This window comes from Pyrus communis, chromosome 5 (genome assembly GCF_041283825.1).
Source record: "Pyrus communis isolate YQ-2024b chromosome 5, ASM4128382v1, whole genome shotgun sequence".
Taxonomy (NCBI): Eukaryota; Viridiplantae; Streptophyta; class Magnoliopsida; order Rosales; family Rosaceae; genus Pyrus; species Pyrus communis.
In genome coordinates, this window is record NC_142569.1 from 34172976 (window position 1) to 34226568 (window position 53593).

Consider the following 53593-nt stretch of genomic DNA (forward strand, 5'->3'; position numbering starts at 1 on the left):
CCTTCCAAACGTCTCTCGCTCTCCCTAAAAACTCTTATAAGAGCAACTCCACCGTTGCAAAGCCTCCCCTGGGCTATTTACTATTTAATCCATCGAGTGAATAGTAATTGCTCTTAATGAACAATAATTATCTTTTGTATCTCCACCCCTACACTAAATAACCCTGGCCTCTGTCACTGCCATTTCAGCACCTGCTTGGAGGCCTCCGTCGCTGCCAATGAGCTCTTAACTGGACAGGGTCGAAAAGGCTATAAAGACATAGGCCTTCGTGGCTGCCAATGAGCTCTTGACTGGACAGGGTCGAAAAGGCTATAAAGACGTCAGCCTTCGTCACGTGGCCTTCGGGCTCTCGGGCTGGCAACTCCTGCCGGACCTCTCCCTCGGGCTCTATCGCCAGCACACACTGGGCTTCATCACTCGGGCTTTTTGGCCCTGAACCTGCGCCTGTCCCTCGGGTTGGAGCACATGGTGAAAGTGCTTTAAGCATGACTTCAACTCCTACAAAGCACAGTAAGAAACCCAACTCTGCTTTCTATGCACCTTCCTTAACGTCTCTTTCTTTCTATTCGGTTCTTGAGAGGCTGCATTTATGCATTTATTCTTACCCGGCGAGCCATTCACGATACTCTATGATTTCCATTTGAGGTTGACTATTGGAACGATCTGGATGAATTTTGGTTTCGGGATTGTAGGGTTGATTTGGATGAATGCAGGTTTTTGATTCAATTTCAGGGTCTAGGGACAAATGAAAAAGCTTTGTTCTGGAAACAAACGGAAAAGCCACGATGACCAACACGGGTACATCAAGGGCAAATTAGTCAAATCACTGTTAATGAACAATGTTGGGAAACTGAGTTTTAGTATATAAAATATAATTTCTTTGTGGGTCACCTTTTTTTCTCCTTTTCTAAAAAGAAACTTGCTTTGAGTGAGTGAGGCTGTTTTAATGTATGTGTATGCAGGTGTCATCATACACATTATAATATATTAACCTTCACGCACCTGCTCACGCGTGTGTAGAAGACATTTTTTGACTCACAGCATGCCATTCGCGACTTACACGTTATAAATGTATTTATATATGTAAATTGACAAAAAGAAAATTAAATATTTGAAGTAAATGAATAATTTTCGATCATGCTAGAACAAACCCCTTATAAACCAATTACAGTCGCTGAATTATCATAATAAAATCGGTTTGTATAAAATTTACATTAAGAATAGAGAAAATGATATTTAATAAACAATTGATTGAATTACATTATTGTTAGCCCATTGTGATACTAAGCGCACTCCCTCTCCCTTAGTATAGATAATATTATTTGTTAAAAAAAAATATATATTTGACAATTAATTTAATCACATTACTATCCGCTTGCGAAAGACTTTTTTATAAATAAAAAAAATGATCATTTGACAACTAATTGAATCATATTATTATACGCGTGCGGGAAACTTTTTTATAACTGGCACAATGCACCTCTTAATTAAAAATTGAGAAATAATATTTAATAAACAATCGCGTGCAAAATACATTTTTTGAATCACAGTGCGTTATCGGTGATTTATACATTTTAAATGTTTTTGTCATTTGTTTATTCTTTTCTTTATTCCTTTTCATTTTTTTTTCTTTTCTCTCTTTCCAAATTTACCAAATTACCCTTAGATTATTTTATGCATTCATATTTCATGTTTGAAATTTTTTTGGCCGAGGGGTATTTTCGTTCAATTACTTTTTGTCCAAGCCTGTGACACCAAAGTTTTGGCCCGCATGTGCACTGTTTTGCACTGTGCACTTTTCCATTGGCATTCTCTGCATAATATATATATATATATATATATATATATTGTTATAAAAGGGTTAAAGTTTGAGAGATAACCTTTTTAAGTGGTAGGTGCAAGGTAGATGTAAAATGCCACACTAAAATTATAGCACAGGCAGATAACAAATAAAAGGCAGATGAATAGATGATGTTACTGATATTTTTCTCTAGTTTTCTTTCTTCTTATCTTTTCTGTTACATGAAAACATATGGAGTGCTCTATTTATAGAGCAACTTCATACAGATGCATTAACTGCATTTTGAAACTTGTAACGCGTCTTCTGACAACATAATGCATTTTCCACTTTCATTTTCTACAAATGGAACTGTGGGCATTCATTGCCCATGAGACTTTTCAACACTCCCCCTTGGATGCCCACATATCAACATGAGTTGCCTCGTTAAAACCTTGCTTGGAAAAACCCAGTGGGAAAAAGCCATAGCGAAGGAAAAAAGAGTACAACTTTTCCTGGATCGTTGATATAGTGTCAAGTATGCTTATGTTGCCTCGTTAAAACCTTGATAGGAAAAACCCAGTGGGAAAAATCCTAATCGAAGGAAAAAGAGTACAACAAGCATGTATCGGGGATGCTCCCCCTGATATGTATCTCCCCCTGATTCCACATTCTCCAAATTTAGCTGTTTGGTAAGTCGACGTAATCCGATGCCTTGCACTAACTTCTGAAATGTGCACTTTGGTAGAGATTTGGTGAACAAGTCTGCCAGATTTTCATTTGAACGGATTTGTCTGACTTCAATAACTTTAGCCTTCTGAAGCTCATGTGCACTGAAAAAATTTGGAGATATGTGTTTAGTCTTATCGCCCTTGATGAATCCTTCCTTCATTTGGGCAACACAGGCTGCATTATCTTCATGGATGACAGTTGGATTGTCTGTCTTCGAAGTTAGACCACATGAATTCTGAATATGATGGATCATTGATCTTAACCAAGAACATTCACGACTTGCTTCATGTAAAGCAAGTATTTCTGAATGATTTGAAGATGTAGCTGAAGGAAAAATTTTGTCCTAGCTAAGAACATGTAAGAACATTTGAATACATATGCAAACTAATAACACTTTAAAGTAGGCATGCATTCAAAAACAATTCATAAAACCCATGACTTTCAAAGCCTAGTATATGGTGAACCATAAGACTCTTTAACAATATTAAAGAGAATAAGAATTTTAGAGATTCTTTACCCTTGAAGCTCATCCGTGATTGCACAAGGGATTCACCCAAGTGGAGGGCCTTCAAGTCACCTCCTTGCTCCTTGGATCTTCCTTGTGATTTTCTCCCTTTTAGTGCTCCTTTTTCTTCTTTGAGGATTTGAGGATTTGTTCTCCAAAACACCAAAAGTTTGGTGTCTCTAAGTCTCCACACCAAAGATGTTGTGTGAAGATGAAAATGGATGACTTAGGGAAGAAAGATTGCTAGATGTTCCTCACCTAAGGTGGCCGGCCTCTATGTAGAAAATGAGAGAATATGTTTCACCCAAATTCAATTAGAAAACCCCTAGGATGAAATGGCTATAAATATGTCTTTATACCACCTCACAATGGAGTGGCAAACTTGCAATTAAGCCAAGTTCACTACCCTCCACCCTTATGGCCGGCCATATGTTGTTATTGGGCTTAATTGCCCATTTTGTTTTAGTTGTCATACAATTTAAACATAATGGGCCTTGTGGACCAAAACGTTTTTGCGCCCCGAAGCCCAAAACTAACTTAAACGCCTAATACGAACGTTTCGTATAATTAATTAACTATTTAATCAATCTTGACCATTCTTCAATTAAACCATTTAATGGCTTATCCATTTCATATAATTTCTTCACTTATATCCTTACTCGGTGTACGATCCATTAGGTTCCAATTAGCGAGGTAGTGGGCGATGTTACTCTTAACGATCGATTGTGAATTGAAACCACATTTCAATTCTCCCTTAAAATTAGTGTTTGCTAATCTTTAGGGCTTCCACAAACCATGGGTGACGCCTAGCAGCATGTCATGGTTACCCAAGCTAAGTAGAAGTGGTTGGAGAACCTATCCAGTTACAACTACAATGCAATACGGTCCTTCTCTAATACAATACTCTTAATCACATTGTTTAAGTGATAGTTTGTTTCATGTCTACTATCCAATGTGATACTTCTCTATATGATTCAATTGAATAAGATTTGGAACATCTTCCTTAGTCATATTCATATGCTTTGGCCAAAGACTCTCGAATCATATCTTAGAGTATTCTCCTTCCATCATGGAAGGTTAGAGATCCCTTGTTGTACATTCATATGCCTACATGACTAGATAGCTTGACCCCAACAATGCCGTGGACACTCCAATGGAATGCCGTTGACATAATCAAAGATCAAGGACCTAACCATTAGACATCAATGATGCCTCAGGTCAAAGGACTACTTTGCATATTGCAACTATTGAGTTCTCACATGACATGTATGTTCGAACTCTCGTTTGATCGTTGTTCAGTGTACTCGATTACTCTTTCGAGCACCTATGTGTGTTGCCTTAGTGTCCAACACCAAATGACTTGAGACTAGTTCATACTCACGCTTGAGTCGACATAACACATACTAACCTTAGCGGATTGTCAATGCCCAATTAGCAATCTTATGGCTAGGAACCTTTTAGGAATGAACATAAGAGAAAGGTCTCGTTAATTTAACTAACTTAAATCACTTGTCTCTTAGATCAAATACATTCCTTGGATTCCCTTATTGCTTAAACACAAGATACAATAAATAGTGATCAACAATAAGCTTTGCCCTTCATTAAACATATAAAAGTTTAATACATTAAGTATTCCAAAAAGCTATTACATCAAATGAGTGGCTTTGTGGGCATACTTCCAACAGTAGCAACTAATGTTTGCTTAGTTGAGCGCCATGAGATTGCTGTATCTCCATTCTTAAACACATATCCAGTTTGTGAGCGGGCTTTATGCGGATCAGAGAGGAAACCAGCATCTACATATCCAACAAGGATCTGGTCATCTGTGGAGTTCTTTGAGTAGAAGAGACCCATGTCTGTTGTCCCACGAAGGTATCGCAATACATCTTTGATACCCTTCCAATGGCGAATTGTTGGAGCAGAGCTATACCTTGCTAACAAATTAACTGAAAAAGCTATATCTGGTCTAGTACATTGTGCTAAATACAACAAAGCACCTATTGCACTCAGATATGGTACTTCTGGACCAAGGACTAGCTCATCCTCTTCTTTTGGACGAAATGGATCTTTCTTAATGTCCAAAGAACGAATGACCATTGGCGTGATTAGTGGATAAGCCTTGTCCATACCAAATCGCTTCAGAATTTTTTCAATGTAAGCTGATTGGTGGACCAAAATTCCACTAGCACAATGCTCGATCTGCAGGCCGAGACAATATTTTGTTTTTCCAAGGTCTTTCATTTCAAATTCGCTTTTCAGATATTCAGCAGTTTTATTGAGCTCTTCAGGAGTCCCAACTAGATTCATATCATCAACATATACTGCCACTATAGCGAATCCAGAATTGGATTTCTTAATGAACACACAAGGACAAATAACATTGTTGATATACCCTTCTTTGATCAAATACTCACTGAGACGATTATACCACATTGGTCCAGATTGTTTCAGACCATACAATGATCGCCTTAATTTGATCGAGAGCATACCTCGTGGTTTATTACTTGTTTCAGGCAACTTAAGTCCTTCTAGGACTTTCATATAGATGTCAGTATCTAATTCTCCATATAGATACGCAGTGATGACATTCATAAGTCGCATGTCAAGTCTTTCTGAAACGACTAAACTTATTAAGTAACGAAACGTAATTGCGTCCATTACAGGAGAGTATGTCTCCTCATAATCAATTCCAGGTCTTTGAGAAAAACCTTGTGCAACGAGTCGTGCTTTGTATCTTGCGATCTCGTTTTTCTCATTGCGTTTCCTTGTGAATACCCATTTGTAACCCACGGGGTTTACACTAGGCGGGGTTTGGACTACTGGTCCAAAAACATTCCGCTTTTCCAAGGAATTTAATTCTGCTTGGATTGCATCTTTCTACTTAGGCCAATCCTGTCTCTGTTTGCATTCATCAACAGAGCGGGGCTCAATATCATCACTTAAGATGATTTCAGTGGCTACTGCAAATGCAAACATATCATCGATGATTATTTCATTTCGATCCCACAATTCATTTGTACATGCATAATTTATGGAGATTTCTTTACTTTCATGTACTTCTGTCTCTTCAGGGACAGATGTCTCATCAAGGACATTTTCTTTTTCTGGAAGTCCAGAATGATGAATTGTGGATGTATCATTCATTTTCTCTTCCTGAATGATTTCATTTGGATTCAGTTGTGCCCTCGACTTTCTCTTTCGAGGAGCTGAATCTTTTGAACCTTGGGGTCTACCACGCTTCAGGCGTGCACCAGATGAATCATTTGCTGCCACTTTATTTTGTCCAACAGTGACATCAATTCTTGCAGGTGCATTTGCAGCTGGTATATGTGATTTTGTCACTTTCATAGCATCATTAAATGCATCTGGCATTTGATTGGCAATGCTTTGAAGATGAACGATCCTTCTCACTTCATTTTCACATTGAATGCTGCGAGGATCAAAATGAGACAAGGTGGGAACAACCCATGTCAGCTTTTTCCGTTCTTCTGGAACGGTCTTTTCTCCCCCTAACAACGGGAAAATTGTCTTATCAAAGTGACAATCAGCAAAACGAGCTGTAAACATATCACCTGTCAAGGGTTCCAAATATCTAATGATTGATGGTGAATCAAAACCCAAGTAAATTCCCAGTCTACGCTGAGGTCCCATTTTAGTGCGTTGTAGCGGTGCAATAGGCACATAAACAGCACAACCAAAAACTCGTAAATGGGAAATGTTTGGCTGATGTCCAAACACGAGTTGTACTGAAGAGTATTGATGGTTGGCTATAGGTCTCAATCGAACCAATGATGCAGCATGTAAGATGGCATGTCCCCACGCAGAGACTGGTAATTTGGTTTTCATAAGCAGAGTGCGAGCTATTAACTGAAGCCGCTTGATCAATGCTTCTGCTAAACCATTTTGAGTATGGACATGAGGAACAGGGTGTTCAACATCAATGCCCAATGTCATGCAATAATCATCAAAGGTTTGAGATGTAAATTCACCAGCATTATCAAGTCGGATAGACTTAATGGGATAATCTGGGAACTGTGCTCGTAACTTAATTATTTGAGCAAGAAGTCTCGCAAAGGCTACATTCCGAGTAGACAAGAGGCAAACATGTGACCATCGGGTAGATGCATCAACCAAAACCATAAAATATCGAAATGGTCCACATGATGGTTGAATAGGCCCACAAATATCCCCTTGAATTCTTTGCAGAAATGATGGGGATTCAGCATCAACCTTTAGTTGAGATGATCTAATTACCAACTTCCCTTGAGAACAAGCTTTGCAAGGGTTATCATTTAAGGCAGCAATGTGTCTATTCACTAATGGATGTCCATTAGAGTTGGTAATGATTCTACGCATCATGGTAGATCCTGGATGACCCAGACAGTCATGCCAAAGCATGTAAACCTTTGAATCAATGAACTTCTGGTTCATGACAGTATGTGATTCAATTGTCCTTATGTATGTATAATATAATCCACTCGACATACCATGCAACTTCTCCAATATACGCTTCTGGGTATCATTGAAGGTAATGCATAGATACTCCACATTTTCTGCACTTTTTGTTTCAATGTGGTATCCATTTAGACGTATGTCTTTGAAACTCAACAAATTTCGAGTAGATCGAGTAGCATACAATGCATTCTGTATGGACAATATTGTTCCATTTGGTAACATAATCTGGGCTTTCCCTGAACCTTGAATTACATCTGAAGGTCCTGATATTGTTGTTACCCCTACTCTTGTAGGTATTAAGCTTGAGAAATACTTTCGATCACGAAGTATTGTATGTGTGGTTGCACTGTCTGCAAGACAAATATCTCCGCCATTTCTCATGTTTTGAGAACAACCACAATTTTTATCCATGCTCTCTGAGTAAGAGAATCAGAATTAAAAGCAAGTTATAACAAGAAAATTTACATGCCACTTTTATTGAATCTGAAAATACTACAAGTTCAGCATAATAAAAGTACATTAATGATTCAATCGGACCGATATACTTCATTTTCCCTTTCCACAATATAGTCTGAAACATCTAGATGAGTTGTGTTCAACTGTCCTGATAAGTCAAACACTGGATCAGGTATATCCATTGGTCTAGCCTGGTCGAGAAAGTTGGTCTCGACACCCTTCTCCTTGAGGGAGGCTTGATACAGATCCACTAGATGTTTTGGGGTACGACAAGTACGCGCCCAATGCCTATTGCCACCACACCTATGGCAGGCTCCTTCAGGGTTTCTAGGAGCATTATTCATATGAGCTTTGCCTTTGTGGCGACTCGCATTTTTGAAGCTCGGGCCTGAATTATGTCTCGGAACTTGGTTGTGAAACTGAACTCCATGGTTCTTGCCTTTCCTATTCCATCGACCTCGTTTGTGGCCACGTCCTCGTTTATGATTATCACCACCAGAGGATGTGGCGTTCACTTCGAGGGAAGCAACATTCACTTCTGGGAATGGTGCAGATCCAGTAGGTCGGGAATGATGGTTTTTCATCAGGAGCTCATCATTCTGTTCAGCTACTAAGAGCACAGATATCAGCTGGTTGTACTCAGTGTAGCCTCGCGCTCTATACTGCTGCTGCAGGAGCACATTGAAGGCATGAAATGTGCTGAAAGTCTTTTCCAGCATATGCTCCTCAGTAATAATATCCCCATAGAGCTTCATCTGAAAGGTAATTCTGAACAATGCAGAATTATATTCTGCCACTGACTTGAAGTCTTGGATCCTCAGATGAGTCCACTCATAGCGGGCCCTTGGAAGAATCACCGTTGTCTGGTGATTGTATCTGTTTCTCAAGGCATTCCAGAAAGCTAACGGATCTTCAACCGTTAAGTACTCGCTCTTTAGCGCCTCATCAAGATGGCGGCGAATGAAAATCATGGCCTTTGCCCGATCTTGAGAGGATGAGTTGCTCTCTTCCCTGATGGTATCTCCAAGATTCCCTGCTTCCAGATGGATCTTGGTATCCAGTACCCAGGTCAGGTAATTCTTCCCGATAATATCCAGGACAGCAAATTCAAGCTTCGCCAAGTTCGCCATTTTCTTTTCTGAAAGAAAATGAGATGTGTAAGAACTTGGAATAATATGTATTCCTGGAGGAATATGATGTTAGAACTTCTGGTTCTTACAAATTTTTCATTTTGATCTTCAGGCCAAAATGATAAGCACTCGAAACTTCTGGCTCGAGATTTTCAGGATGAATGAGAAAGGCGATCATACCGCACCATTCTCATTGAAATAATGTAATATAGAATGGGCGATTATTCCGCACCACTCAAGTAACAGAAAAATTAAATATGCAGAGCAGCGTGGGCGATTATACCGCACCACATAAAATTACAATGAAATTAAACAGTAGGTAAATTCAAATATGTAGGGTAGGGTGTGCGATTATACCGCTCCACCTAAAAATTGCAGTAAAATTAAATCTGCAGTCCAAGATAGGCGATGATACCGCACCGTCTTGGATCGCAGTAAGAATAAATTTGCAGTTCAAGATGGGCGATTGTACCGCACCATCTTGGATTGCAGTAGAATTAACATAAATAAATACCGGGTTAGTAATCAATCTCTACACCAAACAAGTAATCAAAGATGTATGTAACCGTTAGTTGGAGGACTAAGAGCAGGCACGGAGCAAACAATTCGTCGCGAGGGTACACGGCGCAGTTGAGGCAGAGGAAGAAGATGAACAGTAAAAACCTTAAAGGAAACATTTTTTCTTTCTTTCTTTCGTTCGTTCGGCGAAGAGAGATGAGAGAATAATTATATATAGAGACTCGTGCTGATAACGTATTATAAAAGGGTTAAAGTTTGAGAGATAACCTTTTTAAGTGGTAGGTGCAAGGTAGATGTAAAATGCCACACTAAAATTATAGCACAGGCAGATAACAAATAAAAGGTAGATGAATAGATGATGTTACTGATATTTTTTTCTAGTTTTCTTTCTTCTTATCTTTTCTGTTACATGAAAACATATGGAGTGCTCTATTTATAGAGCAACTTCATACAGATGCATTAACTGCATTTTGAAACTTGTAACGCGTCTTCTGACAACATAATGCATTTTCCACTTTCATTTTCTACAAATGGAACTGTCGGCATTCATTGCCCATGAGACTTTTCAACATATATATATATATAAGAAAGGATAAGATATATATATATATATAGACACACACACACACACATGCCATTACATGGTGTAAGAGTGAATTGCCCAGGAATTGAAAAAGGGGTCGAATTTCTTAGATATTTTGGGACTTCTGGAGATGGGTAGGTGTTGTTTTAGTGGGATTTTGACTGTGTTGTTGGGGTGTGTGTGGTTGGTGCTGCTGGGTGCAGTGGAGGGATACCCAGCAGAGGATCTGGTAGTGAGTCTGCCTGGTCAGCCAAGTGTTGGGTTCAAACAGTATGCTGGGTATGTTGATGTGGATGTGAAAGCTGGGAGGAGTTTGTTTTACTACTTTGTTGAAGCAGATAAGCAGCCTGACAGGAAGCCCCTCACTCTTTGGCTCAATGGAGGTAAACTCTCACCCTTTTCTGGGTTTCTTGAAAGCAAATTACAAATATTGGTTCAACTCTGTTGTGTAATTCATAGGTGTATTTAACTGACATTTTTCATGTTATTTATGATGAATTCTTCAAATTATGTGTGTGTGTATATATATATATATTTATGTAGGGTGTGCATAAAAGCTTTCGATAATCCTTTATATTCAGCTGGATTTTTTTTTTTTTTTTTGAAATCTGCTGCAGTTTTTTATTTTTAGGATATTTTGCATTTGTTGTAACCAACTTGAATTTGGTTGCTTGTTAAAAGAACTTGTTATATATACCATATTACTATACCCTTTTCTGCAATGTTATCTCAATGTTTGTGGTTTTTACAATTGTTCTTGAAAGTGAGGATCTTAAACTCCGAATAGTTGATAACATCGGGTGATTAACTTTGTGTCAGGCCCGGGGTGTTCTTCCATCGGCGGAGGTGCCTTTACGGAGTTGGGTCCATTTTATCCAACAGGTGATGGTAGAGGCCTCCGGAGAAATAAAATGTCGTGGAACAGAGGTATTTCCGTATAGAACATGTGAATTTTCCTTTTTTCCGGAGTGTCTCTGTTCAGCTGTTAATCGGAATCATAACTAAATAGTGTACCATTTGTTCATTTCTTGTAGCATCAAATCTCCTTTTTGTTGAGTCTCCTGCTGGAGTAGGATGGTCATACTCAAATACTAGTTCAGATTATAACTCTGGGGATGCCTCAACTGGTATAGTGAACAGCTAATTCCGCTTTCCTTTCTTTACACTGATTCAAGGGTGTGCTTATTCTACATGTTTTCTTTTGGTTGATGAAACCTGTCAACCAAGCTTAACAACTTTTTTCTCCGTCATTTGATTTTGGCAGCAAGAGATATGCACACATTCTTGCTGAAATGGTATGAGAAGTTTCCAACTTTCAGATCCCGAGAGTTGTTTCTTACCGGAGAAAGCTATGCAGGTCTGCAAAGTCTGATATACTTTCAATTCTATAATCTGTTACTAGTAAACGGAACTCTTACAATTAATTCAAACCTTTTCTAAATATAATCATTGCAGTTACGATTTTAGTTTTTACTCTTTCTTTCCCACATCTCCTGCCTACGAATTATCATTTGGAAACAGTTCTTACCATCTGAACTGTTTATGTACAGGGCACTACATACCGCAATTGGCCATTGCCATATTAGACCATAATAAACAATCAACTGGTTTCAAGTTCAATCTTAAAGGGGTTGCTGTAAGAAGACTTCACATATTTTTGAATTCCTCGCTTTCATCTATCTCTATAGTTGTCAGTTCACTTTTTTGAACTTTTCTTATCCGTTACCTTGCAGATTGGGAATCCACTGCTGAGACCTGATCATGATGCTCGGGCAACATATGAATACTTTTGGTCTCATGGAATGATTTCTGATGAAATTGGCCTTACTATCATGAACGAATGCGATTTTGACGATTATGTCTCTGCAAATACTCACAATGTAAGTCTTGAATGCAACAAAGCAGTATCTCAAGCAAAACAAATAGTTGGTGATTACATAAACGATTACGATGTGATTCTTGATGTTTGCTATCCATCTATAGTGGAGCAAGAGTTACGACTGCGGAAAATGGTATTTTCTATTCTACTTTATTTTGTTCAATATCTGTTTTCTTTTTCATCTTTCATTCTCATTTCATGGAACTTTGTCGTTTCATTGTTTCAACGAGTTTTTCCTTTACTCCTGTTTTCTGCAGGCTACTAAGATAAGTGTTGGAGTTGATGTATGTATGACGTATGAAAGACGGTTTTATTTGAACCTTCCCGAAGTTCAGGAAGCCCTTCATGCAAATCGTACAAACTTGCCTTATACTTGGAGTATGTGCAGTGGGTAAGTGAATATAACCTTTCTTATGCATTGGTAGAATTTAATGACTTATCTTCAGTCTACGCTCGCGTATGTCATATGATTGGTCTTCTCTTCTTTGTGTTATACAGCGTTCTTAATTACAGCGATACTGATTGGAACATCAACATCCTTCCCTTGCTCACAAGGATAGTTCAAAATCATATTCCCATTTGGGTTTTCAGGTAATTCGTTATGCTAATGTGTACAGGAGCTAAGTTGAACAGTACCTACTCTAATTTTTAGTGTTGCTACATAACATGATTTTCAACCGAATGCAGTGGGGATCAAGATTCTGTGGTACCATTATTGGGCTCCCGGACACTGATACGTGAACTAGCACATGACCTAAAGTTCCCGATAACAGTCCCATACGGAGCTTGGTTTCACAAGGGCCAGGTGCTTATGCTCTCTTCCTTTGGTAATTCTATTCAAATTTGACAGTCTGTCTCTCTTCAACATTGCTTATGAATATCCGTACGTGTTTTAATGAATAGGTGGGCGGTTGGGCTACAGAGTACGGAAATCTGTTGACATTTGCCACAGTAAGGGGCGCTGCTCATATGGTCCCCTATGCTCAACCTTCAAGAGCATTGCGCCTCTTCAGTTCATTTGTTCATGGTCGAAGATTGCCCAACACAACGCTTCCTTCCATTTACGACTAAACAAGTTATGGGAATTGGTACAATGTAGCGGTAGAAGCTACTAGGTTCAGAAATTCATTTCTTTACCGCAAGGGCAATAAAGAAAGTTGATTTGTTTTTGGCAAGAGTACGGAAAAAAAAAGAGGGATGGGCGATAAGTGTAGAAAAGAAGATTTCAACGGCATCTGCAAAAGCATTCATTTGAGGCCAATCAAGAACTCTGCAAAAACATTTCATCGATAGCTCGTGTTTTTCATACATTTTTTAATGGAAAGATCTGGAGTGAGTTGACAATCACTTAACTTTTGTGTTTGAATCATACAAAATGAAACTGGGAATCCCATTCAAGTAGCAGTCTTACGGTAGAAATTGATCGGCCGGATGAGTTTGTAACAATGGTCAGATGTATCAACCTAAGAAATGGACAAACATGAGGTTTCTAAAAGAAATAAATGTTCATGATTATAATCAAATGATCCCAGACAATTTTGAATACAATGACGCTTTGCAAGGATTATTCTTAGATGGAGATCTAAAAACTAGACGGTTTCGATCATTCAAATTCAACGCCAAGTGTGTAATAACTAGGTTGCAAGTTGTTGGAGCAATTTGACTCCAGGGGTCGTGAAACTCCATCAGAAACCACCAAGAAGGCTCAGTTTTTAGAGAAACTTGATACAAACATACAAGCAATCTACCAACACAATTAATCATGTTTTAACTTTAAACAATCATTCAAAGCAGCGACACAACTTTTCTGTTGTTTAAATATGCAGATACCAGTTTCATGCTTGGAAAGTAATTGATCAAAAAAGGGAGAAAGCGAGCTCTTTAGCTGTTAGGCGGAACACCGCACGTAAGTCCCACATCGACCGCGTCCAAAATAGTATAGCTGTTCATATACCCGAACAAAGGATAGAAGTTCACGACCTTACTTGAACAGGATCTGTTCTATAGGATCGTTCTTCTGTCTCCTTAGGAATCCCAACCTGGTCGATGAATAATGACCGTGCGACCAGAGCGTGTATACCAGTTTCTGGTTCCATCAAGCAGTAGATGATCGTTCTCAGCTAGTTTTCTCTGTCTGGGGTGGTCGCACGGTAGTCTGACAGGTTCCCATATATATGTTTTTTTTCTCCTCAAGACGTTCGTTTTTGGTTTACTTCACACCACCTCACCCACGGAAATAATTCTTTCGTTTTTAATATTGATTTTTCATTTCTGCTGACTAAATATAGATGGAAAGAAAATCGCAGGATTGATAGATAAAAAAATGTAGGACTGTGTTTAGGATCGGATTTGTAGAAAAAGGTATGTAGGCTAAAAAATATATTTGTTATTGATACGTGAATGTGGAAAAATGGAAGAGAATGCTTATTTTTTCATTATCTTTCTCTACAAGATTACAAGGATATATATACATGATACAAATGTGTAGGTAGGACAAGGTAGGACGGCTGTAGAGGACAAGGTAGCCGTCCTAGTGTGTAGGTAGGACAAGGTAGGATGGTTGTAGGACGGCTTGACGGCTGTAGGACGGCTTGACGGCTGTAGGACGGCTTATTCTTCCAATAATAATATTATATACAATTACACAAGGACTCCAACCATATTCCTTATTTGTCTAACAATCCCCCTCAAGTTGGAGAGTGGATGTCAAGAACTCCCAACTTGCGTAACATACCCGAAAACTTTTTTTTCCCAAGAGGTTTGGTAAACAAGTCTGCCAGCTGTTGTGCCGTACCCACATGCTTGGTCTCTATTGTGCCATCTACAATCTTATCTCGTATAAAGTGACAATCCATCTCAATGTGACGAGTTCGTTCATGAAAAACAGGATTGGCAGCTATATGTAACGCTGCTTGATTATCACAAAATAAAATGGAAGGACCATCCAAAGGAATGTTCAAATCCTTCAACAAAAAACGAAGCCAAACTATCTCGCAACAAGCACCTGCCATGGCCCTTTATTCCGCCTCTGCTGAAGAGAGCGAAACGGTTTTCTGTCGTTTCGTCCGCCAAGAAATCAAAGAACCGCCCAAGAATACACAATACACAGTAGTCGAACGACGAGTGATAGGGCAACCTGCCCAATCAGAATCACAAAACGCAGTTAACTTGGTCTGGTTGTCAGAACGAAATAATAAACCTTGACCTGGAGTAGCCTTCAAATAACGAACAATACGAAGCGCAGCATCCATATGAGATATCCTTGGCTCGTGCATAAAACGGCTTAGAACATGCACAGAATAGGTGATATCCGGCCGAGTGATAGTGAGATATATTAACCGACCTACTAATCATCGATACTTTTCAGGATCCTTGAGAAGTTCTCCTTTATCAGATAATTTTGTGTCATCCATAGGAAAAACAATGGGTCGTGCTCCCAAAAAACCATAGTCCTTGAGAATCTTTAAGTTGAGAAATATAAATTCCTTGTTTGGAACGAGAAACCTCAATACCCAAAAAATATTTTAAATCACCAAGGTCTTTTATCCGAAAATGATCACGGAGAAAAAACTTCAGAGAATTAATGGCACTAGCATCATTGCCTGTAATCACAATATCATCCACATAAATGAGCAAAGCTGTGAAAGAAATACCAGACTTTTTAGTGAACAATGAATAGTCAGCTTTGGATTGTTGAAAACCGGCAGAAATGATGGCACTAGTGAATTTGGCAAACCATTGGCGAGAAGCCTGCTTAAGACCATAAAGTGACTTGTGAAGGCGACACACAAGATTCTCCCCCTGTCGCCGAAGACCAGGAGGAGGAGACATATAGATTTCTTCATGTAAGTCACCATGTAAGAAAGCATTATTAACATCAAGCTGATGAAGAGACCAAGACTGACTAGCAGCAAGAGCAAGAAGACAACGCACCGTAATCATCTTAGCAGGAGGAGAAAAAGTGTCATGATAATCAATACCTTCAACCTGAGTGAAGCCTTTAGCAACCAAACGAGCTTCGTAGCGGTCAATAGAGCCGTCGGAATTGTGCTTGAGTTTGTACACCCACTTACAACCAATGGGAATTTTGCCAGGGGGCAAGGAAGTTAAAGTCCAAGTACCATTAGCATGTAAAGCTTGAAGCTCCTCAGTCATAGCACGTTGCCAATTGGGGTCAGTGGCAGCCTCGACAAAGGAGGAAGGCTCCACAGTCCGACTGACAGAGTTAATGTAAGAAAAATGTCTGGGAGAGTAACGGTGATAAGAGAGAAAATTACAAAGTGGATATCGCGTACCTTGTGTAGAACCGGGTTGCGAAGTCGAAGATGGGTGGGATGGCAGAATCACCTGCGAGCAAACGTAATCTTTTAAATAGGATGGAGGTTTATGGGAACGGGAAGAGGTGCGGGGAAGGGGAGGATTGGTAGGTAGTGGGGGGGGGGGGTAGGGATGTCCGTGGGTAAAAGGGTGAAAGGTAAGGAAGTAGCGGGGGGGAAGGAGGGGATGCCGAGAGGGCAGGGGCATGGGGAGGAACGGGTAATGGGGCAGCAAGGGAATCTGTGGGAGGCGTGGAAGGGGAGGAAGGTGGAGGAGGGTGAGGCGTCGGGGCAGGAAGGGGTGGGTTATATGTAAAGTCCAGAGGGGGTGGGATGGGTAGGGTAGGCGAAGAGGATGGGATATGAGGGTGAGAAACGGCATAAGGGAAAGTACTTTCGTGAAAGATGACGTCTCGACTAGTGAAAATGCGGTGATTGTCGAGATCGTAAAGGGTATAGGCCTTTTGTCCATGAGGATAATCGAGAAAAATGCAACGATGAGCCCGAGGGGAAAATTTGGTGGTGGGAGTGACAGAGGTGGCATATGCCAGACAACCAAAGACGCGGAAGTGGTCATAAGATGGGGTTTTCGAAAAGAGAACCTCAAATGGGGATTTATGATGGAGAAGACAGGTAGGGAGACGATTGATGAGATAAGTAGCGGTAAGAACACATTCCCCCCAAAACTTGATAGGAAGATGGGATTAAAAACGAAGGGCGCGAGCGGTTTCAAGAAGATGACGATGTTCAACAACGCCATTTTGTTGGGGGGTATAAACACAAGAAGTTTGTAAAAGCACCCCATGATCAGAGAAAAAACTACGAAGAGATAAAAATTCACCACCATTGTCAGTACGAATGCATTGGATGGTAGTGCGGAATTGGGTAGTGACATAAGCAAAAAAATCCTTAATTAATTGTTGAGTGTCAGATTTATGTTTCATGAGGAAGACCCACGTAAAGCGAGAAAAATCATCCACAATGGTTAAGAAATAATGAGCACCAGAAAGAGAAGATTGACGATTCGGGCCCCAAATATCACAATGAATTAAAGCAAAAGGGAAAGTTGATGAAATTGAACTCAAAAGAAAAGGTTGACGAGTTTGTTTTGCCAACGGACAAACATCACAAATATGACTAGAATCAAAAGTACAATTAAGAGAGCTAGATGCTAAAGCTTGCAAACGAGTGGAGGAGGGGATGGTAATGATGTTGCAGAGAGGTTGACGGGTGGGGAGAGAAGAGGTAAGGGCCACAAGGTAATACAGATCGCCACGTCGCTTACCCACACCAATCATCGCCTTCGAAACCAAGTCCTGCAAAACACACCAAGAAGGAAAGAAGGTTATGGAACACGATAATCCATCTGTAAGTTTACCAACCGATAAAAGGTCCACTCGGAAATTAGGGACACATAAAACATCCTTCAAAGTAACTGAGGAATTTAAAGGAAGAGTGCCGGTAAAAGTAATGGGAGCGGAAGCATCACTAGGCAAAGAAACAGGCGGCAAATGTGAAGGATAACGATTAACCAAACATGAAGCGGAAGAAGTAATATGATCCGTAACACCACTGTCAAGAATCCATTGACCATGACGAGAGGTGACAGGTAACAAACCTTGGGCAAAATCAGTAGTGAGCACGGCATTGGCCTGAGGAGGGGTGGTGGTGTCACGTAGAGCAGCTAGAACACGGGAGTGCTGCTCGGCAGAGAGGTCAGGCATGGCAAGCTGCAAGTCATGCAAAGTGGGCTGGGTCCCGTGCACTTGGTGGGTCGCTGGAGTAGAAGAGGAGGCGGGGGCCTGGGTGCCTTGCACGTGATGGGCCTGATTGAAATTATGGGGCCGGGAAGCAGAAAACCGTGGCTGCCGGGGAGGACTGGAAGGTGCATGGCTGCGGGAAGAACTGGAAGCAGTGGCACGGCGCGGTGGTCGCCACGGTTGGCCATGGAGAGGATGGCCAACGGGATAGCCATGAAGTTTATGGCAGGTGTCTCGGGTATGATAACCAAAATTGCAGTAGGTGCAGTGGAGGGGAGGACGAGCAGAGGAGGGACGGGACGGCCACGAACAGCCATGGGAACGGCAGAGAAAGCTGCCGAAAAAAAAATTAGGGCTAAGGTTATAAACCTGCTCTGTATACCATGTAGAAAAAGGTATGTAGGCTAAAAAATATATTTGTTATTGATACGTGAATGTGGAAAAATGGAAGAGAATGCAAATGGAAGAGAATGCTTATGGAAGAGAATGCTTATTTTTTCATTATCTTTCTCTACAAGATTACAAGGATATATATACATGATACAAATGTGTAGGTAGGACAAGGTAGCCGTCCTAGTGTGTAGGTAGGACAAGGTAGGACGGCTGTAGAGGACAAGGTAGCCGTCCTAGTGTGTAGGTAGGACAAGGTAGGACGGCTGTAGGACGGCTTGATGGCTGTAGGACGGCTTATTCTTCCAATAATAATATTATATACAATTACACAAGGACTCCAACCATATTCCTTATTAGTCTAACAGGATTCACATAGGAACCGGTGGGCTTGGGACCCTTCGAATGCTGGGAGAAGCACCTATTGATTGACCACACAGAGGGCTTTAAGTGCCTGACCATTTCGTGTTTTTTTTTTTTTTTTTTTACTACATCGATATTTTTACACTAAGGGTAGGAAGAGTTCGGCAAAACCGCACAATGAGGAGACTATTTCGTTTTTAATTTCATGTTTTCATATTATTTTTTTCTTACTAGATCATGTTCCTTGAACACTGTAAATTTTAATTGTACTCATAATTTAACCTGGTTCCTCCTCCTTTTTTGTTATTTCATTTGAAGCTGCTGCATTGTAGTTGTTTTCTGGTACTTTTGCTCCCTTTCCTTTTCCTAGAAAATGAAAGACTCTGCCTGACTGCCTCATTCATTTTCATCTTTGAAGCAACAAAAAGGGGTTTGAAATAATGATTGGTTGCATTCGGAAAGAAAAAGGTACGCCTGAAATTTGGACTGCCGGAAACCTTAGGAATTGGTGTGCTTCGATTTGACCTCTATATGCGCTCCAACACTTCCACCACTACTTGGCTTTATTCCTGAGGTTGAGGGGAGTCTATTGGTGGTGGTGATCGACAGTAATCATTGTCGTAGTCATCGGAAAATGAGAAAACTCGTCGGAAACCCTCGGCACTTTGTGGCTTCGACTTGGAAAAATGAGTGAGAAAATGGAAAATCTAACAACACCAAGATGTTGGTCTCGTCATGAGCTTTCCACGGACACTAAGATCACCTAAAATGGAAGTCGGATGAGGGAGATATGGCTAGGTCAAAAATGGTGGTTTGCGGATCCACAAACGGATCAAAATGACCCAACTCGGTCTCTCCTTTCCCCTTCTTTCTCTCCCTTCCCATTGGCTCTCCCCCTCCTTCCATTTATCTCCCGCATCTCTCATTTTTCCCCTCTCGCTTGCTGCCACCTGGCAGCTTCTAATCATTTTATTTTTTTATTATTTTATTTCCTTTCAAACAACTAAAACGTCTCTAATTTCTTCGTTGCAACTCCGATTCGCGAACGGTTTTCGCCTACACGCTCATATGATCGAACTCTATCCAATTGTACTTAGTGTGACCTTGCAAAGTCCACAAATTTTTAATGATTACTGACCAAAATTCAAAATTCAAACTTCGTAATTAGTCTAATTAAAATCTAAAGTTAATATAAATTCTCAAAAATAATATAAAATCTCCTTAATACAAATACGTAGTTTGCAATAGTGAAATCCAGGAATGAGATTTCACATAGGTACCTGCCCATACCCGTCTAAGTTGCAACTCACTTTGACAAAAAATAGATAACTTTTATTTTGCATTTATTTTTTACAATAAATTATAAGAGACTTGTTACATACTTAAATGGATACATACACTTATATACACAACATATAATAGATTTACTTAAATCATCCTAGTCCACCTAGGCATCCTCCTAGACATTAAGCTCCAGCTCGGCGCTCGACTAGTTCCTAACGTCTTTTAAAACCTTATTTGAAATACACTACTAATGACTTAGTTTTTCAATTTTTCAACAAAATAATCACATGAAGGGCACGAGTTTTGTGTTTTAATATCATTTCCAAAAATCCAATTTATCCTTACATATGCCACTTGTGAGCTAATTATGTCGAAAAACTAGATAATAATAAGTTCTTATTCTTGAATTGCAACAAAAGTTTAATTGTAACATCTCACATCAACCAACAGAGAGGGGGTGATGTGCTTTATATGTACATGCTCCCCTCCATATAGCACGAGGCATTTTGGGAGCTCACTGGCTTCGGAGTTCATCGGAACCCTAAAGTTAAGCAAGTTCGCACGAGAGCAATCCTAGGATGGGTGATCCATTGGAAAATTCTCGTGTGAGTTCCTAGAAACAAAACCGTGAGGGCGTGGTTGGGACCCAAAGCAGATAATATCGTGCTACGACGGAGTCGAACTCGGAATGTGGTGAAGCCCTAATCGGGATGTGAAATTAACCGCAAATGCTAAAAACTTCACTAAGAATTTCACTAAAAATATATTGAGGGGGAAAGAAATCAAGCACAAAATCTCAAAGGAGCGAAAAATTGAGGTGAGATAGTACTGGCACTAAAAAAATGTCATCTTGTGTGTCAAAATTCAAAAAGTATAATAACATAAAATGAATATGTACTTGAAGGAGTGCAAAATGATCAGCTTAGAGCTTTCATCCTACTTTTGAGGTTTTGATTCGAGCCCTCATTCTCTCGACAACGTCTGTACAGTGGGAAATAAAAAAGAATAGAAAGATGAAGAAGGTCTCAAAGAATTGCTCCAATTAGGGAACTTTTTTTTTCACGTACATGCACATAACTGCATGTTACTACTAAACAATATACTAGAGTAGTCAAACTTCACTTTAAAATGCGTTATCTTAATATTGACTAATATGATTGGTTTTGTTTGTTTTTGTTTTGTTTTTCAAACCCCAATAAAAGGTGTTAATTTAGAATTGAAAATGACAACTTTGGCTCTTTCAATTGAGCCCCACGAGTATGGACTATATAAAACGATAATAATTCTAATGGTTTTTTAGGAAGAGGATGTTCTTCAGATCCACTTTGTGAGGATCTTAGGAATTCCTATATCTTAACTATTTATTGCACATCGTGCGGTTATTTTTCGTTAGATACTATTTGTATTTAATTTTAAATAAGACAAAAATCAAATAATTTCTGATCACATGATACATGATAAATGGTTAAGATGTAAGGATATAGGGTAGAACCGGATGGGATCAAGTCTGTTTTTCAATGAATAAAGATATTCGTGTGGCCTGCAGAGTGACCTTGAGGGAGAGTAAACGGTTTGACAATCGAGGGCGGCTATGTTGTCTTCTTCCCATGCTTATTTAAACAAAAAAAAAAAACACTCAACATGTTGTCTTCTTCCATCAAAATCATCGAATTAAATGATCTGAACCTTTGAAATTTTATCTAACGGTCAAATATTAATATAGTTTTTAAGAGATGAAAACAGGTCGACCGTTGGATAAAATTTCAAAAGTCCGAATCACTTAATCTGGTGATCTTGGTGGAAGAGATCCAAAGATGATCTCATTCCAGTTCCCTTTTTGTCCATTGAAATCTTGTTTTCCACTTCCTCCTCATGATTAAGAAGATTACTAAGAGCATCTCCACCCGTTACTGGAAAGTAATTGTTGCTTTTGTTTTTACTTTCTTTTACCAACAGGTGGAGATTATCTAAAGATGCTCTGTCTAAAAGAAAACTTTCATGGGCTGCCACCTTATTTTTTTGTCGCATTGTTTTATAATGTTACCTCTATGATATGATAGGATGGGAAGTTAATACCTACTTTAACTATCTGGGGTCAACATATACCTTCATTCGAGAAAACCATAAATGGGGTTCATGACAGATTGGATACAATGTAATATTACAAATTTCATATAACCAGATACAACCAATCATTCGAAATCCATGGTATTTTTTCACATATAATTAAATTTTTGTACATTCATTGCACTTCCAATTTCATCCTTCTTAAGAAATTTGGAAATTTACTAGTTGAGTTATAATTGGTGAATTGTCCTAATGGTTAGGGATTTCTTCTCTAACCTTATGCATTTTGGGTCTAGATCCTCATCCCTCTTCGTTATATTAGTGTAAAGTATCGATTGTACCCAAAAAAATGATGCAAAAGTTTTGTCATAACTACATATGAAAAATACTTGACTCTTATACATAATATGAATCATTCTTCTCTAAGATAAATTATAATTGCAAGAAGTGGATGCTCTCGTGTTTTGAGTATTTTTCTTCACTCCATTGTGTCTCAAGTTCAAACTCTCTCTCCTATTCCTTAGTGATTATTAGCTTAAGTCCACTATTACATTTTCTCCACTTTTATTTTTTTATACTCATTTTACATTTTTTTTAATTCAGAGATAAATTAAAATCATGTAATTTCATGCATCTTCTGTGACATCCCACATCGCCCAGGGAAGTGATCCTTAAATGTATATTCCCATCCCTACCTAGCACGAGGCCTTTTGGGAGCTCACTGGCTTCGGGTTCCGTAGGAACTCCGAAGTTAAGCGAGAAGGGCGCTAGAGCAATCCCATGATGGGTGACCCACTGGGAAGTTGCTCGTGAGTTCCCAAAAACAAAACCGTGAGGGAATGGTAAGCCCAAAGCGGACAATATCGTGCTACGGTGGTGGAGCGGGCCCGGAAAGTGGTCCCGCCCAGGCCGGGATGTGACATCTTCTAATTCCAATAAATCTACCTAATTTCTTTTAACAAAAATTAATATACCAAGATAAATTCATTTGCAAAACATACGACGTGAACTAAAAGATAGTAAAACATAATATACCTACAAATAAAACATATTAATTTGTGATACAAGTTGATTATAAAATTAATCTATCATATATAGTTGATTATAAAATTTAAAATAAAATCTATAAATGGTGTTTAGAACAAGAAGAAAAACACTAAATAACAAAAGAAAAAAAAAAAAAGAAAAGAAATGCCAATGCGACTATTACTATGTATGCCAATAATTTCCACTTCCCTCCCCATCGTCTCTCCCTCTCTGTAAAAAACTCTTGTAAGTATGACTGCAACTCCAGCAAAGCACAGTAAAAAACCCAACTCTGCTTTCTCTGCACCTTCCTTAACGTCTCCTTCTTTCCATTCGATTCTTGAGAGGCTGCATTTATGCATTTATTCTTACCTGTCATACCAAATCCTAGATCTGGCATTTACCATTAATTATATTTATCCACACAAACGCCTTTCACGTATTACATTTCTATTTGGGTCCCCTTTTTTGTCTCCTTTTCAGAAAAAAGAAAAAAAAAAAAAACATGCTTTGAGTGAGTGAGGCTGTATAAATGCATATGTGTATACAAGTGTCATCATACAGATTATAACGCACACACACACACATTCTGTAAGAGTGAATTGCCTAGGAATTGAAAAAGGGGTGGAATTTCTGAGGTATTTTGGGATTTCGGGAGATGGGTAGGTGTTGGTTTAGTGGGGTTTTGACTGTGTTGTTGGGGTGTGAGTGGTTGTTGCTGCTGGGTGCAGTGGAGGGATACCCAGCAGAGGATCTGGTAGTGAGTCTGCCTGGTCAGCCAAGTGTTGGGTTCAAACAGTATGCTGGGTATGTTGATGTGGATGTGAAAGCTGGGAGGAGTTTGTTTTACTACTTTGCTGAAGCAGATAAGCAGCCTGACAAGAAGCCCCTCACTCTTTGGCTCAATGGAGGTAAACTCTCACCCTTTTCTGGGTTTCTTGAAAGCAAATTGCAAACATTGGTTAAACTCTGCTGTGTAATTCATAGGTACATATAACTGATATTTTCGTGTTATTTATGATGAATTCTTCAAATTATGTATATGTATACATATTTGTATAGGGTGTACATAAAAGCTTTCGGTAATCCTTTATATTCAGTTGGATTTTTTATCAAATCTGCCGCAGTTTCTTATTTTTAGGATATTTTTGCATTTGTTGTAACCAACTTGAAATTGGTTGCTTGTTAAAAGAACTTGTTATGTATGCCATATTACTATACCATACCCTTGTCTGCAGAATGAAATGTTATCTCAATGTTTGTGGTCTTTACAATTGTTCTTGAAAGTGAGGATCTTAAACACCGAATAGTTTATAACATCGGATGATTAACTTTGTGTTCAGGTCCGGGGTGTTCTTCCATCGGCGGAGGTGCCTTTACGGAGTTGGGTCCATTTTATCCAACAGGTGACGGTAGAGGCCTCAGGACAAATAAAATGTCATGGAACAGAGGTGTGTCCGTATAGAACATGTGAATTTTCCTTTTTTCCGGAGTGTCTCTGTTCAGCTGTTAATTGGAATCATAACTAAATAGTGTACCATTTGTTTTTTTCTTGTAGCATCAAATCTCCTTTTTGTTGAGTCTCCTGCTGGAGTAGGATGGTCATACTCGAATACAAGTTCAGATTATAACTCTGGGGATGCCTCAACTGGTATAGTGAATAGCTAATTCCGCTTTCCTTTCTTTACATTGATTCAAGGATGTGCTTATTCTACATGTTTGCTTTTGGTTGATGAAACCTGTCAACCAAGCTTAACAACTTTTTTTCACTGTCATTTGATTTTGGCAGCAAGAGATATGCACACATTCTTGCTGAAATGGTATGAGAAGTTTCCAACTTTCAGATCCCAAGAGTTGTTTCTTACCGGAGAAAGCTATGCAGGTCTGCAAAGTCTGATTCATTTCTATAAACTAGTAATAGTAAACGGAACTCTTAGAATATGTTCAAACCTTTTCATAAATATAATCGTTGCAGTTACAATTTTAGTTTTTACTATTTCTTTCCCACATTTCTTGTGTACGAATTATCATTTGGAAACAGTTCTTACCGTCTGAACTGTTTATGTACAGGGCACTACATACCGCAATTGGCCGTTGCTATATTAGACCATAATAAACAATCAACAGGTTTCAAGTTCAATCTTAAAGGGGTTGCTGTAAGAAGACTTCACATATTTTTGAATTCCTCGCTTTCATCTATCTCTATAGTTGTCACTTCCCTTTTTTTTTTTCTTTTTTTTCTTAACTTTTCTTATTTGTTATCTTGCAGATTGGGAATCCACTGCTGAGACTTGATCGTGATGCTCTGGCAACATATGAATACTTTTGGTCTCATGGAATGATTTCTGATGAAATTGGCCTTACTATCACGAAGGAATGCGATTTTGACGATTATGTCTCTGCAAATACTCACAATTTAAGCCTTGAATGCAACAAAGCAATATCTCAAGCAAATCAAATAGTTGGTGATTACATAAACAATTACGATGTGATTCTTGATGTTTGTTATCCATCTATAGTGGAGCAAGAGTTGAGACTGCGGAAAATGGTATTCTCTACACTTCTTTTTTTATCTTTCATTCGCATTTCATGCAACTTGTCGTTTCATTGTTTCAACGAGTTTTTCCTCCACTCCTGTTTTCTGCAGGCTACTAAGATAAGTGTTGGAGTTGATGTATGTATGACATATGAAAGACGTTTTTATTTGAACCTTCCTGAAGTTCAGAAAGCCCTTCATGCAAATCGTACAAACTTGCCTTATACTTGGAGTATGTGCAGTGGGTAAGTGAATAAAACCTTTCTTATGCATCGGTAGAATTTGATGACTTATCTTTAGTCTATTCTCGCATATGTCATATGACTGATCTTCTCGTCTTTGTATTGTACAGCGTTCTTAATTACAGCGATACTGATGAAAACATCAACATCCTTCCCTTGCTCACAAGGATAGTTCAAAATCATATTCCTGTTTGGGTTTTCAGGTAATTCGTTATGCTAATGTGTACAGGAGCTAAGTTGAATAGTACATACTCTAATTTTTAGTGATGCTACATAACATGATTATCAACCAAATGCAGTGGGGATCAAGATTCTGTTGTACCATTCCTTGGCTCCCGGACACTGATACGTGAACTAGCACATGACCTAAAGTTCCCGATAACAGTCCCATACGGAGCTTGGTTTCACAAAGGCCAGGTGCTTATGCACTTCCTTTTGTAATTCTATTCAAATTTGAATGTCCGTCTCTGTTCAACATTGCTTATGAAAATCTGTACATGTTTTATGAATAGGTGGGCGGTTGGGCTACAGAGTACGGAAATCTGTTGACCTTCGCCACAGTAAGGGGTGCTGCTCATATGGTCCCCTATGCTCAACCTTCAAGAGCATTGCACCTCTTCAGTTCATTTGTTCATGGTCGAAGACTGCCCAACACAACGCTTCCTTCCATTTATGAGTAAACAAGTTATGGGAATTGGTACAATGTAGTGGTAGAAGCTACCAGTTTCAGAAGTTCATTTCTTTACCGCAAGGGCAATAAAGAAAGTTGATTTGTTTTTGGAAAGAGCACGGAAAAAAAGAAGGGAGGGGCAATAAAGAATATTTCTACGGCATCTGCAAAAGCATTCATTTGAGGCCAATCAAGAACTCTGCAAAAACATTTCATCGATAGCTCGTGTTTTTCATACATTTTTTTAATGGAAAGATCTGGAGTGAGTTGACAATCACTTAACTTTTGTGTTTGAATCATACAAAATGAAACTGGGAATCCCATTCAAGTGGCAGTCTTACGGTAGAAATTGATCGGCCGGATGAGTTTGTAACACCGGTCAGATGTATCAACCCAAGAAATGGACAAACACGAGGTTTCTAAAAGAAATAAATGTTCATGATTATAATCAAATGATCCCAAACAATTTTGAATACATTGACGCTTTGCAAGGATTATTCTTAGATGGAGATCTAAAAACTAGACGGTTTTGATCATTCAAATTCAACGCGAAGTGTGTAATAACTAGGTTGCAAGTTGTTGGAGCAATTTGACTCCAGGAATTGTGAAACCCCATCAGAAACCACCAAGAAGGCTCAGTTTTCAGAGAAACTTGATACAAACATACAAGCAATCTACCAACACAATTCATCATGTTTTAACTTTAAACAATCATCCAAAGCAATGACACAACTTTTCTGTTGTTTAAATATCCAGATAGCAGTTTATTCAAGCTTGAAAAGTAATTGAACAAAAAAGAGAGAAAGCGAGCTCTTTAGCTGTTAGGCGGAATACCGCACTTAAGTCCCACATCGTCCGCGTCCAAAATAGTATAGCTGTTCATATACCCAAACAAAGGATAACAGTTCACGACCTTACTTGAACAGGATCTGTTCTATAGGATCGTACCTCTGTATCTTGATCTCTAAGGAGACAGGAACCCCAACCTGGTCGATGAATAACGACCGTGCGGTCAGAGCGTGAATAACGGTTTCTGGTTCCTCGGTTCCATCAAACAGTAGATGATCGTTCTCAGCCAGTTTCTCTGTCTGGGTGGTCGCACGGTAGTCTGACAGGTTCCCATCTTTTTTTTTCTCTCTCTTAACGTTCGCTTTTGGTTTACTTCACCAGCTCACCCACAGAAATCAATTAACTTCTCCTTTTTGGTTATTTCATTTGAAGCTGCTGTGTTTTCTGGTGCTTTTGCTTCCCTTTCCTTTTCCTATAAAGTGAAATGAGAAATTTTTTATTGTGACTGGAATACGATGATACACCACGTGTTTCTATATAAATGGTTTAAAATTTTATTTTTTAAGTTATTAACATTTTAACACACATATCTCACTATTTATATAATTACACGTAATGTACCATCCCATATACCAATCATACAGAAAAATCTCTCCAATGAAAGACTCTGCGTGACCGCCTCATTCATTTTCATCTTTTGAAGCAACCAAAAGGGGTTTGATATAATGATTGGTTGCATTCAGAAAGAAAAAGGTCCACTCTTTCTTTTATCTACATCCTGATGGTGATCGGGAGCGACAACTTGTTAGTCAAAACGACATGAACCATTTTGTAACTAATTGATGAAAAAGAAATCTATTTCTGATTGCAATTTTGGAAATATTATGCAGTATGTCCAACAATCTAATTGTCAAACCGATTATCACAATGATTTAGTGGCATTATTTTGGAGTTTAAGAGTAAAAAAATCTTATATTCAAATCTCGTAATTTGTTATTATTAATTCATTGTGAGACTTACACCAAATTCCTCATAGTTTAGTATTAATATATTTATGTGCTTCCAATTGGTTCTTAAATAAGGGAAAAGGATTCTTTTCCGAGGGATCCTAGGAATCCCGCAATCTTATCCGTTCATCGTACATCGTCTAGTCAGTTTTCATTAGTTACTATTTATATTTAAATTTTAAATAATTTCTGATTGCGCGATGTACGATGAACGGACATAAAGCATCCAGTGTTAGCAGCAATCATGATAGTACGAGCAGGCCACAGGTTGATAAATAAATAAATCGATAAAAAAAAAAACTCATTGCACTCCATTTCGATTATGTGATTAATTAGCTAGTGGTCTAATATTATTTCTCTTCATAACCATAACTTAAATGTCTTTTAGATTTTGAATACGCTACTAATTACAAGTGCAACTCGGACGGATTAGAAGGTCAACCAAATTCTAACTCAACATTCACAATTCGGGTTTGGGTTTGGGTTGAGTTTCATCGGGTTCGTTCGGATCTGGATTTAATTAGGTTCAGGTTACTTGGATTAGATTCGGGTTGCCCAACTTTTTTGAGTTTAATTATGTAACAACTTATTTTGCAATAATTTAAAAAAAAAAAAAAAAAAAGTCAAATAGCATCAAAGCTAGTTAACTTAAATATCACAAATCAATCAAACTTCAATTCAGCTCCAAAAATTGATATTCACTTAAAAGTTAAACCAAATACGCAAGTTTTAATCATGCAAAGTTTGAATTAAAAATACAAGAAAATACCATAGCTTGTAATAAGACTAAAAGATAAAAAAAGAGCAACAGTTCATATCCAAATATAAACAAACACCAAACTCAAGTCTTGTTGTCCAAATTCAATTTGCAATATTCCTTTTAAATAAGAAAAATAGTTAGTTGTATATCATATATTCACAACTGTCATTATTATCCTTTAAAACAAAGTACATGAGGACCTATAATTTACCAAATGGAATCAAGTTTAGTGCTACATGAAACCCCAATGTCAAAAGCTTCAACACTATCAACTATACCTATAAATGAAATTGTACCAAATATTATAAAGGTTGTTGGCTGTTAGACTTGGGTGTAATATGTGCATTATTTCATTTGGAATTCGGGTTGGGCATGGGTGAGTTCGGGTTAGCCCAACCCAAATTGCACATCTACTACTAATGATTTTTTATTTTATTTTGAACAAACGATATTATCTACACTAAGAGCAACTCCACCGCTATCCACTTTGAGCCAGCACCCAGCGCATTTATCCACTTAATTGAACAGTAATAGACCCAATGAACAGTAATAGGCCAAAGCATCTCCACCCAAAAAAAAATGTGCTAGCACCCAGTCTAAAAAATGCGCTGGCACAAACGATCTCCACCTCTACAAAATGCGCTGGCACCCAGTCCATTTAAAATATTAAATAATTTTTTTATAAAAAAAAAAAAAATAGTTTTAATTTCGGATAGGATTTTTAACCAATCTCGTCACGCCACGTGTCATTATCCGAACGTACTATTTTTTGAATAGATTTCCGCTAAGATTTTCAACCAATCCCGACAACCCACGTGTCACTTCCTGTTTACAATAATTTAGGCAAGATGTCGATAAGATTTTTAACCAATCTCGTCACGCCACGTGTCATTATCTGAACGTACTATTTTTTGAATAGATTTCCGCTAAGATTTTCAACCAATCACGTAGTGCCACGTGGCATTGTCCAGAACCTCATCTTCTTTTTTTTTTGTCCATATAAACCCTACATCCCTACATCTATCCTCACACTAAACTCAATCCTTTTTTTTAGCTCAGAATTCTTCTTTATCGTTTTCAAATCTTGAGTTCTTTTACAATGTCTTCTTCAAGGAGAGCGTATAAACAATTGCAAGAGCAGCAGAAAAGGTTGTTGGCACAACAGGAAGAATTGGTCAATCTTGACCAAGGTGGAGGTGGAGATGAGGCCTTCGCAATGGAGGAGGATGAGGATGATCACCATAGAAGGCGGAGGGCCTCACATTCCCGCCGTATCATGGAAGCTATGGGTCAGATAGCCAAACCCTGACGTGCGGCAAACATCGATAGAAGAAGGGAAAGACGAGGTAAAGATCTCTTGGAAGATTATTTTATTCCCAACAGCGTTTACCCTAATCATGTTTTTAGACGTCGTTTTACAATGCAACGAAGTTTGTTTGCTAAAATCATGAGTGATGTTTGCAACCATGATTCATATTTTGTGCAAAAAGAGGATGCTTTTCATGTTTTAGGTCTTCTTCCTGAGCAAAAAATTACGGCTGCCTTGAGAATGCTTGCATATGGAGCATCTGCAGATCAAGTGGATGAGATCGCAAGGATGGGAAAAACAACAGTTCTGGAGTCCCTGATGCGGTTTTGCTCTGCAATTGAAGCCCTCTACACTAATGAGTACCTTCGGCAACCCACGACAAGGGACATGCGAAGGCTTCTGAGGAAGGGTGAGATGCGAGGCTTCCCTGGCATGATTGGAAGCATCGACTGCATGCACTGGACATGGAAAAACTGTCCAAGTGCATGGCAAGGAGCTTATGGCGACAGAAAATGAGCCAAAAGCATCATTCTGGAAGCGGTGGCTTCTTTTGATACATGGATTTGGCATGCTTTTTTTGGTGTTCCAGGAGCTCAGAATGACCTAAATGTCCTTGCCCAATCTCCAGTGTTTGACGAACTGCTACAAGGGCGTGGGCCGAGATGCACATATTGGGTTAATGGTAATAAATACGAGGGACCATACTACCTTGCAGATGGTATTTACCCAAGGTGGTCAACATTTGTCAAAACAGTCCCACACCCTCAGAGTGAAAAAGAGAAACACTTCGCAAAGTGTCAAGAAGGGTGTAAGAAGGATGTCGAGCGTTGTTTTGGTATCCTGCAAGCTCGTTGGGCCATTGTCAGGGATGCAGCTAGAATGTTTGATGTCGAGGCTCTTCGATCCATCATGATGACGTGTATTATTCTCCACAACATGATTGTTGAAGACGAGTATGATTATGATGCCGTTGATGAATACGAGTCGGATCCGATGAACAACTCAAGAACACAAATCTACTATGCTCATGACCGGACCGAAGATCCCGTGCAACACGAGCCGTTGGAACGGGATGGACGTTACAATGAATTGATCGTTCAACGATACACTTCATTGCAAGAGCCATACTGGCACATAGCCCGCCAGAATGACTTGATTGACCATCAGTGGAGATTGCACGAAGGCGAAGATAATTAAAATAAGGCTTGTGGTTGAAGAATAAAGTGTATTGTTTTTTAAGTAATCTTATTTAGTGTGTTTGCTTTTTTTTTTTTTAAGTTTAAATGGTGAGGTTATGTAATTTTATTTCGTGTTTTAAGTTTAAATGGTGAGGTTATGTAATTTTAAGTTTAAATGGTGTTTTAAGTTTAAATGGTGTTTTATGTAATTTTATTTGGTGTTTTAAGTTTACATAAGAAATTAAATAAAGTTCTAAAAGTAAATAAGAAATTACATAAGAAATTAAATAAAGTTCTAAAAATAAATAAGAAATTACATAAAAAATAAGAAATTACATAAGAAATTAAATAAAGTTCTAAAAGTAAATAAGAAATTACATAAGAAATTAAATAAAGTTCTAAAAATAAATAAGAAATTACATAAGAAATAAGAAATTACATAAGAAATTAAATAAAGTCTGTGGAGTTAGGATATGTGGTGCTAGGATCTTGGTTGCTAGGATTTCTGTAGCTGGAACCCCCTTGACTTGTTTCGGCATCTCTTGCACGCCTCCTTCGCACGACATCTCTTTTTTCTGATGTCCAAAAATATTTTGAATTCGGAGACAGTCCTACTAGAGACTTGTTCATAGTGTCACGATCTGTTTGAGCCATCCTTTCTTCTCTAAGCATCTCATTCTCTCGATGAAGTGCTTCTCTAATCATCTCGTTCTCTCGATTAACTATTTCTCTTTGTCTCTCAGCCGTCGCATCACGAGCCTCAGTAGCTGCAATAATTGCTGCCATAGCAGCAGCTTTTTCCTCATCTCTAGTCTTTTCCCATGCCATGTTCAGTTCACCTTGACGAGTAAGTTCCTCCATATATTTAGTGTAGTCATTTTTGGAAGAACTACCTTTTTTCTTTGATGCCTTTTTACCTTGAGGCCTGAGGGACTGACGAGTCGGTTGGGTCTCTGGCACTTGTTCAGGCATCCCTTCCGTGTCTTCAAATGTGTTGGCTTCTTGTTCGGCTATGTCTGCTTCTGGCGAACTGTGTAGACCCATACCGTGCATGACAACTTCTGGACCGGTTGCCACAATTTGGTATTTAGGGCAATCTTTGACAATTTGCCAACATTCCCATTTGTTGAATGATTTGTTATGGTTCTTTGCATTGTAGAATGCTTGTGCTTGTAGTGTCTATAAAAATTACATAAAAATTACATAAGAATTGTGGAATGCATAAAAATTATATAAAAATTACATAAGTATTGTGGAATGCATATTACATAAAAATTACATAAGAAATTAAATAAATTAAAATATTGATGTGGGTGGAATGCATATAAATAAATAAAAATATTGTTACCTCATCCGCTAAACTTGTCCCACTACGCAAATTACCAGAAGCATGAGAGAAGGCGTTTTTCCAACAAGTAAAGGATGCGTTGAGTTTTTTCCAACGACCTTGAAGACCTTGACTAGATCTTGCATCTTTTCCATGTACATCGTTGAACGATTTCGTAATTTTACTCCACATTTCTCGCTTATCCATCTCATTACCCGTAATCGGGTCATGAGTAGTGCGAACCCAACATTCACACAATGTAACATCTTCACTGAGCTTCCACGAAGTCATTTTTTTTCTCTCAAAGTGTACAAAATATTCAAATGTACAAAGTGTAGAAAATATTGAAATGTGGTGTAAGGTGGAAGATGAGGGTTAGGTATTTATAGAAAAAAAAAATTAATTTTTTAAAATTTTTCTGTATTTTTTAAAATTTTTTTGACATTTTTTAATTAATTTTTAATAAATTTTAATGTTGTAATTAATCTGGACCGTTGGATTTGAAAAATAATCAAATCCAACAGCCAACACGATGCCACGTGGCCAACGGTCAAATTTCTGACCGTTGGGCCTTTTTTTTTTTTTTTTTTTTTTTAATTTTTGGTGAAATAAACGTGGACCGTTGATCTGTGATCGGACGGTCCAATTTAAAATTTAAATTTAAATTTTTTTTACCGTTGGAAATCCAACGGCCTACAAAAACTAGCCGTTGGAAATCCAACGGCTCGGAGGAGGGCCACGTAGCCCCTACCCGGATGACTGCAAGTGGACCTGCACGCGGGCCCCAGCGCCTGCATAGCCTGTCGGCTACTCGCCGTTGCACCCACGTGTTGTGCACGCGCCAAGCAGAAAGCCCGGCTCCTGGGTCTGTCCATTTTGGGCTGGGCTGTTGACTGGCACGGGCTGGGTGCCAGTCAATTGTGCGGGCTGGAGCTCATTTTAGGCAAACCGGGCCATTTTCTTCACTTTGTTCCAGTCAACTCCAACCGGGCTGGAGTTGCTCTAAGGAAGAGGGGGTGGACTTAGCCTCACAACGGGCTAACAATAATATGATTTAAATTCACTTTTGGCGAGAATCGAACCTAAGACCTCTCACTTACAAGTGAAGAGAAATTTTTTAAACAAAATAATCACATGAAAGGCACGAGTAGTGTTTTATTTTGTTTTTTTTAAAGAGAAACAATAGCGATTTTATTCATAAAATTAAGTATGCATACAATTGTCAGGAGAGCATCTAGGATAAAATCTGACGGCTTCTCGAACCAACAACTTGATGAATTAGACACTATGGCCTATTTAGCCATTCTATGTGCCGCAACATTAGCCGAACGGTGAAAATGACAGATTTTGGAGTCATCGAATTAAGGCTCGCAGGCGGGTCTTGATATCTTCAATAAATAAATCAGAGGCAGAAAAACCATTAGATAGGTTGCCAATAGCTGAACAACCCTGAGCGCGTCTGATTCCAAGATTACAAGCTGCCAATTTTTTTGTACAACCAGTTCAAGTCCTTCCCGAACAGCAAGAATCTCCACCATATTGGGGCAAGTCAAGTGAGATATTTTATTGACAAAACTTCCAGCATAGCTATCGACTTCTTCGCGAAATACCACACCAAACACCCCCAAAATTTTTAGACGAACAAAAGGAGCCACCCACATCAATCTGATCCAATGCGCTGGGGGAGGGAGCCAACGTGAAGAGGCTGAACGGTGCGAGAGAGTGGCAGGCTGAGCACTAGGATAATCAGAGAGGTTCCCTACAAGGTGGCTGACCACAGCAGGATCCGCAACCTTACCGTCCCAGAGAAATGCATTTCATGCACACCATATGGAGTTGATAATAACCAATAAGAAATCAAACTATGTCCAGAGGGTAGGGTGATAGCACGATGGGAGAGCCAATCCATGAAGGAGGAAGAGGCGGAGCTACTAGGCCCTGGGTCGATGTTGGGTGCAAAAAGGGTGGCTCGAGCAAACGGACAACGATTAAACACATGTAGCAGCGACTTCGGAGAGGAACTATCTCCTAAAAGTCCAATTTATCCTCGCATATGCCACTTATGGGCTAATATGTTAAAAACCTAGATAATAATAATAAGTTATTATTCCTGAATTGCAACGAAAGTTTAATTGCGAATGCTGAAAACTTCACTCAAAATATATTGAGGGGGAAATAAATCAAGCACAAAATCTGAAGGAGCGAAGAATTGAGGGGAGATGATACTGGTAATAAATATACCATTTTGTGTTTTGAAATTCTAAACGGTAGGATTATAAAAAGAACAGTACTTAGATTAGTGCTGACGCAGCACAAGCAAAGAGGAATACCCACGTAAAAACCTTGAAGAACAATTTTTTTAGAATCCACCAAAGTCTAAGAAAAACCCCAAAAGTTATTTTGAGTTACTTTGAATTGATGAATTACATTGGGAGCCAAACGGCTTAAAAAGATATAAACACACCCCTGGGGAAGCTAAGGGGCTTAGGAAATTAAACGACATGAATTCGGAAAGAAATTGAAAAGTCTGAAATTTGTTACATACTTTATTTTGTGGTTTTGGAAGCCTAAACAACCTTAGATTGCTAAATTCCATCACAACAAAGCTGTGAGTTTGAACAAGATGCCATGCTTTTTTGGCCTAAAATGGAGCTTGGACGTCAAATCTATAAATTCTCACTACATCATTTTGTCTTCCTTCGGTCTATTTCTTCTTCTATTCACCCGGTCATCTATTCTACATCAAGTGTAAAATCATCATTTTAGGGCATCTTAATAACTCTCAAAGTTGAAAAAAAATTAACATTATTCAAGAACTTTCGTCTTACTTTCAAGGTTTTGCATTTGATCCCTCCTCTCGATAACGTTTGTATAGTGAGAAATCAAAATGCACATAAACATGAAAAAGGTCCAATGAGTTCCTCCAATTCTGAAATTTTTCGCGTACATGCACATAACTACATCTTTACTATAATGTTGTACTACTAAACAATACACCACTAGACAAAATTCACTTTAAACTGCATTATTTTAAGGGGTTTTTGAACATTAGTCCTTACAAAAGATTAGAATTTAAACCAAAAAAAAAAAAAAAAAAAAAAAACCTGGTACTAAAATATTACATATTCAATTTAATCTCTTAAAGTGTACTTTTATTAAACTTTATATTCTATTTTTGTTATTTAATGTGTATTTTTATTTAATGTCTCCATATTAAAATTTTAATTTTATTAATACGCACATATTAGTTTTTTTCAATTATAATTGAACATAAATGGGAAAATATTAAAAGAAATTAGTGACACATAAATATGTAAATACATAAATATACTGTACCAAAATGTTTATACCGACATATATTATAAAGAATCTAAATGTATGTTCCAAAACATATTATATTGAATTAATATACCTAAATGTCAATACCAAAATGTATGTACCGAAATGTATTATATTGAATTAATGTACCTATATATTCAATGGATATAGTGAAATATATCAAATGAATTATTGTACCTAAATGAAGATTATACAAATTATATTCCTATATTATATAAAAAGTTTAGTTTACCAAAATGTTGACATCAAAGTATAATATGATGAATGAAATGAAAATGAAAATGAAAATAAAATGTAACTAATACATTAAAAATAGGAAAAAAGAAAGCAATAAAACATCAAAATATAATTAACAAATGAGATGATTAAATGTATCAGGGACTAAAATTAGATTTTAATTTTACACAAGGTTATAGTCTAAAACTCATCTTTTTAAAAGATTAAAATGAAGTCTATATTTATTTTAATACGACTAATATGATTAGTTTTGTTTGTTTTTGTTTTCTTTTCAAACCCAATAAAAGTGTTAATTTAGAATTGAGAATATGATAATATTTCTCATGTTTTTTTAAGGAATAAAAGCACATGTCATATAGATATATAAAACAATTAACTTGTGTTATAGATTGATTATAAAAATGTAAAATAAAATCTATGATGATATTTAGAGCAGGAAGAAGAATAATAAATAACCAAAAAAAAAAAAAAAGAAATAATTAACATTCGAAATGCCAGTGCGATTATTACTATGTACTTGCTTAGTTATTATCTTATCAACATTCGAAATGCCAGTGCGATTATTACTATGTATGCCAATATTCCAGTTATCAACATCTCTCTCCCTAAAAAAACTCTTATAAGCATGACTGCAAGTCCTGCAAAGCACACTAAACCCAACTCTGCTTTCTCTGCACCTTCCTTAACGTCTCTTTCTTTCCATTCGTTCTTGAGAGGCTGCATTTATATATTTATCCTTCCCCATTATACCAAATCGTACAAATTCAGGTATAGCATTTACCATTAATTATATTTACAGACACACACACGCCTTTCTGTTAAAGCAATCCAGATTTCACGTTTCCAGCCCTACTTCGAATTTGTTTCTTTAAAGATAAGATATTGCATACACCCTTTATATTATCTTTCTTTTTGGGTCACCTTTTTTTTCTCCCTTCCTAAACAAGAAACATGCTTTGAATAAGTGAGGCTGTATAAAATGTATATGTGTATGCAAGTGTCATCATACAGATTATAATACATATATATGCACACACACACATTGTGTAAGAGTGAGTTGCCTAGGAACTGAAATAAGGGTAGAATTTCTGAGGTATTTTGGGATCTCAGGAGATGGGTAGGTGTTGGTTTAGTGGGGTTTTGATTGTGTTGGGGTGTGTGTGGTTGGTGCTGCTGGGTGCCGTGGAGGGATACCCAGCAGAGGATCTGGTAGTGAGTCTGCCTGGTCAGCCAAGTGTTGGGTTCAAACAATATGCTGGGTATGTTGATGTGGATGTGAAAGCTGGGAGGAGTTTGTTTTACTACTTTGTTGAAGCAGATAAGCAGCCTGACAAGAAGTCCCTCACTCTTTGGCTCAATGGAGGTAAACTCTCACCCTTTTCTAGGTTTCTTGAAACCAAATTGTAAATACTAGATTGTAAATATTAGTTAGATTCTGTTGTGTAATTCATGGGTGTATTCAACTGATATTTTTCATGTTATTTGTAATGATGCATTCTTCAAATTATATATATATATGTGTGTGTGTGTGCACGCGCTCGCGCAATCGACAATCCCTCATATTTAGCTGGACTTTTATTCAATCTGCTGCCGTTTTTTATTTTTAGGATAGTTTGCATATGTTGTAACCAACTTGAATTTGGTTGCTTGTTAAGTATACCATATTACCATGTCGTTTTTGGCAGAATGAAATGTTATCTCAATGTGTGATTGTTCTTGAAAGTAAGGATCTTAAACACCAAATAGTTAATAACATTGGATGGTTCACTTTGTGTTCAGGTCCGGGGTGTTCTTCCATTGGCGGAGGTGCCTTTACGGAGTTGGGTCCATTTTATCCAACAGGTGATGGTAGAGGTGTCCGGAGAAATAAAATGTCATGGAACAGAGGTATATCTGTATAGAACATGTACTGAACATGTCAATTTTCCTTCTTTTCGGAGTGTCACTGTTCAGCTTTAAATCGGAACCTAACTAAATAGTGTACCTTTTCTTTATTTCGTGTAGCATCAAATCTCCTTTTTGTTGAGTCTCCTGCCGGAGTAGGATGGTCATACTCGAATACAAGTTCGGATTATAACTCTGGGGATGCCTCAACTGGTACAGTGAATAGCTGATTCCACTTTCTTTTCTTTACACTGATTCAAGGGTGTTCCTATTCTAGATGTTTGCTTTTGGTTCATAAAACTCGTCAACCAACTTTTGTCACTGTCATTTGTTTTTGGCAGCAAGGGATATGCACACATTCTTGCTCAAATGGTATGAGAAGTTTCCAACTTTCAGATCCCGAGAGCTGTTTCTTACCGGAGAAAGCTATGCAGGTCTGCAAAGTCTGATATAATTTCAATTCTTTAATGGAGTACTAGCAAATGGAACTCTTACAATATATTCAAACCTTCTCTAAATATAATCATTGCAGTTACGCATTTAGTTTTTACTCTTTCTTCCCCACATCTCCCGTCTACATGACTTGTCATCTGGAATCTGTACTGACCACCAGTACTTTTTATGTACAGGGCACTACATACCGCAATTGGCTATTGCCATATTAGACCATAATAAACAATCAACTGGTTTCAAGTTCAATCTCAAAGGGGTTGCTGTAAGAAGACTTCACATATTTTTGAATTCCTCGCTTTCATCTATCTCCATAGTTGTCACTTCCCTTTTTTAACTTTCTTATTTGTTATCTTGCAGATTGGGAATCCACTGCTGAGACTTGATCGTGATGCTGCAGCAACATATGAATACTTCTGGTCTCATGGAATGATTTCTGATGAAATTGGCCTTACTATCATGAACGAATGCGATTTTGACGATTATGTCTTTGCAAATCCGCACAATGTAAGCCTTGAATGCAACAAAGCAATATCTAAAGCAAATCAGATAGTTGGTGATTACATAAACAATTATGATGTGATCCTTGATGTTTGTTATCCATCTATAGTGGAGCAAGAGTTGAGACTGCGGAAAATGGTATTCTCTATACTTCTGTTTGTTTAATATCTGTTTTCTTTTAAATCTTTCATTCACATTTCATGCAACTTGTCGTTTCATTGTTTCAACGAGTTTTTCCTCCACTCCCGTTTTCTGCAGGCTACTAAGATAAGCGTTGGAGTTGATGTATGTATGACATATGAAAGAAGTTTTTATTTGAACCTCCCTGAAGTTCAGAAAGCCCTTCATGCAAATCGTACAAACTTGCCTTATACTTGGAGTATGTGCAGTGGGTAAGTGAATAAAACCTTTCTTATGAATCGGTAGAATTTGATGACTTATCTTTAGTCTATCCTCGCGTATGTCATATGACTGATCTTCTTGTCTTTGTATTGTACAGCGTTCTTAATTACAGCGATACTGATGAAAACATCAACATCCTTCCCTTGCTCACAAGGATAGTTCAAAATCATATTCCCGTTTGGGTTTTCAGGTAATTTGTTATGCTAATGTGTACGGGAGCTAAGTTGAATAGTACATACTCTAATTTTAAGTGCTGTAACATAACATGATTATCAACCGAATGCAGTGGGGATCAAGATTCTGTTGTACCATTCCTTGGCTCCCGGACACTGATACGTGAACTAGCACATGACCTAAAGTTCCCGATAACTGTCCCATACGGAGCTTGGTTTCACAAAGGCCAGGTGCTTATGCACTTCCTTAGTAATTCTATTCAAATTTGAATGTCCGTCTCTCTTCAACATTGCTTATGAATATCTGTACGTGTTTTATGAATAGGTGGGCGGTTGGGCTACAGAGTACGGAAATCTGTTGACGTTTGCCACAGTAAGGGGCGCTGCTCATATGGTCCCCTATGCTCAACCTTCAAGAGCATTGCACCTCTTCAGTTCATTTGTTCTTGGTCAAAGACTGCCCAACACAACGCATCCTCCCATTGACGAGTAAACAAGTTATATGAATTGGTACAATGTAGTTTTAGAACTACCAATTTCAGAAGTTCATTTCTTTACCGCAAAAGCAATAAAGAAAGTTGATTTGTTTTTGGCTAGAGCACGAAGAAAAAGAGGGAGGGGCTATAAGTGTAGAAAAGATTATTTCAGCAGCATCTGCAAAAACTGTCATTTGAGGCCAATGAAGAACTCTGCATTCTTTGTTTCTTGTTCAATTAACATTTCATCGATAGCTCGTATGTTTTATATGTTTTCATTTGTACACGTTTTATACATTTTTGCGTTTGATTCATATAAAATAAAACTGGGAATCCCATTCAAGTGGCAGTCTTACGGAGAAATTGATCAGCTGGATGAGTTTGTAACACCGGTCAGATGTATCAACACAAGAAATGGACGAACACGATGTTTCTTAAAAAATAAATGTTCATCATTATAATTAAATGAAGCCAAACAATTCTGAATAAGATGATGCTTAGATGGAGATCTCAAAACTAGACGGTTTCGGTCATTGAAATTCAATGCGAAGTGTGTAATAGCTAGGTTGCAAGTGGTTGGAGTGGTTCGAATCCAAGGATCGTGAAACCCCATTAGCGACCACCAAGAAGGCTCAGTTTTCAGAGAAACTTGAAACAAACGTACAAGCAATCTACCAACACAATTAATCATGTTTTCACCTGTTAAAATCTTCCAAAACAATGACACGGCTTTTCTGTATTGTTTAAATATACAGATGGCATTTTCAGGCTTGGAAAGTAATCGAACAAAAAAAGAGAAAGCGAGCTCTTTAGCTGTTAGGCGGAACACCGCACTTTAAATCCCACATCGACCGCGTCCAAAATAGTTTAGCTCTTCAAAACAAAGTATAGCAGTTCGCGGGTTTACTTGAACACCATCTGTTTTATAGGATCTTACTTTTGTATCCTTGATTTCTAAGGAAACAGGAATCCCATATTGGTAGTCATCTATTTCATTTTTAGTATTTTAGCCAAAATGATTTCTGAAAGACATAATTTTTTGTTTTGATTCCCCAAATTTAAAATTGATATAAGTAGTTTTTTAATTTGTCAACAATAAATTATTTTAGTCATTCTTTGAATAATCTCCTTTAAATAAGACCAAAATAATTTTAGGGACTAAAGTGATAAGTTATGATAATCTCAGGGACTTTTTTGGCTAAAAACCCTTTCTTTTTTAATTTTGAGTTTTCATTTTTCCGAACTAGATATAGATAGAAAGAAGATCGGATTGTAAATTGTGAGTTTATCATTTTCCTTGAACACACTGTGAATTTTAATTGGACTTATAATTTAACTTTTTTTTCTATTTTTTGGTCAAGGGAAAGATTTTATTAAAACACCAAACACATTTACAAACAAACAAAGACTCAACTTACACATACAAACAAACAAAAAAAGGCCTAAAAATAAAGAAAAAATAGAAAGTGAGCCCAACAACAGTATAGCCCAAAAACAACAGAACTTCTGAGAAGCATCCACTACTTTCTCCACCGCCGATCCGAGAAGCATCTACTACTTTCTCCATTGCAGATCCAAGAAGCATCCAACCATCCGATTCTTCGTCCACAGTCGATCATCACCTCCTCATACACCACATGCGCATAGCCATAAGCAAGAGATAGTTGACAACCAAGAGAGAGAAGCCAACTACCAGGGAAATCCTCGAGCGACACTATCGAAAACGGCAGACAACAAGGAGAACGTGGTGGTGTTGGAACACCTGAGCTGGTGAATGCGCCAGAACTCTACACACAAACTCAATAGAAAACATGGTTGAAGATCAAAGCAAGGAAGAGCCAGGAAGAGGTATACCCGCAAAGGTTGAGGAATTGGATAGTCCAGATTGAAAATTTGGGAGAACCACCAATAGATGCAAGGAGAAAAGAAGGAAAAAAAAGAAAAAGAAAAGAGGACACAACAACCGACTCCAACCGAAGCTATGACTAGTGCCACTAAAGATGCTTAGATCTGTAAGTCTCACAAAAACAGTGAGAATGACTCTCACTTCGAAGAAAAGAGCTCTCACATCGGAGAGAAAGATCCTCCTTTTTGTTTTCTTATAATTTAACTTTGGTTCCTCCTTTTTGGTTATTTCACTTGAAGCTGTTGCGTTGAAGTTGTTCTTTTTTGTGTGCTTTTGCTTCCTTCTCCTTGTCCTGGAAAATGAAAGACAGAATTAATTTTTGCCTCATTACTATTAATTTGCTTTTCCTTTTCCTTTTTCTTTTCGAAGCAACAAAAACGGGTTTGATGACAATAACAGGTTGTATACCAAAAGGTTCCTTCTTCTGTCCACATCTGAATCTGATGGTGATGGGAAGTGACAACATACCAGATGACCAATTTTTTAACAAATTCACGAAAATGAAATATATTATGTTTGCAAATTTGGAACTATTCTGTACAACAATCTAATGGTAACAAAAATTTACTGGCATTACTTTTGGACTCAAAATAAAAAGTATTATATTCGAATTTCGTAATTTATTATTATTGACTCATTGTATGACTTAGACCAAATTCCCTATGTTTTCGTGTAAATATATTATTGGCTAAATAATAAAAGACAAACTAATGGTAGGAATTTATTTCATACCTTTAAAAAAAATTAATTTATTTTAATATATATTTTCTCCGGTTTTGGAAGAGGTAGATAATCGTGACTTACCACCAGTTGTCTTCTTTTTTTTAAAAAAAAAATTCTCATCTTTTGATTGGTTTGTACCTTTTTTTTAAAAAAAAAAATTAACAAAAACATTCCATTATTTAAAAAAGAAAAAATATCAAAATGCAAAATATAATTTCACGATTGCAAACCTAATAGAAAGACAATATAAAATTTTAATCAAAAGAAAAGATACATTAACGAGGACAAAACATTACATCACTTTTTCATAGACTTGCATATGACGAAGTTCATTCCACAAAGAAACGCTGTTATATGTACGTACAAGAAGATTAGACAATTTAAGAGCAATTCCAATTACTTTGTTTTAAGAAATATTCGAACTTGAAAGTAAATGATGTTGTATTTTTGTATTCTTCTACTTGTTAAACGTGAAAACTGCGAATATATGTAGGGCTGGAAAAAAATCCCAAAAATCCCAAACCAAACCGAAAAAATCCCGATCCCAAACCAAAAAAATCCCAAACCAAAATTCTCGAAAATTTCGGTATGTCATCCCGAACCAAACCGAAATTTTCGGTATGGGATTCGGGATTACATCTCCATTTTTTCGGTATTCCCATACCGAATAGAAATAAATATTATATATATTATTTTTTAATTAATGGTATTGGTAGCCACTAGTGTGATTAATCTTTGTCTCAACTAAATAACTAATGTTTGTTTGTTCAATTTGTTTGTTTCTATATTCCAGTTGTCTCAACTAATGTGATTAATCTTTGGATATTAGTTTCCTGCATACCTAGCCACTAGTGTGATTAATCTTTGGATATTAGTTTCCTGCATACCTAGACAAATCAAGGAAACAAAGGAGCAAAGACCATTATGCATGCATGAACATATCAGTATACATATATTGTATATATATACACGGACAAGGTGGGTACATGGCATGCAATTAGTTGAGCTCAAATTTTTTTCTTTTGTTTTCGAGTACACAATATAGTTGTTCTTTCAGACATGGGCGTCGCCAAAATTTCCATTTAATTACAACTATGTGGAGGAGGAATCAAAGTTGGAATGTGGGGTGAGATGGCATTAGCCCAAAAACTTTGTGCACAAATGGGTAGTGGGTAGATTGAAACTTAATTTTAGCCCAAAAACATAATAAGTCAAATTTTAGCCCAAAAACATAATATGTCAAATTTTAGTCCAAAAGCCCAAAAACATTTCGGGATTCCCGATTTGTCCCGAAATCCCGAAATTATTTCGGGATTCCCGAAAATTGGGATTCCCGAAAATTTGGTTTGGGATTGGTATTGAATTTGGGATTCCCAAAAATTTCGGTTTGGGAATCGGGACAAGGGTTTCGGTATGGGATCCCATACCGAACCACCCCTAAATATATGTGCACTATATGTTTGAGTTTGATAAAAATGTGTATTATACGTTTGAGTTTGATAAAAACGTAAAATTTAATGAATCATTAAGGCATAAAAAAACGAATACACAAATTTACTACATAAAAAAATAAAAAATAAAAAGACAATCTATCCGTCAACTACAGTCCAAAAGAACAGCTTGGGGATGACGAAGCAACAGCCAACAACCAATCCACCCTTTGTTCCGAGTCGAACTTGTCTCCAATTCCAAGCAATAGAGTTATTCTACGCGTTGAAGCCTTGAACGCCAACGAACGTTGTCCTTGGTCTTTGCTTAAAAACCCACCGACAAGAGTCACTTTGCAAATCCCAGTCCCTACATTTCAGTTGGGAGGTCTTTGTATTGTCAAGTCACCCAGAAGGACCAGGTTCTAAGTTAACCAAAAATGTCATCACACTTCATCTTCTGACTTTCATATCCCATTTTCCTCCACTTCACCAGCCAACTTCTCTTCATAGCTGCTTCTAGCAGAAGCTGCCAACACCACCACCAGAAAGTGCTTTTCTGCAAGACCCCAGCTGGTGAATCTGTAAGATTGCTGTTTACTTTGCTCATTTGCTTGATGGGTCTTCTCCAAGAGCCCAAATTTTGCTAATTCTTGGCTCAAGTTTCATACTTTGTTGATGGTTTTTTAATTTCATAAATTGGATTTTCTTCTGGTTTGCTGCCGCATATTATATGATTGCAATTGGGGAACTTTTCATCTGGGTTCTTTTACCAAATGATGAAGCTGGTGAGGAATGTTAATTGGGATTGGTTTGTTCAATTCAGGCCTTTCTACAAAAGGGTTTTGAATTTCGGTAATGAGATGATGAAGGGTCATTGTAAAATCTTGGTTTTTCAGACTTTCAATGGATTAGTTGCAATTGGCTCATTGGTGTTCTTTGTTGTTGCAATGTCTTGTGCCTTTTTGTATTTGTTTCCCAGTGTTCCCCCAGTGGTTAATAGTTACCCGGTTTCGAATTCCAGTAGTAGTTCTATTGATGAATGTGATGTTTTCGAAGGAAGGTGGATTCAAGATGAAAGTTACCCTTTGTACAATGCCTCAGAATGCCCATTTGCAGAAATTGGATTTAATTGCTTTGCTAATGGGCGGAAAGACAGGGGTTATGCCAAGTGGAGGTGGAAGCCAAAGAATTGTGATATTCCTAGGTTTGATGTGCAGGTGGTTCTTGAAAAACTTCGTGGAAAGAGGATTGTTTTTGTTGGCGATTCGTTGAGTAGAACACAGTGGGAGTCTTTGATATGTTTACTCATGACAGGGGTGGAGGATAAGAAGAGTGTTTACGAATTGAATGGGAAAAAAATCACTAAGCAGATTAGATTCTTATCGGTACACTTTAGTTCATTTGACCTCAGAATTGATTTCTATCGGTCAGTTTTCCTAGCACAGCTTGCTTCAGTTCCAATCCGATCACCAAAGAGGGTTAAATCAACTCTCAGAGTTGACAAGTTGGATGACATTAGCCGAGAATGGATCGATTCTGATATTTTGATTTTCAATTCAGGTCACTGGTGGACACCAAGTAAACTTTTTGACATGTGAGTTTTCTTAATCTCTGAGCGTTGTCTAATTTCAGTTATTGTTGTAGAATGCTTTCTGACATCGAAAACATTTAAAAACTTGCTTCATGATTCTCTATTTACCGGATGCATTTGTCTATGTCTTTTCCCCTCCATTCAGTTACTTTACATTTATCTTCAATCCACGCACCCTCCAAGATTCAGTTCCAGAGTCTTCACCGTTAACAGCTTGTGCATCGTGCATTCATACTCCATGCTTGATCGTATAAATGTTGACTAATGCAAAGTGGATTAGAATGTATTCATCTTTATTGCATGCATGGTACTTATTATTTATAGAATGGTTTAAATGCCCCATGCATGTTAGTGCCCCTTCAGAAGTCTAATTTACTAGAGAGGTAGAAGATCCCTACTACGGGCGTGGCCAAGGTCTTGGTTGAAGTTTGCTGATACAAACTCCATGGAAGCCATGATTATTGTATAATTTGTAGACATTTATGCTTATGTTTTAGCTTAAAAAACTTTCACCAGTTGGGGAAAGGGGTATGGAATTGTAATAAAAAATACATGTTAGATCATAAATGATGGGTACAAAGCATAAATGACGGTTATGTTGACATTCGACTTCAAGTCCAATTTGCTTGATCAACTTCTTAGGTAGAATACTTACTAGTTACTACCACCAAAATACTGCTGCTTCAGTATACATTTCAGACCCCAAAAAGAAAAAGGATACAATTCCCAAAACATTGTGCAGCCTGTAGTAGTGTTATGCAGATGGATCCCTCGTTCTCTCACTCCACTTTGCCTTTTCACATGATTATGATTGTTTGTCCAAGTGGATATGTGATTGCATGTTGGGCATTCTGATGTAAGATAGAAGTGTAAAGTTTTCCTTCCTTGTCAACCAGTATATCTTGTCTTGATGTATGCACCTGAATTCTTGAATGATTATGCTTGCTCAACATACAATCGACTTCTTAATCAGCTTTCCATGCTTTCTCAAAAAAAAAAAAAAAAAAAAAAAAAAAAAAAAAAGCAAGTTTAACATTTTTTGTACAGGGGCTGCTATTTTCAAGTGGGTAAATCTCTGAAGCTTGGAATGCCAATCACCACGGGGTTCAGGATAGCTTTAAACACTTGGTCGTCTTGGGTTGAGACCATGGTCAACACAAATAGGACAAGTGTATTCTTCAGGACTTTTGAGTCATCACATTGGAGGTGCTTCATTTATTTTATTTGTTATGATACTTGCTGGCAATGATTTTAGTGTCTGTTGGGGTTTGATTGCATCTAGCTCTACCAAATCTATTCTTGTCGGCGATACAGTTGGCTATTAGTTAGCATCTCCTACTTGTGTTTCATGAAAAAATTTAATTTTATTCTTCTGGCTTCCCTTTAAAAATAGGGAGTATCTTGTTTTGTTCCATGTATCGATACTATATTATTAAAGCATTCTATAATTCCCCATGTTGCTTTGCTATTTACGTCTAGTGAAAATAATGTGCCATGATACATCCATGCTAGTCCCAAGTAGTTGTAATTTAATGGACATTTTTTGCTAAAAATCTTCATGGAAGATGGAATTTAACAAACTATTTACAGAAATAAAAGGTTGCTTGTATTTTTTATTTTTTTTCCTACTTTTAATTTGATTTAATTTGTTTGGGTAGCAAGGAATTTCAAGTCTTTATTGGCCTCTAAATGCTTTAGTTAATTGTTAATCATGGAACTGCCGGTTCGATTGGCTGATCTGAAGCAATATATAAAGTTGTCCTATTTTCTTCTTTGTAGAAGCTAAATCTTTTAAATTCTGGTACATATTTAATTATTCATTTTGCTCCTGAGTTGAGATGCAAATAAGCTGATGTAATTGACTGCTGGTGATTCTGTATATGTACCAGTGGCCGAAACCACAATTCGTGCAAAGTGACTCAACACCCTTGGTCAAGCTCATGGGGAAAGGACAGAAGCACAATTTCGGACATCATTATAAAGATTGTGAAAAAAATGAAGGTTCCTGTGACAATTCTACACGTTACACCTATGTTATCATTCCGTAGTGATGGGCATGTGGGTACCTGGAGCGATAATCCATCAGTCCCTGATTGTAGCCATTGGTGCCTACCTGGCGTACCTGATATGTGGAATGAAATTCTCTTGAACCTGCTACCCAGGAATCAGGTTTCCCTTAAATGAAGTGTAGAGCCGCTAATATGCTTCCTCCTTTTGCTGCTTGCATCAACAAGCTCCTAGTGTTACTCTTCAGCATCAGATCGAAAAAGTGAGAGAGATCCTGGCATCCTGCCCGTAAGTTGAACTTTGCCTCTCAGAAACTTCTTGTTTGTCGTTTTGTGTAGTATTGTTTCCCCACGGGCAGTTAGTGAAGATTAAGAACCACAATCCAAATTAAATGGGGGAGTTGAGATGAAGTTGCGTTGCTGTAGTATGTGTTCATGAGGTCTAGCTAGTAGTTACAAGTTATAACAAGTGCTTGTAAAGTCCATTTGTGAAAGCATCTTTTTCCAAAGTGAAACAGAAATAGAAGTTTCTACAATTGGCCAAAATCAATCCGAGTTTGGGGATGAACTGATGAAGGAAAGTGTACAAATTGGTCTGCCAGGCGTCCGCCATGTTTTACGGTAGATGAGCTTCTTCTTTCATTGAATTTTTAGTTGATGTGCCTGAGGTGGATTTGCAGTCGTGGCAGCTCCAAGGAGGGCATGCCTTGCTTAATCACTTGCTTTATTTACATCTTTTAACACAACTTATACATTTTATTTGATTGTTGCACACTTCAATAATTGTGAAGAAGGGCCAAATACTTCCCATAAGTATGTACTGGAAATAGTGGACCCAATGTTATGATGTTATCAAAGCCTCCTCAATTTTTATGTATTGGAAGAGTGAGCAGTGGAATGAAAATTTGTTGTTTATGATGGTATACCACATGACATATCAGAGTAGTGTTCCGAGTTCAATCTTATTATAATTTGATGTCGGATTGAGGAGAGATTCTCTCTTGCAACCATTACAGTCTTAGTGGCATTCTCGATCTAATTAATGATATGTGTTCAAATAGTGTATCAACTGTTTAGTATATATTTGCCTCTCTGGTTACACGAGTCTCTCCTCCGAATGAGACACAGATATGCATCACCAGTTCCATTCAATCATGATTCAAGTCAATGCATGTCCTTGTGAACTTTACTTCCCATCTTTATGTTGAAAAACAAAATATTGAAGGCCAAGAAGTACTTGTGGAGCAGCTAGAAATCTGTTTGTATGCCTGAACATGGTGATTCAATTGCTTATCTGAACATGCACAGTGCCCAAAAGTTGAGCTTACAAAGAGACCTTTGATGCATACTCATAAATTGAATGCAGTAGCATGTGGTTGAATATTTTAGTGGGTAGGGTATTTGGTTTTTATCTATGCATCACCGGTTCGAAACTTCCCTTCGTCCAAATTATTATAATAGTTTTGAACCCTACCCTTCCTCTTAAAAATAATAAAAATTTTCTATAATAAATAAATAAATTTAAGCTAGTTAAACAGTCCCACATAGGCAAAATGAAGTACAAAATTGCTCTTCATAATACCAGCAGAAGGATGAATAATCGCCAAGATTAGTAACGCAAGCTTGTAACCCAAGTGGTGGCATTGAAGTGTTGGAACATTGGTTCAACGTTAGTTGTTCGGGTCTAGAGTGGCCTTATTCAAGGCTTGCCCATTCCAAGCTAGGAGTTGAGTTGTGTGGCCTGAGCGAAGGCTCTGGGCTACACGATTTCGAGAGCAGAGGGAATCTGACACTCCCTAATCTCGATATCCCTTAATATCAGAGTAGGCACGTACTGGCCGACACTTGAGAGTGACAAAGTCATTAAAAGCATGCTGACCATTTAAAATATGTAATTAGAACGGATTAAACCAAAACAAAATCGTGTTCAGAGAATACAACTACTCAAGAATAATAGGAAAAGAATTATTATGAAAAGGTACGAACAAAGAAATGATACCTTTACTGAGAAGACTCAAAGATAACTAAGCCGAAGTGCCTTGACGCCGGGATCATGTGCCTCGATTCTATCTCTAGTTTTCCATTGCCCGAAAGATGCTCGAATGATTGAAAATGTGATCATTCCCGCCAACGCGCCTGTGACTAAGGCCAATTCGACCGGGAAAAGCCTTAATTTCTCTTGACCCCGCTGGACACCCTAGAAATGGGTGCCTTCGATTCAACTTCTCCAGTACTCCGCCACCTCTATGGTTGGTTGGGGTTTATTCCTGGGTTCAAGGAGAGTCTAATGGTGGTAGAGATCAATAGAAATAATTTTCACAAATGGTGATTAGAGGACGAGACCCATCCGAACCCGTAGGTGAGTTTTCTTACCACATCGAGGCTAAAATTTGTCAGGTTTGGTTAGAATTAGGTGCTGGGGTTTTGTGGTGAGGTTTCATGGTGATGGAAGGTTGAAGAAAGCCGAAAAATTAGACTGAAAGCCATTGAGAAACCCCAAGGAAATCTAGTCATCACGCGAGTCAAGGGGAACATGGCCGGTTCCCCTCCTTCTCTCGTACTTCATTTCCCTCTCCTTTCTTTCAATCTAGGCCACACTCGTGGCTTCCCAGATTTTGCTCCAAAAATCTGGAGCCTTCTAGAAAATGATTAATTGACCATTTTGTCCTCGATTTTGTTCGTTAATAACTCTTTCGTTATAACTCCAAATTGCGTTCCGTTTGCGCCCACATGTCCATAGCGACGAATACTATGAGGATACAAGGTGGTCAACATAAGTCAACGTATTTGCCTTGAAGGGCAATTTCGTAAATTCACATTTTTAAATTATAAAAATCATAATTTTTAGGGACAGGTCGTTACAGAATCGCGTAAGGCGCACATGACGCCATCAAGTATCCATATCTCTAACCTAACCCGCCTCCGAAATATGTACAAAGCAGAGCTCAAGATTCGAATTGCATAGAAATTTTCGTATACTTTATGGCTACATCTAACCTCTTCGTTAGACTGCCTATGTATCCTAAAAAGGGATCAAGCCATTCATAGTTCACCATTTGTTAAACTCTAAACCTTTCGTAAAATACTTCTAGCAATAAACTTAAAGTACCACACTACACATCAACCATAAGCCAAACAACAGTTGTTATCTTGCCATTCACACATGTATACCATTCACACACATGCTTCTGAACACTATTCCACAATCATATCAATCAATAACATATACAATGCACCAAAGTGCAGGGCTAGAACGGCATAATTCGGCCGAAGCCTACATCTCTGAATAATGGGATTTCAGACCACTCAACGAAATCTAACAACATTGGGTTCCGGACCACTCAACGGAACCAAAATACCAAGTGGGATTCCAGCCCACTTAACTGAATCTAAACCAAGATACGATTCCGGAAGGGATTCTGGACCTCTCAACGAAATTCGAGTGAATACGATTCCGGACCACTTAACGGAATCGCAGAGTACAATGGATATCAAACCACTCAATGAAATCCAAGCCAGGATATGATTCCGGACCACTCAATGGAATCGCGAAACACAAGGGATTCCGAACCACTCAACGAAATCCAGACGGAGCAGGGAACTGAACCACTTAATGGAACCTTAGCGGAACCTAGTTCCGAATCACTCAATGAGACCGAGCGGAAGTCCAAGGAACATAACAACAGCTCAAAGAAAGAAGACATGAATCAAGTTACTCAATTTACAAAAGCTCAATGAACTGAACAAAGCACAAGTACTAAATTTAGAACGGATCAACAAAGTGAGAAATGAAACAATGAAATGGGATATGAAACGAGCTTTGAAGCAACAAAACCCATGACAATGGGTTAACGATCCACTACTAGCCCTCATATTTAATCACACTATATCAATCATACAAATCAAACCACATTTCAATTATGCACGTCAAATCACATTTCATAAATGTTTATAATACACAATCAAATTACATTTTATAAAATCAAGTGATATCCACAAAAGACATTAAATACAAAACCAAGATAATAACCATATCACATATATTAAAGTCACTCACTAACCAATGTAGGCCCATTAGACTTCACTTAGTCTCCCGTAGTACTATCCGGAAGATCCACACACCGGATTTTGGATCCATAACTTCCTAAGGTCCTCATTATGCTCATAGAACAACATACTAAAATTTAAACGTGATCCAACAATCGGATCTCTGCCAATCACCAATTCAAATGGCGGTCAGTGTTTGGTTTTACAAACTTGGAAATTCAATTTGGGAAAATTCATACATCAGATTCCCAATCTGTCAATTTCTAATGTCCTCAAATATTATATGCTATAACGCATTAAGATTTGGTGACGATTCAATGGTCGGATCGTCATTCGCTACAGTAATCAAGTGGTGGACCCTAATGAAACGAGGTTCAAACAATCAAATCACATCAAATAGATATCAAATCTAAAATTAGGATATCGAATTTAACTTAAAGAGGCACCGTCGGCCCATTGGCCACATGCTGCCGCAGATGGCGGTTTTCGACGAGCGGAAACCTAATTTTCCGACTAACTTTAAAAATTACCAATTTTTTTTGGCATGTAGATCTCAATGAGAGGAACAACTTTCATACCTGGTCCGAAGTCTGATTCGGCCGAGAAACACCTCAAATCACCTCGATCCGCCGAAAACCCAAAAATGGGTGAACTTCGATTCGTCTTCTCTGCTACTCCACTGCCTACAAACTTGTTTGGGGTTTGTTCCTGGGCTCAAGAGAAGGCTAATGGTGGTGGTGGTGGTGAAAGGAATCACCTTCAAATATGGTGGATCGTCGCCGTGAACCCCGTGATGCCATCGGTGCAATTCTCGTGAAACCGAGGCAACAAACTCTGGAAATTTTGGTGAAAATGGGAGCAAGGAGGTTAGGGATCCATTTATAGGTGGTGGTTCAGTGCAATTCGCCAGAAAAATCAAAGAAAAACAATCGAAAATTTTGAAGGGAACCAAGTCGGGACACGGGTCGAAGGGAAAGAACCCGGTCGACCGGTTCTCCCTTCCCTCATTTTCCTCATTTCCCTCCTTGCTCTCCCTTCTCATTGGTCTGCACCCATCATTTTCTCTCATTTCCTTTCCATCATAGCCACACAAGTGGCTTCACTGATCTTTGCTTCAACAAATTTGGAGCCTTTCAGATAATGGTCAAATGACCATTTCGTCTTTTTCTTTGCTCGTTTATAACTTCTTCGTTTTAACTCCAAATTACATTATGTTTGCACTCACGCATTCGTATCAAGACGCACTATCCGAATATGTAAAGAAATATCGAAAATCTTGAAAGGATTAAATACGTCCGTGAGGAATTCTGTTTAATACAATAGGGGCAATTTCGTCCTTTTACTTATCAAAAAAAATATAATGCGTCG

At 38.0% G+C, this 53593-nt stretch overlaps 5 protein-coding genes, 1 non-coding gene and 1 pseudogene across 7 annotated transcripts; 6 read left to right on the plus strand and 1 right to left on the minus strand.

Moving 5' to 3' along the window:
* Positions 1 to 7996: 7996 nt before the first annotated feature.
* On the minus strand, positions 7997 to 9056 carry LOC148697213 (uncharacterized). The gene has a single exon (XM_088693315.1). It carries the CDS (start codon positions 9053 to 9055, stop codon positions 7997 to 7999), a length of 1059 nt encoding a protein of 352 aa, XP_088549441.1. The 5' UTR covers position 9056.
* Positions 9057 to 10162: 1106 nt separating this feature from the next.
* Positions 10163 to 13434, plus strand: LOC137725274 (serine carboxypeptidase-like 42). 2 transcript variants are annotated; one of them, XM_088695073.1, is made up of 11 exons: positions 10163 to 10540; positions 10977 to 11084; positions 11192 to 11284; positions 11422 to 11514; positions 11708 to 11793; positions 11891 to 12169; positions 12294 to 12427; positions 12535 to 12627; positions 12724 to 12841; positions 12940 to 13111; positions 13152 to 13383. In XM_088695073.1, exons 1-10 carry the CDS (start codon positions 10288 to 10290, stop codon positions 13105 to 13107), a joined length of 1425 nt encoding a protein of 474 aa, XP_088551199.1. In that variant the 5' UTR covers positions 10163 to 10287; the 3' UTR covers positions 13108 to 13111; positions 13152 to 13383. The 2 variants fall into 2 exon arrangements, with proteins under 2 accessions (XP_088551199.1, XP_068320008.2); XM_068463907.2 differs by having other exon boundaries at positions 12940 to 13434.
* A 577-nt stretch (positions 13435 to 14011) lies between these two features.
* Positions 14012 to 14201, plus strand: LOC137727198 (small nucleolar RNA U3; annotated as a pseudogene).
* A 9319-nt stretch (positions 14202 to 23520) lies between these two features.
* Positions 23521 to 26967, plus strand: LOC137726168 (serine carboxypeptidase-like 42). Its single transcript, XM_068465048.2, has 10 exons — positions 23521 to 24153; positions 24586 to 24693; positions 24801 to 24893; positions 25032 to 25124; positions 25313 to 25398; positions 25512 to 25790; positions 25890 to 26023; positions 26131 to 26223; positions 26320 to 26437; positions 26533 to 26967. The coding sequence occupies exons 1-10, from the start codon at positions 23901 to 23903 to the stop codon at positions 26698 to 26700; spliced, it is 1425 nt and encodes a 474-aa protein (XP_068321149.2). The 5' UTR covers positions 23521 to 23900; the 3' UTR covers positions 26701 to 26967.
* A 631-nt stretch (positions 26968 to 27598) lies between these two features.
* LOC137727197 (small nucleolar RNA U3) lies at positions 27599 to 27808 on the plus strand. The gene has a single exon (XR_011067767.2). It is a non-coding gene; the product is annotated as a small nucleolar RNA U3 (small nucleolar RNA).
* Positions 27809 to 37198: 9390 nt separating this feature from the next.
* Positions 37199 to 40885, plus strand: LOC137726169 (serine carboxypeptidase-like 42). Its single transcript, XM_068465049.2, has 10 exons — positions 37199 to 37999; positions 38416 to 38523; positions 38641 to 38733; positions 38862 to 38954; positions 39150 to 39235; positions 39331 to 39609; positions 39730 to 39863; positions 39971 to 40063; positions 40160 to 40277; positions 40372 to 40885. The coding sequence occupies exons 1-10, from the start codon at positions 37750 to 37752 to the stop codon at positions 40537 to 40539; spliced, it is 1422 nt and encodes a 473-aa protein (XP_068321150.2). The 5' UTR covers positions 37199 to 37749; the 3' UTR covers positions 40540 to 40885.
* Positions 40886 to 44753: 3868 nt separating this feature from the next.
* Positions 44754 to 49101, plus strand: LOC137725971 (protein trichome berefringence-like 7). The gene is made up of 3 exons (XM_068464816.2): positions 44754 to 46175; positions 47220 to 47378; positions 48062 to 49101. Exons 1-3 carry the CDS (start codon positions 45355 to 45357, stop codon positions 48354 to 48356), a joined length of 1275 nt encoding a protein of 424 aa, XP_068320917.2. The 5' UTR covers positions 44754 to 45354; the 3' UTR covers positions 48357 to 49101.
* The last annotated feature ends 4492 nt before the right edge of the window (positions 49102 to 53593 follow it).

Excerpts from the sequence above, each read along its gene's own strand:
- LOC148697213 (XM_088693315.1), bottom strand. The coding sequence starts at position 9,055 with ATGGCGAACTTGGCGAAGCTTGAATTTGCTGTCCTGGATATTATCGGG.
- LOC137725971 (XM_068464816.2), top strand. The coding sequence starts at position 45,355 with ATGATGAAGCTGGTGAGGAATGTTAATTGGGATTGGTTTGTTCAATTC. Across the intron at positions 46,176-47,219 it reads CCAAGTAAACTTTTTGACAT|GGGCTGCTATTTTCAAGTGG; the intron begins GTGAGTTTTCTT and ends TTTTTTGTACAG. Across the intron at positions 47,379-48,061 it reads TTTGAGTCATCACATTGGAG|TGGCCGAAACCACAATTCGT; the intron begins GTGCTTCATTTA and ends TATATGTACCAG.
- LOC137726169 (XM_068465049.2), top strand. The coding sequence starts at position 37,750 with ATGGGTAGGTGTTGGTTTAGTGGGGTTTTGATTGTGTTGGGGTGTGTG. Across the intron at positions 38,000-38,415 it reads CACTCTTTGGCTCAATGGAG|GTCCGGGGTGTTCTTCCATT; the intron begins GTAAACTCTCAC and ends CTTTGTGTTCAG. Across the intron at positions 39,236-39,330 it reads TCAATCTCAAAGGGGTTGCT|ATTGGGAATCCACTGCTGAG; the intron begins GTAAGAAGACTT and ends GTTATCTTGCAG.
- LOC137726168 (XM_068465048.2), top strand. The coding sequence starts at position 23,901 with ATGGGTAGGTGTTGGTTTAGTGGGGTTTTGACTGTGTTGTTGGGGTGT. Across the intron at positions 25,125-25,312 it reads TACCGGAGAAAGCTATGCAG|GGCACTACATACCGCAATTG; the intron begins GTCTGCAAAGTC and ends GTTTATGTACAG. Across the intron at positions 26,024-26,130 it reads ACTTGGAGTATGTGCAGTGG|CGTTCTTAATTACAGCGATA; the intron begins GTAAGTGAATAA and ends TGTATTGTACAG.
- LOC137725274 (XM_068463907.2), top strand. The coding sequence starts at position 10,288 with ATGGGTAGGTGTTGTTTTAGTGGGATTTTGACTGTGTTGTTGGGGTGT. Across the intron at positions 11,794-11,890 it reads TCAATCTTAAAGGGGTTGCT|ATTGGGAATCCACTGCTGAG; the intron begins GTAAGAAGACTT and ends GTTACCTTGCAG. Across the intron at positions 12,428-12,534 it reads ACTTGGAGTATGTGCAGTGG|CGTTCTTAATTACAGCGATA; the intron begins GTAAGTGAATAT and ends TGTGTTATACAG.